The following is a 72,089-nucleotide window of genomic DNA, read 5'->3' on the forward strand; positions in this document are numbered from 1 at the left end:
ACCTTTTATGCGGGGTGAGACCTCCCTTTTATGGTTGAAGGTTTCCCTCTTTCAAACAATAGGATCACTTCCTCTAGCAGAAAACTTCAGTTTCTTGCCAGTTTTGGAAGAGTTCCAGGAACTGCACTAAGCGTTCCAGTGTTGGTGGTCATCCTTAAACCACCGCCCTTTATACCAACATTTCATAGAGCACATTCAGCCTAGTGCTGCCATGTATTTTTTGCACATGTTGTATTACAGCTCTCTTCTTGGACTCATACATAACCCTTCGGATTAAGGGGGGGAATGTTGGACACCTAATCCTAAAGGGTTAGCGTGGAAGTTGAATGGACAAAGCAGTCCAAGAGACCTTGGGATCTGAATCCCAAGAGTCACCTATTGTACTATAAATGTGTATCTTATGTTAATAAAAAATGTATTGAATGATTTATCTTTCCTATTGTTTTGTTGTCCATGTGTGTTTAACAAGTAAGGTGGAGGAGAAGGGTTCTCTTTCCAAATCCAGTTCTTCCAATGATGGGAAGAAGGTTGACAAGTCGAAGGTGAGATGCTTTCGTTGTCATGAGTTGGGCCATTATGCTACTAATTGCCCAAAGAAGAAATCCAGCAAGGGATCTGGGGAAGGATCTGAAGGTGAGGCACTTGCTTTGCAGTTTGAGTTGGATTTGACACTCTTCGCATGCATGGTTTCATCCATGGTGGGAAGTGGTTGGCTTCTTGATAGTGGAGCTTCTTTCCACATGACCGGTGACAAAAGTTTGTTCAGTGCTTTGGAGGAGAAAGATCTCCAGATACTCATAGCGATGGGTAATGATGAGAAGTATAGTGTCTCAAGTGTAGGCACGGTTATTTTTCAGAGGGAGCATGGAGCTCACCTTACCTTGACCGATGTCAAGTATGTACCAGGACTGAAGAGAAACTTGGTGTCAATCGCGATGCTGGAAGACAGAGGCTATAATGTAGTCTTCAGTAAGGGAAAGGTTTTCCTTAGACACATCATCACTAGACAAGTGAAGCAGATTGGTTCACAGGTCAAGAACCTGTATGCTCTTGAGGTTCAAGATGCATGCAAAGCCTTGAGCAGCGAGGCAACTGATGGAGACTTGGTGGTTGAGAGGGAGTGTATATTACCTCTCAACATGCAGAGCCAGAAGAAGTCTCAGAGGGTTGTGGAGGAGCCACGATTGGTGCAGCAGCTTTAGGAGGTTGTGGAGCAGCCACAACAAGGGAAGCTGAGAGGAGATCTAGTAGAGACATCTACTCATGTAGAGACCTCCAGTAGGGGGAAACTTTGAGCCAGGTGGGCTGAGGGATCACATGCAACCATACCTCCAGGTAGGAGGTGGGGCGTTATAGATTGATTGTCCCAAGGAGGAGGGGCAGGATCCTTGAGGTACCCAACTTCTTGGATGAGACCTTTCTACGGGAGCCCCAATGTGGAGTAGCAGGAACTGACTGATTGGGTAGAGACAGATGCGGATGCAGCAGTAGAGAGAGCGACAGTGTAGGGAATCCCAGGATAGTGCATAGCTAGTAGGCTGCAGCAATGTGAGAGGCACAAGTGTTTTGCACAGTGCTAGGTGGCACAGAGAAGTGTGCAATGGTACGAGATGCATGGAGATGTTGCAGTAGCGCAGAACTTTCAGAGTTGCAGGATAGGGGTTGCAGATAATCCATATCTTGTTGAGAGGGAGTGTTGAAAATGCAACAAGATGATGGAGCTTAGTGGAAAGGAGTCACCTTCACTAAGTGGGCCAACAGGCTATTTTTGGCGCAAAGTCTATTTTTAGACATATGGATCATGGTCTATGAGTTGCAGGATGTTGTTTATGGATGATTGGTCATGTTGGGAAAAATAAAGGGACTTCTATTTTTGGTTCACAGCGGAGTGATCAGAGTCTATTTTTAGACTGCCAGGCAAAAATAGAAACAAATCAAATATTATTAGCCCTTAGTAATATTTGGACTCTAAACATTATCTTATTCTCTTGGAGCACTTCAGTTCAAGCTACGGATGTGGCACATGCAGCTGACAGAAGGAATCACGCGGTTTCTTATGTGTTAGTTGAGCTATTGCATGGAGGACTTCAGTTAGAACTCATGCATGTGAGTTTTGTGGAGTTGGATGTGGAGTTGATGGAGTTGTGTTCAGTTTGACTTAGTTGAACTAGTTGTATTTAGTATAACTAAAGAATACACTAGTGATGAGTTGTATGAATTGATTGTTAATTAATTCACTAATTATTAACTCATAAAGAAACTAAAGAATACTTTAGTTAACTCAGTGCATGGACAGTTCAACAGAGACAGGTGTTAGAGGTAAGAGAAAGGGTGAGTTGTGACTATCAGTTGTGCATGAGATTTGCACATGAATGGATTGAGTTATGCCAATGAGGATTGCGCAATGTGGGCCAATATCAAGGCAATTGTAGCTTGTGCTCATGTGATTTTCACTTTGGATTGTGCAGTGGAGGCAAGCAAAGCAGCGAAGGAGATTTGAACATGTGACCTGTTCGGATCTGAGCTAGTTTTGTGTGTAACAGGTGGAGATAGTATTGAGTACTTGTGAGGAGTATTGTACTATGTATTGTTACATGCTCTCAATCATTATAATATACAGATAGTGTGGGGTTTTCAGCTATATGCTTTCCCCAGGTTACATACTGTGTTAATGTGTGCATGCGATTGATGTTTCATTGTTTTTAATGCTGCAAAATTGATGATCAACGTAGAGGAGGTTATGTATTATGCATGCATTCCGCAATAGTGTATAATCGCGATAATATCTGTGAATAAGTGTTTAATTATTCAAAATTTCTACAAAATATTCCCTGCTATAGAAATAAATTATGTTCGTTTTCCAATCTTACACAATTTGCAATATGATTTCGAAGAACAACGGTAGGGAAATATTTTAAAGAATGAACCTATGCATATATTCACTAATGAAACAAAGATTGAAATAACTGAAAATATTATTCAAGGGGTTATTCTAAAAGGCATAATGTATGCACCTTATAATGAGGATTCGACATAACCAAAACATGACAAAAATATTATACTCTCCCATCAGGCCCCTTTTCCAAAAATAAGGGCTAAAACAATGAATTTTATCAACACTAAATCCAACATAGTATTATACAATTGGTTTCAAACAATTTCATATTCTAACTACCATATATTTCTAAAGGCACACACTTGTAGGAATACCTTCATAACCATTCAATAAAAATTTTCCTTCATGCATTCCAAGAATTTAATACCAATTGATGGTGAGTTAGAGATTATAGATCACATCAAAGATATGTTCTCAAAAAATATTCCTTCACAAGGAGACATCTGGAACCACAAATCACTAATTTGTTTGAAAGGAGAAATGGAAGTTGTTCAAGATGTGATTAATGAAGAATGTATCCATGAACCATTTCCATGGGGTAGAGAAATGAGAAAATATAGGAATACTCAAGTGGCAAACAATTTCTAATTTGAGGATCAAAAGCATAGGAAGACTAGTAAAAAAGGAGCAAGGATGCTAGTTGACATCAATGATGATGAACAACCCAAGAAGAAGGTTCGACTTGGAACTCAAAAAACTCAATCAATATCTACTTACAATGCTCAATGTCCTATGAAACAAATATACCATTACAATGTCGTTCATGTTTTTCTTAAGTAACATGTTGAGAAAGGGAATGAAGATGGGTTGTATATTAACTGCATGGTTTTTGGCACAAACCATTTGGATATCATTATCGATGCAGGCACACGATGTTGAGAAAATTGTTGTCATTGATGTCAAGTCTACTCATTAATGTGAAGTGAACAAGTGAATACAAATTCAAGGGGATTTTGTTGATGATTATTACCAATGAGATGTAGCCTATCTTTGAAGGCATTTTGTCTACAATTAAATGGTTCAAATGCTCTTGTAGAGACCTTTATAATGGTATATGAAACTTGATCAAATTCCCAAGGCTTAGGGAGAATTTGTTTTTGAAGTGAAGGCATGTTTGAAAGTAAGAAAATGATTCAAAGAATCAAGGGCATCCAGGAAATCTGGGTGAAAACAGGTTAGCACACGACAGAAAGAGCCAGATGTCAAATTTATCCAGACTTATCTAAGAAGTGTGAAGTATCCATACATATTTTTATGTAGATAATCCAACGTTCTCATTATTATTTTGAATCTAGATTCATGAGAGGGAGATAGTTGTGTCAAGCTCCGAGAAGAGCGACGTTTGATGAGAAGGTAGAGATATACAACCATATAGGTATCCAAGGGTTGTGCAAGGTATCCATTCTAACAAATATCCACATTTCCATTAAAGGTATTTTGGTCACAGTTCTGAGTGTTTTTAGTTTTGTAGTGAAGGGTGTATTTAGGCACCCAGGCTTGTCGAAGGCATGCCAAAGAGTTCTGAAAGGAATGCCTCGTTACTAGATTTCAAGTAGAAATAGTCAAACCTCAACATTTTAATAATATTCATAGTTCCATTTGAAAGATATCTGGCTCATCCAGCACATCTGACTATTCAACAACTAGGGACTTAATGCATATAGACATTTAGTCCAAAAATAAAATGAACCGAATAATAGATTTTACGAAATGAACAGGTTAAGAATTGTAGGGATAAACAATGTTAGGTCCCTATAATACTAGTGATTCCCCCATTACTATTGTCATTGTATCCCTTATTGTTATTTTTGTGCCCTTATATTATTATTGTTATGTCGGCTTTGATTATATTGTGACCCCTTAGACTCCTATACATAGAAAGGAGGTTTTGTCATTTATATCATGCAAGAATTGTTCATTTGTGTAATGTAAAGGAGGTTTTCCCCTCGAAGAGGCTAATTTCTAAGGCATTGATCTATCATTTTTATCTTTTTGTGAGCTGGTTTCATAACATTTGTATCAGAGCTTTGGATTCTAGGGTTTCGCTACTCCAAAATAGGTCATCATGGCATTTTTTCTATAAATATTGTTCGCCAACCTTTCAGAAGCTAAAAAAAAACATTTGAGCCAAACTCTCGATGATCCTCGTGTCCAAATTTCAGATCTTATCTCGCTATATTTTTGGAGATATGATCCAAGTAAGTTATGGTTTTTGAACGCTCCTAAATTACATCCCAAACAGGCGACCTTGGGAAAATCATCATAACTTTCTCTCTGAGTATCAGATTAAAATTACATAAGATGTTACATAAAGAGGATGGATGTTAGTTTTTTGTGCATCATTTTTAGGTCTAAAGGTTTAAACAGTGACACGTGGCACTTCGTACAAGTTCTCTCTACTGAAAGAGTGTATAATCAGGTCATCTTGGGAGATTGGGCATAACGCTTTCTTGGAGAATCTAATTACAATCAGACTTGCGCTGTTGGAAAGAAGACTCAGAGGGCTAATACAACTCATAATTTTAGACCTTGGAGATCCGAAATTTCAAAGATACATTAGATACAATATTGAGCTCCTACAAAGTGAAAAACTATTTTTTGTTTGTTTGTTTTTTTTTTTTTTTTCCTTTGCATAAGTTTGGTTTGAAAATTAGTTTGAAGGAATTCAAAGGGTGTAGTGAAGCATAATTATCATTAATTGATGCCCCGAAGAAAGAAAATGGAAACACCTAGTAAGGAAGCTAAAATACCTAGCATGACACATGAAGAAGAGGAAGAAGTGCAACATGATATATCAAAATTACAAGACCAAGTGCAACAATATTCACTGTCACAAAAAGTAACAGAAGCTAATATGGATGGTTTAAAGAAATATGTGGAAGCTAAGATGGATAGCGTGGAAGCTAAGATCGATGGCATGGAAGCTAAGATGGATGGTTTAAAAAAAAGCGTGGAAGCTAAGATGGATGGTTTAAAGAAAGGCATAGAAGCTAAGATGGATGGTGTGGAAGCTAAGATAGATGGTTTAAAGAAAGGTCCGGAAGCTAATATGGATGGTTTAGAAGAAAAAATTAGAGGCAACATGGTAGATTTGAAGACATAGTTGACAAAGTTTCTACAAGAAATACTTACTAATGGCGAAAGGGTAGTAAAGGAAACTCATGATGAGAACAAAATAAATGTTAGTCATGATTTCAGAGACTCTTACATTGGATCAAAGACCCACCATGTTCCAAAGATCGATATGAGGAAGTTTGATGGCAAGGATCCTGTAACATGGATACTATAGATAGAGCAATATTTTTATCTCCATAATGTGAAAAACACACAAAAGGTACGCATTGCAACTTTATATTTGGAACCAAATTAGTTTGTATGGTATCGATGGCTTTTCTCTCGTAAAAAAATTGTCACTTAGGCAATTTTTAAGGATGAAATGATAGTACATTATGAGGATACAAAAAGCAACACTTTTTTAGCCAACTGATAAATCTCAAACAAAAGGGTTCAATGATGGAGCACATTGAGGACTTTCAAAAATTGAATATAAGGGTAAAAGATATTTGACAATAGCATAGGATTGATTTGTTCATATGGAATTTAAAGGATAACATCCAACATGAGGTTCACCTTTGGGAACCTAATTCATTGGAGAAGGCATTCAGGTTGGCAAAAAAAATGGAAAGAAAAATTATGGCAACAAGGAAGCCTACCACTCACAATTATAAATATGGAAGTGTTGTTGCCCCTAGCCTTCCACAACCTAAAAGGTTGACACCACAACAATTGGAAGAAAAAAGAGAAAAAGGGCTTTGTTAAAGTTGTGATAGCAAATACGCTAAAGGTCATAAGTGTGCTGAGAAGAAATTATTTTACATAGATTGTGAAGAGGAGGAAGAAAAGGAACAAGAAATGTCAAAAGAAGAGGATATACACCAAGAACAAACCCTATAGAAAGAAGAAATGAATCCGACCATATCTTTTAATGCATTGGCCAGAATTACCACTCCTCAAACTATCAAGATAGAAGGACATATCAAGAAGAAAAATGTAATAGTATTGATTGATTCGGGTAGTACCCATAATTTTATTCATTGTAAGATAGCCAAGGAATTGAATTGATTCCTATATCTAGCACCAGAGTGTCAAGTGATGGTTGCAAGTGGGCAAACGATAAATTGCTCTAGAAAGTGCCATAATATCAAGCTATCCATGGGAGAATATGTATTGAATAGCCCAATGCTTTCCATTCTAATGGGTGGTGATGATGTTGTACTAGGATTCCAACGGCTACAATCCTTGGGTACAATAGATTTTAATTTTCAAGAACTTTTCATGAATTTTTCTTTAGAAGGAAAGGAAGCTGAATTAAGGGGTATCGCAAGGAAACCAGGAAAGGTAATCAACTCTAATGGAATGACAAAGCTTCTAAAGAAATAACAATGAGGCATAATTGCATAAGTATGTTCACTAGAGGTTCCCACATCAAAATCATCTATTTCTCCAAATATCCAAAAAATCTTGGACAATCATTCAAAGGCATTTGAGACTCCCAAAGGTCTCCCACCTATTCGTGATCATGATCATGCTATTCGTTTTATTCCAGGAAGTGTTCCTCCAAACATCAGGCCTTACAAATATCCCTATGCCCAAAAGAGTGAAATTGAATGTATGGTTGCAGAAATGATAGAGTTCGTATAATTCAACCTAGTCAAAGTTCTTTCTCTACTCAAGTGGTATTGGTTCACAACAAGGATGGATCATGGAGAATGTGTTTGGATTATAGGGAGCTCAACAAGCTCACTATTAAAGATAAATTTTCCATTCCTGTCATTGATGAATTATTGGATGAGTTGCATGGATAAATTTACTTCACCAAGTTGGATCTTCGTTCAGGATTTCATCAAATCAGAATGAAGACTTAAGACATTCTGAAAACATCATTTAGAACTCATGAGGGTCATTATGAATTTTTGATCATGCCTTTTGGCCTTACCAATGCACCTTCTAGATTTAAAGTTTTGATGAATTCCATTTTCAAAGCCTTACTTAGAAAATTTGTGTTCGTATTTTCTGATGATATACTAATCTACAACAAGTCTTGGAAGGATCATGTTCAACATGTTGACATGGTTCTCAAACTATTGGAGGAGAAACAATTATATGCAAAAAGCTCCAATTGTTGCTTTGGAGTACAAGAGGTGGAATATATGGGTCATATTGTATCTCATGAAGGTGTTAAGATAGATTCTAGAAAAAATAAAACCATTAAGGAATGGAAAACCCCCACATCCATAAAGCATCTGCAAGGATTTCTCTGATTGACGGAGTATTATCACAAGTTTGTTAATAATAATGGGAGAATAACATCACATCTAGAGATGCATTTTCATGGACTCCAGAAGCAAGGATGTCCTTTTAACATCTTAAAGATGCAATGTGTCAAGCACCGGTCTTAGCTATGTCGGACTTCACAAAAACCTTTATTGTGGAATGTGATGCCCAAGGAAATGGAATTGGTGTTGTTTTGATGCAAGAAGAAAGATTGATTTCTTTTGAAAGTCATCCAATTAAAGTAAAGTATTTACAAAAAACTATTTATGAGAAAGAAATGTTGGCAATACTACATGCACTTAAGAAATGGTGAACCTACCTAATGGGAAGACACTTTAAGGTAAAAACAGATCATGATAGCCTTAAATAATTTTTAGAACAAAGATTATCTTCAAAAGAGCAACAAAAATGGGTCACAAAGATGTTGGGATATGACTTTGAAATCATCTACAAAAAAGGGAAGCAAAATGTTGTGGAAGATGCACTCTCAAGAAAGGATGAGGATGTGGAAGCATTAGTTGCGCCATTTCTATTATCCAACCAGATTGGATAAATGAAGCAAGGGATGAATGGAAGAATGATGAAGAAGTGTGGGCACTCATTCAAAAGTTACAACAAGATCCCAGTACATCTAATACATTTAGCTGGAAAAATGATTCGTTATGGTACAAATATCGCTTATACCTATGTAAGAATTCCAAACTCAAACAAAAGATTCTTATGGAATTGCACACCTCTCCCTTAGGGGGGCACTCAGGATTTCTAAAAACTTATGACAAGGATAAGAAGGATTTTTTTTGGGATGGCCTTAAATCAAATATTCAAAAGTTTGTGGAGGAATGTTTGGTTTTCCAACAAAATAAAGTTGAAACAATTAAGACCTCGGGTCTATTACAACATTTATCCATTCCAAGCCAACGTTGGGAGGAGGTTTCAATGGATTTTATCACAAGTTTACCCAAGTCTGAAGGAAAGAGTGTTATCATGGTGGTAATTGACAGACTTACCAAGTATACACACTTTTATTCACTATCTCATCTATTTAAAGTGAGTACAGTTTCTACTGCATTTATGGGAACAATTCAAAAGCTACATGGAAACCCAAATATTATTGTAAGCGATAGAGAGAGTAAAAAAATGTTAGAAGGTTATCTTCATTGCTTTGCATTCAATAAATAGACACAATGGCTCAAATGGTTGCCTCTGGTTGAATGTTGGTATAACAATTCCTTCCATACTACCGCAAAAATGACCCCATTTATGGCACTTTATGGATATCATCCATTGTCCATCATAACATATTTACGAGAAAATTCTAAGGTTCAGGCAATGGAAGATCACATCGAGCATCAACAACAAGTTCTCTAACTCTTAGCGGATAACCTCACTTTGGCGCAGAATAGAATAAAACAACAGTCAGATCAACATCGCAACGAAATAAGTTTTGATGTAAGTGATTGGGTATTCCTACAGCTACAACCATATAAACAAATTTCCCTCAAGCAAGATAAGAAGGATAATACATTATTACCAAAGTATTATGGTCCGTACAAGGTGTTGTAAAAGATAGGTACTATGTCATACAAATTGGAGCTTCCTATAGCGTCTTGAGTGTACCTAGTTTTCCATGTTTCATGCTTAAAGAAGGTTATAGGTCACAAGATCCCAGTTCAAACAATATTGCCAAAACTTGATGAGGAAGGAAAAATCATATTAGAGCCTGAAGAAGTCACAGAAAAAAGAACTCGATAGCTATGAAATCAATCAATTTCAGAGTATCTCATCAAGTGGAAGTACTTACCCGCTGAAGATTCCACATGGGAGGATGAGAATTTTATACAGAAGCATCCAGAACTACTCAAGCATTGAGGACAACACATTTTTTGAAGGAGAGGGTTATGTTAGGTCCTTATAATACTATTGATCCCCCCATTACTATTGTCATTGTATCACTTATTGTTATTGTTGTGCCCCTATTGTCCCCATATTGTTATTATTGTGCCCCATAGAAGCCCACTATTGTTATTTTTGTGCCCTTATATTATTATTGTTATGTCGACTTTGATTATATTATGACCCCTTAGACTTCTATATACAGAAAGTAGGTTTTGTCATTTGTATCATGCAAGAATTGTTCATTTGTGTAATGTAAAGGAGGTTACCCCACCGAAGAGACTAATTTCTAATGCGTTGATCTATCTTTTCTATCCTTTTGTGAGTTGGCTTTTGTTAGGCCCCTATACTACTAGTGTATCCCCTTATTATTATTAGTGCAACCCGCTTATTGTATTTTTTTGTTCCATGTTGTTATTATTGTGTCCCATAGAAGCCCACTATTGTTATTGTTGTGCCCATACAATATTATTGTTATGTAGGCTCTGATTATTTTGGGACCCCTTAGACTCCTATATATAGAAATGAGGTCTTGTCATTTGAAATATCCAAGAATTGTTCATTTGTGTAATGTAAAGAAGGTTTCCCCCTCGAAGAGGCTGATTTTTAAGTCCTTGATCTATCTTTTCTATCTTTTTCTGAGTTGGTTTCATAACATTTGGTATTAGAGCTTTGGATTCTAGCATTTCTCTCCTCCAAACAGATCATCGTGGAATTTTCGCTATAATGATTTCTCTACGAAGTTTCAGAAGCTAAAAAAAAAATTGTAGCCGAAATTGTTTTGAACCTCGAGTCAAAATTTTAGATCTTTTCTTTCTCTATTTTCGGAGATATGATCTGAGGAAACTAGGGTGTTTTCAAACTCCAGAATTCCATCTCAAACAGGCCATCGTGGTATTTTTGCTATAATTTGTTTTCTACGAAGGTTCAGACTCTAAACTTAAAACCCATTTAAGCCAAAATCATGGTGAAGCTAGGGTCTAAATTTTAGATCTTGTTTCACTATATTTTTAGAGATATGGTCCAAGACATTTAGGGTTTTTGCAGACTCCTGAATTACATTCCAAACAGGTGACCTTGGGAAAATATTCATAACTCTTGTCAGGACAGGGTAACTCCAGAATGGGCAGAGAAAAACTGATTGCTTAATTCATTAGCTAACTATCATTTATATACCTAAATGGGACGGATCAGTTCATCTTTTTGATGACTGTTCGCGTTCCAGTTCACCCATCCGTTGAGGATTAGGTGTCAACATTCCCCCCCTTAATCTGAAGGGATGTTGGTGAGTCCAAGCATCGTTTTGAATCTTTCAAGCTTTTCTCTTCCAAGCGCTTTGGTGAAGATGTTTGCAATTTGCTCGTTTGTGGAACAATGACGGAGATGGATTGTTTTGGCCTCAACATGATGTCGGATCAGATGATATTTAGTATTGATGTGCTTAGTACGATCATGGAACTTTGGGTTCTTGGCCAACTTTATTGCAGAGGTGTTATCAATCATGAGTGGAGTTGATTGTATTTGTTTTACCTGCAAATCTTCAATAATTTTCCTGAGCCACACAATTTCTTTCGTTGCTTCAGCTGCTGCCACATATTCTGCTTCTGTTGTGGAATCTGCTGGTACTGATTGTTTGCGTGATCTCTAGGAGACAGCTCTTGATCCAAGACTCATAGCATATCCTGAAGTAGATACCCCAGTTTCTTTGTCTCCATTGAAGTCTGAATCAGAGTATCCAATCAAGTTGAAGTCGTCCACCTGTGTATACTTGATTCCAAGGTCTTGAGTTCCCTTCAAGTACCTTAGAACTCTTTTTGTAGCAAACCAATGTCCCTCACAAGGCTTTTGCATAAACCTGGAGAGGATTCCAACAGCAAATGAAATGTCTGGTCTGGTAGTAGTGAGGTAGATGAGACTTCCTACAAGTTGTCTATACTGTGTTGCATCCTCAAATTCCTTTCCTTCAATAGATGTGAGCTTCAAGTTTTGTTCCATTGGAGTAGAAAGAGGATTGCACTCTGTCATGCCAAATCTATTTAACAAATCTCCAATGTATTTCTTTTGAGAAAGAAATATGGATTTTGGATGTTGGGTTACTTCAATGCCAAGATAGTAATGAACATAGCCCAAATCAGTCATTTCAAAAATTTTTCCTAATTCTTTCTTTATGGATGCAATATAGCTTTCATTGTTCCCTGTCATTAAAAGATCATCTACATATACCACAAGATATACAACTATTTTTCCAACTTTCTTGACAAATAAAGTTGCATCATCAAGATCAAAATGATTGAAGTTGAGTTTCAGAAGATGCTCAGTTAGTTTTTCATACCAGGCTCGTGGTGCTTGTTTGAGGCCATACAAGGACTTCACAAGTTTGCATACTTTATGTTCATGTCCTTTCACAGCAAATCCTTCAGGCTGGGACATAAAAACATTCTCTTTTAGATCTCCATTCAAGAATGCAATTTTTACATCCATTTGATGGACTTTCCAACCGTTCTGAGCAGCTAGTGCAAAGAGTGTCCGGATGGTGGCCCATTTTGCTGTGGGGGCAAAAGTTTCCTCATAATCGACCCCTTCCTTTTGTGCAAAACCTTTTTCCACAAGCCTAGCTTTGTGCTTGTCAAGTGAGCCATCAGCTTTGTACTTGTTCTTGTAGACCCATTTGCAGCCAATTGGTTTGGTTCCAAATGGAGGATAAACCAGCTTCCAAGTGCCATTCTTTATGAGGGAATCATACTCCTTCGGCATCGCTTCTTTCCATTCATCATGAGAAGCAGCTTCTTTGAAGGAAGTTGGTTCAAAATCTTAGACAAGTTCAATTCACAATCATAAGTAACATCCATATCAACAGGTGAATTAGAGTTATCTACATCACCTCCATCTTGTCGGTTTGTATTTCTGGTTCCTATTTTTCCAATTTCATCAGGATGAACACTTTCAAGTGTCTTTGTCAGCCACTTTGGGGGACCTTTCTGAGATGGTCCAGGCTGCTCTGTTGATTGAGTTGGGACTGAATCAAGATTGAGTCTCCCAATTTTATCAATTACATCACTTAAAGGATCATCCAGTGTTGGAGTTTCATGCACGGGAGATTGTTCTTCAGAAGAAGATTCCACATGTTGTTCTAGTATAGGAATCCCCCCTTCAAGATGTGGAATTTGATTATCAAATTCTTGAAATGATTTTGTTTTTGCGAATCTATCCAAGCGATCAAGTTGCCGCTCAACAACATTGTCAGATTTGGATGATTCAAGAAAAATGACATCTCTAGATACAACAAACTTTTTATTTACTTCATCATAGAGACGGTATGCTTTAGAGGTGTTTGAGTACCCCAGGAAGATACACTTACGACTTCTAGCACCAAGTTTGTTTCTAGATGGACATCTATTCTTTATATATGCAGCACATAGAACAACATCAGCCCAAAACATTATCTTTACATTTTTGAAGTAAAGCATGGATCGTACCATATTCAAGATTGTTCTGTTCATTCTTTCAACTACACCATTCTGTTGAGGATTATAAGGCACAGTTGTTTGATGTTTGATCCCATGTTGGCGAAGATAGTGTTCAAATTCATTTGATGTATATTCTTTTCCATTATCAGTGCGAATAGACCCAATATGAGATTGTGCATCATTTTCAATCCATTTATGAAAATTATTGAATGTTTGAAAAGCATCAGATTTGTTCTTCAATAAATAAACCCAACACATTCTGGTGTAATCATCAATAAATGTCATGATATATTTATTTCCATTTGCAGAAGGAACAGGCATTTTACCACATAAATCTGAATGAATGAGTTCAAGCTTCCTATGTGCTCTTGAATGTGAATCATGAAAAGACTGTTTTCTATGCTTTCCTAGAATGCAAGCATCACATTGCTTATGTTTTCTAGGAATTGTAGGCAAACCAGCAACACCATTTTTTTTCAACAAGCAGAGACTATCATAGTTTAAATGTCCAAATCTAGCATGCCATAATAAACTTGACGGAAGTGTATCTTCTTCATGATGAGAAATATATGAGAAATGTTGTGCACGAGCAGAGGTTCCTTGCAGTTTAAGAAGTCTTTCTTCTTCTATACCCCTCATGACAAGTGAGTGGTCAGATGCCTTTCTTACCTCAAGCTTTCCATCAAACATATGAATGGAGTGACCTTGCTCGCAGATGTGGACCAAGGACAACAAGTTTCTCTTGAGCTGTGGGAGATATAGAACATGATCCAGAAGAAAGTCTGGAAGACCAGGCAGTTTAAGCCTAATTGTGCCAAGCCCTGATGGCTTGATTTTTGACTGATCTGCAAAGTATACTGCTCCATCAACATTGTCAGTAAAATCTTCAAAAAAATCTTTCGTATGAGTCATATGACAGGTTGCTCCTGAATCAAGCAACCAATCATTTTTCGAAGAAGAAAGTGAAGCATTAAACAAGTCTTCATTTACTCCAATGTTACATTGTGCCTCAATATAGTGAGCAGATTCAGGTGCTTTACCTTTGTCCGTGTCATCAGTTTTACCTTTCTGCTGATTTCTTCTCTGCTCAATTTTGTCCCATGGTAGCTTGCATGTAGAAGCATCATGTGATCCATTTCATTTGCAGCGAATGCAATGCAGATCTGCCTTTTCTGCTTGAGAATTTCTGCCCCCCCTGCCTCTGAAGTATCTTCCTCTTCCTCTTCATCCACCTCTTCCTCTTGTAGAATCTGGAGCAGGATGCTTTTCTTTATGAGCAAGGCAAACAGTCTCTTCAGAAGATTCAGGGACTGTTTTCTTTCCAAAGTCTTTCTCTCTTTCAGCAAACTTTTTCACAAGAGACTCAAAGGTTATGTCTTTAAGATTTCCATTTGCTTGTAAAGACTCAAGATAATTGGAGTAGGTAGGATAGAGTGCTTTGAGAAAGGCAATAAGAGAGATATCCAGCTCAACCTTAGTGGATTTAATATCATGCATTATAGACTTTATTTCAGATGCAAGAGCAAGGGGATCATTATTTTTCAGTTCAAGAGTGAAGAGTTTAATCATGAGCTGAACAACTTCAAGTGCAGAATGTGAATCATAGAGTTCTTTCAAATTTTGTAAAGATTCAAAGGCAGTGGAATAGGATGAAATATGACGACTTACTTCTTCATTTACAGATGTTGCGATCAATGCATAGGCTTTGCTGTTCTTTTTTTCCCAAATGACAAGTTCTTTATCTGATGTAGGCTGCACAGGGTCTGTGTCTTCTTCTCGACACACACTCCTTTCCACAACTCATTGTAGATGAAGGTGTGTTTTACCATCCGAGACCATTCAGAATAGTTCTCCTTGCCAGTGAGAACTATTCCTACCATAGAAATGATTGAATGCATTCTGTAAAAAAAATACTTCTGCTAAAAAAACTTTTGCTGATAAGAAATTTCTGCTGATAAAAAACTTTTACTGATGTACAGTGAAATTGTACTCAAAAGATTTCTGTGGGAAATAACTTTGGTTGTTTAAAAATAATCAGTCATTCACCGCGAGCTCTACAAAGTTGGAGCAGCAACGGTATTAACCACGAGCTCCACAAAGTTGGAGCAGCAACGATATTACAATTTCAAAGTTCACTGAAAAGACTAAAAAATCACCATAAATCCCTTTGATTCTCTAGACCTGAGCCCATAACCAGATTACACTCATAAATGATGTACTCACTAAAAAACGTTCAATGCAAACCATCCTTGTGGGTGTTAACAGCAAGCTCCCAAGAAGCACATAGCAAACTCACACGCCGCAACATAAATGGATTTAAATCACTAAGTAAATCGATATGAATTTACTGCACACTACAAAATTAACCACCGGATGCCAATGGAATGTGGTTTATGCACGTTCTCGAATATCAGATGGTGTACCACCTCTTGTTTCTCGTCATGTCCTTGAGATTTTGACATACCTCGCTAAAAGTCATTTCTACGTTGCTGAACTACATGGAGTCGTTTCCAATGTTGGAGTCGACATCTCAAACATCTACAATATCAATCGAAGAGAAAGGCAAGGGAATGTTCAATCAAATCTGCATCATCACTTGCGCCCATGCATATTAACTTCTCTTGACTTCGCATATCCTTGCTGTCGTGGGTTCGGCCCCTTCTTGACGGCTCTTCCTCAGGCCATTTTGGCACGGTCATTGTTATCAGTGATGTTATCACCAAATTACCAGATGTAGCCGAGTCGGAGTCTCAGAATATTGTAGGTCGACCGCAAGGAATGTACATCAATACAAACCCTACCCTGTTACTGGGCTTGATTTTTTTTTAAATGGTTTTCACAGTAATATTCAACAATATGGAGTACAACGGAAGCACGCTGGAGGTCCACGGAACTGATAGGTTTGATCAGACACAGCGCGAGTATGTTGTAGTTGGAGGAACGGGCAAATTCAGATTTGCTCGCGGTTATGCAGTTGTTACCACTGAGTCCCTCTCTGGCCAGGACAGTGCGTATTCAATATCAAAAAAAACGCACATTCAACAGCGCATAACTATGGACAGTGCGCAGTCTCAGGACAGAGGCGCTGAGGACACAGTGCGTATTCAATATAAAAAAAACGAACATTCAACAGCGCATAACTATGGACAGTGCGCAGTCTCAGGACAGAGGCGCTCAGGACAGAGGGCGCAGAGAATCAACATCATTGAGACGCAGGACAGAGGCGCTCAGGACAGAGATAGGAGTTACAACTATTTTTAGAACCTGGGACCTGTGCTCTGATACCATGTCAGGCCAGGGTAACTCCAGAATGGGCAGAGAAAAACTGATTGCTTAATTCATTAGCTAACTATCATTTATATACATAAATGGGACGGATCAGTTCATCTTCTTGATGACTGTTCGCGTTCCAGTTCACCCATCCGTTGAGGATTAGGTGTCAACAACTCTCTCTGAGAATTAGATTTAAATTTCGTAAGAAGTTACAGAAATAGGACGGATTGTACCTTTCTGTGCATTTTTTCAGGTCTGAAGGTCGAAACAATGACACGTGGAAAGTCGTACAAGTTTTCTCTATTGAACCAATCTATAGTCAGGTTATCGTAGGATATTTGGCATAACTATTTATTGAAGAATCCAATATTGATCAGACTAGTGGGGTTAGAATGAGGAATGTGAGGGCTACCACAGGCCCAAATTTTAGAACTTGAAGATATGAAATTAAAGAGTTACAGTCGTTTAAATATCAAGCTCCTAAAAGAAAGAAAAAGAATGACTCGAATCAAGAAAATAGAAACACCTAGTAAGAAAAATTAGATGGATGATTTGAAGAATGTGATCGATGCTAAGATAAATAATTTTATATGTGCCATGGAAGCTAATATCAATGGTAGGGAAGCAAATTTGAAGAAACACATGGAATATTTGAAGAAATACATGGAAGGTTTGAAGGAAGGTGGGACAAAGCTACTACAAGAAAGGCCTCCTAATGACAAAAAGGTAGTAGAGGAAACTCATGATAAGAAGAACATAAATGCTAATCATGATTTTATAGAATCTAACATTGGATTAAAGACCCACCATATTCCAAAAATCGATATAAGGAAGTTTGATGCCAAGAATCTATATCACAGTGAAAGAAGTTTTTATGTAGGCAATTGGGTATTTTTACGGCTATAGCCATACAAACAAACGTCCCTCAAGCAAGCTAAGAAGGATAATAAATTATCACCAAATTACTATGGCCCTTACAAGGTAATGCAAAATATTGGTACTATGGAATACAAATTGGAGCATCCTGCATCTTCCTGAGTTTCCCCATTTTTCCATGTTTCATGCTTAAATAATGTTATAGGTGACAGGCTCCTAGTTCAAACAATATTGCCAAAACTTGAAGAGGAAGGAAAAATCATAGTGGAACCTGAAGAAGTCACGGAAATAAGAGCTTGAGAACTATGAAATCGATCAATTTCAGAGTATCTTATCAAGTGGAAGAACTTAAATGCTGAAGATTTTGCATGGGAGGAGGAGAATTTTATAAATAATCATCAAGAACAACTCAAGCATTGAGGACAAAACTTTTTGAAGGAGAGGGGCATGTTAGGCCCCTATAGTACTAGTGTAGCCCCTTATTGTTATTAGTGAAACCCCCTTATTGTATTGTTTTTCCCCATGTTGTTATTATTGTGCCCCATAGAAGCCCACTATTGTTATTGTTGTGCCCCTACAATATTATTATTATGTAGGCTCTGATCATATTGGAACCCCTTAGACTCCTATATATAGAAAGGAGGTCTTGTCATTTGAATCATCCAAGAATTGTTCATTTGTGTAATGTAAAGGAGGTTTCCCCCTCGAAGAGGCTGACCTTTAAGTCATTGATCTATCTTTTCTATCTTTTTGTAAGTTGGTTTCATAGCAATTTCATAACAAACAATGGTTATGACCATGGTTTCTCAAAGCAATGGTGCTACCATATGCTAAAGAAAATTTGGAATTTGAGCGCTAAAATTAGAAAAAGAATAATTGCGATCTGAACACCAAATTTGGACAAACAGTCTAAAGAAATTAGATTTTTGTTTTTAACGTAGAATGTAAAACATTTTATTCACATGTATAATGAGAAGAAAAGTTGTTGAAGAATGGCTTAACTAATTGAACATTTAAAGAATGAAAATATGAGAGTGGTTGAAGCAATTATGAAGAAAAAAACTAATATAAAACATATATGAAGCTTAAATACAAGCTAAATTTTAAAATAGAAATTTATCTAAGAATAGAAGCAACTATAAATCTTTATATGCAGCAAAAACATTAGCGAGAAAAGACATGAGTAGAGACAAATATGTGTGCCTGGGCTGAAGAGAATACCTAAGAATGAGAAATTTATGAAAATTTATGAAAGAAGGATGTAAAAGGTTGTGAAAGTAGGTACTTACACAACAGGGAGTTGGTTCTTCCTTCATGTTGGTGCCTGTAAAAATCAGCAAGTTGGTGCTTGCAAAATAAAAAGGAGCTTGGAGCCTTCTATAGGTTCTAGCCTACACAAATTGAATCTTTACTTGGCATCCTAATAAAAAAGAAATTATGGTTTTCCTCTATTGGGATTCCATGCTAATATCTTGTGTCCATACTTTATTAGATTGTTTTATTGTTATTTATTACTATGTAGGTAAGTATTTTTACTTTGAGAAAGTAATTTTTAAAACAATTAAAACACTGATCATCCCCCTCGTAGTATTTTCCTGGTTTCTAACAATTGGTATTAGAGACAAGTCCCTTCAACGATAGTCTAATAATTGGAAGGTAGATCTGAGATGAATTCAAGCTAGGATGGAAGTCACACCAACAAGGCTCCTATCTTTACCATAAAAAACTATCCATTCTATAAGTTAACAATGAGGACTTACGTACAATCTCTTGGTTCAAATGTCTAGGAAATAATCCGAAATGGCTATGCAAAGCCAAATATCATGATTAACAAAGATGATAAGCTTGAATTCACTTATAATGTTAAATAAATGAATGCACACCTTGATGGATTGTCTGAATATGAATTTGTAAAAGTTATGAAATTCACAAATACCAAAGAAATATAGGGCAAGATGAGCAGTTTCTATGAAGGAGACAATAAAGTAAAGAAGGATAAAATTCAAGGCTACAAAATGAAGATTGAATATTAAAGATGCATGAGGATGAGGAAACAACTAAATTATTATTTAGAGTGGATGAAATAGTTAATGTAATAAGGGGACTTTATGAAACAATAAAAAGTTCATTTGTAGTTCAAAACATGTTGATTTCACTCCCTGCAAGATTTAATGTCAAGGTGTCAGCCATTGAGGAAATTACAAAGATCAACACCCTAATGTTATATCAATTGCATGGAATGTTGACAACCTATCAAATGAGAAATTCAAAAGGTATAACTACATCAAAGGTGGAAGCCTTCAAAATTGAAAAAAGGTCCAAAGAAGATCAAGATGACTCAAATCGCGGATCAGATGAAGAGGAGGCAAAATTTGTCAAGAAATTTAAGAGAGGATCTGGAAAATACAAAGGTAAGTGACCTTTCAAATGTTTTAACTATGGTAAAGTATTTCACTATGCATCTAAATGTCCACAAAAGAAAAAAAATAAAAATGAAAATGAACATAAGGATAAATATAGAAAAGTATAAAATGATAAGGATATCAAAAAGAAGAGTGTCTATACTCAAGGTGATAACAGTTCCTCGAAAGATGAAGATGAACAATCCTATGATGAGGACATATCTAAAAGAAGTACAAAAGAGTCCATGCTCATGGATTTTAACACTATAGAAAAAGAACATGTAGAATCAGATGAAGGAGTGGTTGAATTATATTTGGAAGGTGAAATGATTAGTGCTTTAGAAACATTTCAAAGGCTAAGGAAAAATAATAAGATGCAAAAAGAGATGTTGGAAATATTTGAAAAAGAGAAAGGTGACTTTGAAAAATTGGCAACTATTCTTCTAAAAATCAAGGAAACAAAGAAGATTGAAGATACTTTGCTGGAACATCTGAAAAACAAAGCCAAGGAATGTGAAAAGCATGAGGAGGGGGTAGTCTCCCTTAGAAAAGAGTTAGAAAAGGCTACATCACAACTCAATCTAAATCATAAATTTATCAAGGATCTAGTAAGTTGGATGAAATTGTGAGTGTCCAAATATCCCCTCATACCAAGACCGGTTTAGTCTATGAAGGAGAGAAATGCTCAAAATCACTTGAAGACAAGGAACCCTTCAGCCTTGTTGATGAAATCAAGAGACTAGACAAAGTTAAAACTACATAAATTGATCACAAACCACAAGAGATGCAAAGAAAAAAGAATACAAAAAATATAAAAATGGGTGCAAATAAAAATCAACAACAACAATGCAATGCAAGTTACAACCATTCAAGAAGATATAATGTTCAACCAAGAAATCAACAAAGATATTTTGTGACTCAAAGAAGAAGCCAACAAAAAATTAGGAGACAAATGGTTCCTAGGTATGAGAATATTTTTCATGGTTATTTCTTTACATGCAAAACTTATGGACATATAGTTGGAATTTGTAAATCATACTTTAAAATTATGCAAATAAGAAATCATAGCTACAAATCCTATCAACCAAATAGGAGAGTTTCCAACTTAAAAAGGAATGTTATTAGGGACAAAAACTCATTTTCCTCTTTGTTTTATGTGATTAAATGTTGTAACTTCCATAATTATGGGCATAAGACAATTAAATGTCATATTAAAAAATTTAGACCAATTCCTGAGATCAAGCAATATTTAGAAGAACCCAAGGTATGGAAACAGAAAAAAGGAAGGAAGTAATGAAAAATGTGGCATTGTGTTGTATGCCCAAAATCAAGGAAGTCAATGGTATGTAGATAGTGGGTGTTCAAATCATATGTGAGGTGACAAGAATAAATTATTGTCTTTAAAAGAATATAAAATAGGCAATGTCACTTTTGTAAATGATGCTCTATGAAAAATCATGGGCAAAGGTATAGTTTCCCTGGTAAATGGAAAAGGAAAAGCTAAGAATGTGCTCTTCGTACATGGACTGGAATAAGAAATTAGGGCTAAAGTTAGAAAAATAACAATTGCAGTCTGAACACCAAATTTCGACAAACAGGCTAAAGAAATTAGATTTTTGTTTTTAACAAGGAATGTAAAACATTTTACTCACATGTAGATTGAAAATAAAAGTTGTTGAAGAATGATTTAAATAACTGGACAATCAAATAATCTAAATATGAGAGTGGTTGAAGCAATTATGAGGAAAACAACTAATATGAAACATATATGAAGCTTAACTAGAAGTTAAAATTTAGAATAGAAAATTAGCTAAGAATAGAATAAACTATAAAGATTTATATGCAACAACAACATTGAAGAGAAAAGACATGAAAGAGACAAAGATGTGTGCCTTGGGCTGAACAGAATACCTGAGAAGGAGAAATTGATGAGGTAATATCTTATGAAAAAGCCTTGGATTTGAGTTTGAAAATTTATGAAAGAAGGATGTAAAAGGTTGTGCAAGTAGGTACTTACACAATAGGGACTTGGTTCTTCCTTCATGTTGGTGCCTATAAAAATCAACAAGTTAGTGCTTGCAAAAGAAAAAGGAGCTTGGAGTGTTCTAGAGGTTGTAGCCTACACAAATTGAATGATGTAATTTGAAGTTGAAGCTTTACTTTGCATCCTAATAAAATATAAATTATGGTTTTTATCATTTTGGTTTCCATGCTAATAACTTATGTTGAGACTTTATTAGATTGTTTTATTGTTATTTTTTACTAGTATCTAAGTATTTTTACTTTGAGAAAGTAATTTTTGGAACTTTTAAAATACTGATCACCCCCCTCACAGTATTTTCCAGATTTCTAACAATTGGTATTAGAGCCAAGTTCCTTAAAAAATAGTCTAATAGTTGGAAGGTAGATTTGAGATAACGTCTAGCTAGGATGGAAGTCACATAAGAAAGATCCTATATTTACCAAAACAAACTATGCATTCTATAATTTAAGGATGAGGACTTACTTACAATCTCTTGGTGCAAATGTCTAGGAAATAATATGAAATGGATATGAAAATATAACTATCATGATTAACAAAGATGATAAGCTTGAATTCAATTATAATGCTAAAGAAATGAATGCACACCTTGCTATATTAGCTGAATATGAATTGGTAAAAGTTATGAAATGAACCACTACCAAAGAAATATAGGACAAGATAAGTAGTTTCTATAAAAGAAACAATAAAGTAAAGAAGGATAAACTTCAAGGCTAAGAAATGAAGATTGAATATTTAAAGATGCATGAGGATGAGGAAATAACTAAATTCTTCTTTCGAGTGGATGAAATAGTTAATGTAATAAGAGGAATTTATGAAATAATAAAAAATTCATTTGCAGTTCAAAACATGTTGAGTTCACTCCCTGTAAGATTTAATGCCAAGGTGTCAACCATTAAGTAAATTTCAAAGATCAACACACTAATGTTGGATAATTGCATGGAATTTTGACAACCTATCAAACGAGGACTTCAAAAGGTAGAACTACATCAAAGGTGGAAGCCTTCAAATCTGAAAAAAGGACCAAAGAAGATCAAGATGACTCAAGTCACGGATGAGATGAAGAGGAGGCAATTTTTTTTAGAAAATTTAAGGGAGGATCTAGAAAATACAAAGGTAAGTTACCTTCCAAATGTTTTAAATATGGTAAAGAATTTCATTATGCATCTAAATGTGCACAAAAGAAAAACAAGAATGAACATGAACATAAGGATAAATATAGAAAAGTACAAAATGATAAGGATATCAAAAAGAAGAGTTTCTATACTCAAGGTGATAACAGTTCCTCGAAAGATGAAGATGAACAATCCTATAATGAGGACAAATCTAAAGGAGGTACAAAAGAATTCATACTCATGGATCTAGACACTATAGAAAAAGAACATGTAGAATCAGATGAAGAAGTCACTGAACTAGATTTGGAAGGTGAACTAATTAGTGCTTTAGAAAAAATTCAAAAGCTAAGGAAAAAGAATAAGATCCAAAAAGAGATGTTGGCAAACTTTGAAAAAGAAAAAGGTGACTCTAAAAATTTGGCACCTATTCTTATAAAAATCAAGGAAGTAAAAAATATTGAAGATACTTTGTTGGAACATCTAAAAAACATAGTCAAGGAATGTGAAAAGCACGAGGAGGGGGTAATATCCCTTAGAAAAGAGTTAGAAAAGGCTACATCACAAGTCAGTCTAAATCATAAATTTATCAAAGGATCTGGTAGGTTGGATGAAATTGTGAGTGTCCAAATATCCCCTCATATCAAAACCAGTTTAGGCTACGAAGGAGAGATAAGCTGAAAATCAATTGAAGACAAGGAACCCTTCAGCCTTCTTGATGCATTCAAGGGGCTAGACAAAGTTACAGCTAAAAAAATAGATCACAAACCATAAGAGATGGAAATAAAAAAGAATAGAAACAAGATAAAAATAGGTGCAAATAAAATCAACAACAAAAATGGAATGCAAGTTACAACCATTCAAAAAGATACAATGTTCAAGAAAGAAATCAACAAAGATATTTTGTGACTCAAAGAAGAAGCCAACAAAAAATTAGAAGACAAATGGTTCCTAGGTATGAGAATAATTTTCATGGTTATTTCTTTACATGCAAAAATTATGGACATATACTTGCAAGTTGTAAATCATACTTTAGAAATATGCAAATAAGAAATCATAGCTACAAATCCTATCAACCAAATAGGAGAGTTTCCAATTTAAAAAGGAATGTTCTTAGGGACAAAAATTCCTTTTCCCCTTTGTTTTATGTGATTAAATGTTGTAAATTCCATAATTATGGGCATAACATAGTGAAATATAATATCAGAAAATTCAAACCAACTCCTGAGATCAAGCAAGCTAAAGAAGAACGCAATGTATGGCAACAAAAAAAGGAAGAAAGTAATGAAAAATATGGAATTGTGTTGTATGCGCAAAATCAAGGAAGTCAATGATTTGTAGATAGTGGGTGTTAAAAGCATATGTGAGGTGACAAGAATAAATTCTTGTCTTTAAAAGAATAAAATATAAGCAATGTCACTTTTGTAAATGATGCTCCAGGAAAAATCATGGGCAAAGGTATAGTTTCCCTGGTAAATGGAAATGGCAAAGCTAAGAAGTTTCTCTTTGTATATGGACTGGAATAAGAAATTAGAGCTAAAATTAGAAAAAGAAAAATTGCAATTTGAACACCAAATTTGGATAAACAAGCTAAATAAATTAGATTTTTGTTTTGAACAATGAATGTAAAACATTTTAGTCACATGTAGATTGAGAATAAAATTTGTTGAATAATGATTTAACTAATTGAACAATTAAAGAATGCAAATATGAGAGTGGTCGAAGAAATTATGAGGAAAACAACTAATATAAAACATATATGAAGCTTAACTAGAAGCTAAAATTTAGAATAGAAAATTAGCTAAGAATAGAAGCAACTATAAAGCTTTATATGCAGCAACAACATTAAAGAGAAAATACTTGAATAAATACAAAGATGTGTTCCTTGGGCTGAAGAGCATACCTGAGAAGGAGAAATTTGATGAGGTAATATCTTATGAAAAAAAAGCCTTGGATCTGAGTTTGAAAAATTATGAAAGAGGGATGTAAATGGTTGTGCAAGTAAGTACTTGAACAAAAGGGAGTTGGTTCTTCCTTCATGTTGGTGCCTGTAAAAATTAGCAAGTTGGGGCTTGTAAGAGAAAAAGGAGCCCATATCCTTCTATAGGTTGTAGCATATACAAATTGATGTAATTTAAAGTTGAAGCTTTATTTTTTATCCTAATAAAAATAAATTATGGTTTTTCTCGATTGGGTTTCCATGCTGATATCTTGTCTCCCAACTTTATTAGATTGTTCTATTGCTATTTATTACTATGTAGCTAAGTATTGTTACTTTAAGAAATTAATTTTTAAAATTGTTAAAACATTGATATCCCCCATCTTAGTATTTTCCTGATTTCTAACAATTGGTATCAGAGCCAAGTTCCTTCAACAATAGTCTAATAACTGGATGGTAGATCTAAGATAATTACTAGCTTGGATGAACAAACTATACATTCTATAATTTAAGGATGAGGACTTACAATCTCTTGGTGCAAATTTCTATGAAATAATATGAAATGGCTATGCAAAACCAATTGTCATGATTAAAAAACATGATAAGCTTGAATTCACTTATAATGTTAAAGAAATGCATGCACACCTTGCTAGATTACCTGAATATTAATTGGTAAAAGTTATGAAATTCACTACTACCAAGGAAATATAGGACACGATGAGTAGCTGCTATGAAGGAGACAATAAAGTAAAGAAGGATAAACTTCAAGGCTACAAAATGAAGATTGAATATTTAATGATGCATTAGGATGAGGAAATAACTAAATTAATCCTTCAAGTGGATGAAATAGTCAATACCATAATAGGAATAGATGAAACAATAACAAATTCAATTGTAGTTCAAAACTTGTTGAGTTCACTCCCTACAAGATTTAATGCCGAGGTGTCAGCCGTTGAGGAAAAGCCAAAGATCAACACTCTAACATTGGACCAATTGCATGGAATGTTGACAACCTATCAAATGAGGACTTTAAAAGGTAGAACTACATAAATTGGTAGGTTTGATGCAAGAGAATATGAAGGAATATTTATAGGATATTTAACTAAGAGCAAGGGTTATAGATGTTACAATAAAATCTTAGGAAAAATAGTTGACAACATTGATGAAAGAGCGAATGATTCTATTCCTCTCAAAGGAAACAAACCAACATATAGCAGCTCGAATGCACAAGTCAACATTGAAGATGATTATGAAAACTTGAAGTAGAAGTCAATGAAGAGGAAGGGAGCCCTCATCCAAAATATCCCTCAAGCTATGTACAAAAGCATTATCTTTTGAATCAATTTTTGGAAATTTGGATATATGAATCCAATCTAAAAGAAGAGTGATGAATCCCACCCAATTAAGCACATGTTTCTATGTTGTCTATGATTAAGCAAGCCAAGATGAATATTGGGTAAACACTATGAATGAAGAACTAGATCAAATCAAGAAAAATAAGACTTGGGAATTTGGTTCCAAGACCAAAAAAAGAAAGGTTTTGGCACCAAATAGGTCTTCTGGAATCAATTAAATGGGGATGGATAAGTGGTGGGAAAAAAGGAAAGATTAGTATGCTAAGATTCAAGGTTTAGATTCTTATGAAACTTTTTCTCCTATAGCTATATTAGAGGCTATTATAATGCTTTTGACATTAGCTAGTCACAAAAATTTCAAGGTATATCACATGGATGTGAAATTAGCTTTCACGAATGGTGAGCTTGAGGAAGAGATTTACATTGAACAACCTAAAGATTTTCAGTTATCAAAAAAAATTGAGGAAGTATGTAGGTTGAAAAAGGAATTATATGGACTTAAACAAGCACCTAGGGCATGTTGTTCTAGATTAGATAAATATCTGCTACAACATGGATTCAAAAAAAGTCCAACGGACAACAACTTGTATTTTGAATCTGAAAATGAAAACATTTTAAATGTTGTTGTTTATGTTGATGACATCATTTTTGGTAGTCATGCAAATGCACTTATTCAAAAGTTTGTAGTTGATATGCAGGTTGAATTTGAATTTCCATGCTTGGGGAACTTTTATTATTTCTTAGTTTACAAATTACACAATCAACAAGAGGGGTATTCATCTCCTAGGAAATCTACCTCAAAGAAGTGTTGAAGAAATTTGGAATGGAAGAATGCTCATTTTTCAATACCTCAATGGTCAGTGGATGTAAGCTCAACAAAGATGACGAGTCACTTGAGGTAGATCAAACAATGTACATGTCAATAATAGGCAACCTCTTATATTTAACATCTTTTAGACTAGACATTATTCAACTAGTTGTTGGTGTTGTTTCTAGATATCAATCAACCCCCAAAAAAAGTCATCTCTTAACAACCAAAAAAATATTCAAATATTTGATAGCTATAATGGATTATAGGTTATGGTATCCATGATGTAAAAACTTCTCATTAGATGCATATACAAAGGTTGATTGGGATAGAAATATAAATAATAGGAAAAGCACAAGTGGAGGTGCTTTCCATCTTGGGGAATGCTTAATGGATCTGTTGAGTAAAAAGAAAACATCTATATCTCTTTCTAATGCTGAAGTCAAGTACATTGCAGTTGCAACTTGTTTCACATAGATTTTGGGGATGAAGAAAATCTTATAGGATATGAAGATAACTTATTTAGATCCTATTCCCATTATTCGTGATAACAAGAGCGCTATTAGCATATTAAGAATATTGTTTTGCATTAAAAACCAAGCATATTTCCATAAAGTACCACTTTCTTAGAGAACATATTGCCAATTAGAATGTGAGTATGGAGTATATTTCCACAAAATAACAAGTTGTTGACACTTTTACCAAGCCCCTTTCTTGAGAACCTTTTGAGTATTTAAGGCAGAAGTTGGGAGTAATTTCTCTCCCCTCTCTTAACTAGAATTCTTCACAAGAAAATAGGACAATTATCCAAATAAATGCAAGGATATATGAATATTAGATATAAATTTTAGGGTGACTTAACATGTATGGAGGAGTAGAATAAACTTTGGGGGAGTTCCTAAACCCATTGCCATTGATGTCAATGGTGGAGAGTGAGCAAACATTGGCATGATGTGATGCCTTGTGGATATTGATACGAATATATTAAGAGGGAGAGGAAGAAAACATTTGCAATGTATGATGCAATATGGTTATTGGCTTCTTAAAATAAAAGGGGGTGAGCAAGAAAAAAAACGAAATTGGAGAATGTGCGACTAGTAGCAGGATCAATGTGGCCAAGTGATGGAGTTTCCATCAATGAATTGCAATGTTTGGTAGCAACCTTTGTTGGTATTTCCATTAATGTCAGATGGGGAGATTGTTGAGAAAAGTGTTGTCATTGATGCCAATTCTAGTCATTGATGTCAAGTGAACACTTGAATACAAGTTTAGGGGGGTTTTGTTGATGATTATTATTGATGAGATTTATCTTATCTTTGAAGGAATTTTGTCTATAGGTAAATTTCTCAAATGCTCTTGCAAAGACCTCTTTAACAGTATGTGACACTTGGTAAAACTTCCAAGGATTGGGGAGAAAAAGTGTATTGAAGTAAAGGAAAGTTTGGTAGTAAGAGAAGGATTCAAACAATATCGAGCACTCGGGAAATCCCTGGTGCAAACAGGTTATCGCATGGAAAAAAGAGTCAGATGCCCTATTCATCCAGACTTATTAGGGAAGTACAAAGTATTCAAAAGTTTTTGTATTCAGATAATTCAAGGGTTTAATTATTATTTCGTATCTAGATTAATGTGTGATAGAGAGTTTTGTCAAGGTTCCAAAAGAGTGAAGTTTCACATGAAGGTTGAGATACACAGCCATCCAGGTATCTGGGCGTTGTCTAAAGTAACCATTTAAAAAAATTTCCAAATCCAAACTTCCATTGAAGATCTTTTAGGTCACATTTCTGAGTGTTTGTGTTTTTGCACTGAAGGGTGTATCTAGGCATTTGTTCCTGCTAAAGGCATGAAAAATAGTGACAAAGAGAATGCTCAAATACCATATTTCAAGTAGAAATAGTCGAAGGTCAAGGTTCCAATATCAATCACAATTCCATTTGAAAGAAATCTGACTCATCTAACTCATCTGATTATCTAGTGATTTGAAACTTCATGCATATATACATTTAGTCCAAAAATAAAATGAATCAGATACTAAATTTTATGAAACGAACAAGTTAGGCACTAGGGATAAATATTTCTTATAACCTATGGTTTTTTAGAACAAAGGTGTTATTGAAAAAAAAGGTGCTAAAGCAATTTTGGCATTTGAGGACCAAAATTAGAAAAAGAATAACTGTAGTCTCAACACCAAATTTGGAAAAACAAGTTGAAGAAGTAAGAGTTATGTTTTTAACAAGGAATGTAAAATGTGTTATTCACTTGCAAATGAAGAATAAAAATTGTTGAAGCATGAGTTAACTAATTGAACAATTAACGAATGTAGAGATGAGAAAGGTTGAAGTAGCACTGAGGAAAACAACTATGGGAGGCCCTGGCTTAAATACAGCCCTAGGTGCCTCTTGGTGAACAAAGATCATTCCATATTACAAGATGGATATGAAGCCTAACTAAAAGATAAAATTTAAAATAGAAAATAAACTAAAAATAGAAGTGACAACAACATTGAAGGGAAAAGACATGAACAAAGACAAATATGTGTGTCTTGGGCTGAAGAGTAGATCTGAGAAGGATAAATCGATGAGGTAATATCTTAAGAAAAAGAAGCCTCAAATACGAGTTTGAAAATTTATGAAAGAAGGATTTGAAAGGTTGTACATGTAGGTACTTACATAACACAGAGTTGGTGCTTCCTTCAGGTTGGTTCCTATAAAAGTCAACATTTTGGTCCTTGCAAAAGAAAAAGGAGGTTGGAGCATTTTGTAATATGTAGCCAACAAAACGGATGTAATTTCAAGTTGAATCTTTATTTTGCATCATAATCAAAGAGAATTTGCGATTTTTCCTGGTTGGGTTTCCACATTAATATCTTGTGTCCAGACACTATTAGATTGGTATGATGTTATTTATTATTGTGTAGTTGAGTATTCTTACTTTGAGCAAGTACTTTTTAAAATTGTTAAAATACTAACACAATATTCACTTCTCAAGTTTATGATCTTTCTGTAGTATTTCTACACAAGGATTGGATTATGAAATAATGGAAAATAATTACAATATCAATGCCATTATTGTTGCTACCAATGGAAGTTATTTGTTGTTATGTTGAAGGGAACACCCTATACTACACAATCTTATAGTCATTGATTATTTTTCTTTCAAATGGATTATTAAAAGGTGGAAGGAGGGATTTTATGTCACGTCGATGAAAACTACTAGGAATCAATGGGGTGTGATCATGTCTCATAATGAAAGGTTCTTATATCATGTTGTGGAACTTTATTTTCTTTATCCAAGTGAAGGAGTTAATAGATGTTGTGATAATGTATATAGCTACAACTTGTGATCAAGTTTCTTTATGCTAAGTGTGCCAGAGGGGAAACTATAATATGAAACACAAGAGACATTTCGAACATCAACTTTTCCTAGTATTCATGTTAAGGAGAAATTGTCCAAGAATATTTATATTGTTGTATTATGTTATGGACACAATATCTTAATATTATTTGTTTCATTGGATCCCTTTTAGTATTTTAGAAGTGATACACTAGTTTTTAGCATTCAAGATGGAGCAGAACTAGAACTATTGGTGCTGACATTTATAGCAATCATGAGTGTGATTTTATCATCTATTGGTCACAACTTTTAATTTTGTTGAATTTCAAGATTGAGGAAATTTTAGAAATTTCATAAACGCTCCTCAAATTCTACATTTTGGTGAGAGACGATTGCTCGAATTCCAGAGTAGTGAGCATCATTAAGCATGGAATTCTCTTCAAGAAAAGGCCAAAGGCACTCATATCAGAGCCAAAAGTGGAGGTGGAAAATTCATAACATTAGATGTTATAGTCAGTTAATATGACTGCCCAATTACATATTTGGTAATTTCGATGCAAAAGATGGTTTTGTTTATGATTCAATGGAGCTAGATAAAATTAATCCAATCGTTGCATCTCACAATATTTCAACTTTGTTTTAAGGTGGAAGTTATTTGATGAAGGAATACAAACTCTTAAAATGGATCAACTAGAGAATATTTTATCTTCAATTGGTTGCCAAAGAATGTGTATGAGATTACCTTAAAAAGTTTGGCTTCCTAGGAGTTAGATAAAACATTGATTCCTATGTTGTGGTCTAATGGAAATATAATAGAGCAAGGGGGTCTTTGGGAAGATCCTTTCAATAATCTTAGTTATCTATTTGTTTTAATTCATAGCTATTATGGTATGGACTATGATGTACACCATGCACTACTTTCACCTGATGAAGGGTCTAGTGGTAGAATGGAGATGAAGAAACCACTAGAGGAGTTACTATTGGCACAAGTATGCAAAGTTTGCAATACTCAACAACATACATCAAACTCATGATAGGGGATATTCCTAGTGGTAAAACAATGATGTTAATTAATTTAGAAAAAAAATTAGGCAGTGAGAGCTTGAGCCAGTATCCTATATAAGCTCGGTCATTAATTAAATTCATCATATTCATAAGTCCTATGTCGGGTTACATTCACCCTCTATTTTTCAGTCCTACGTTAGATCCCATAATGCATCGGTTCTTTCTAATGTCATCTCTACCTTATTTGCATGAGGACATGAAAACTTATAACCACGGGGAAGATGTCAAGCGTTATTTTTCACGTATTTTACAATTTAAAACATTTATTATTGACAATTTTACCTCATCCTTTAACCCGTTCATTACCATTCATACTATATTTCTTCATGAATATATCACAACAATGTAATAAGCATAAAGTAGTTTTATTATCATTTTTTATTTTATTTTTAATGAATTAGAGAGGATTATGGTTGGCTCTACTAATGAATATTATGTTTAGTTTAGTTCTTGTATCTCCTATGCAATTCCTATCACCGACCTCTGAGGTTGGCATATCTACACAACTCTAGGAGAAATTATGGAACATGGGTTTTGTTCTAGGGTTGTTGAAATAGATTTATGTTGTCTACTTTGTACCCAAGTTAATCCAAAAAGCCTCTAGATCATGATCATCATTTCAGTCAACTTGCACCAGGTAGAATTGAGCAACAAACTTTAAACATGGTTTCTGAAGTGATAAAGACAAATTTAGAAATTCTCCAACATGGGTTTTGTGCAAAACATCCCCAATTAGGTGACTTGAGAGTGTTTTCCCCGTAAAGTGCGTGATTTGGGAACTACACATGGTTCTTCCAAGAGGTTTTTCTATATTACTACCATTTTCAAGCTACGTCCCAAACATAGCATCCAATTAGCAAAGGAACTGAATCAAGAAAAGGAGCAGACAACAACATCGGTTGGGAGGGCTCACCAACTTGACTCGTGTTGCCTTATTCATTTCCTCTTTGTAATGTAGTATACTATAGTTTGCTCATTTTCAATTTGATTGTGGATATTTCCTTTTGAATTTGCAATTAGATTGTGGTTTGGTTCGTTGAATGCATAGTTTACTTGCTACTCTGTTTTACCCATTGTTTCATTGCCTACAATTGTTTCTTTTTTGCAGAAGTGAGATTCACCACTATGGGATAGGGTTACACATTGAAACTATTTTAGTTACATTAAGACAATGTTAAATCATTGTGAAATATTATAACCTACAAATAAGGGGCTCTTTGTCAACACCTTAGTGATCACCATAGCTCATTGATTTTCCTTTTCCTTGCACCTCTTCAAATTGTTGTTTGGTAGAAGCGATATTGCTTGCAAAGGGCATGGATACACATTGCAACTCTTCATGGTTGTATGGAAGCTTTGTTCAATAATTGTGAAATATTGCTACCTCTTGTGAAGTGTTTATGTGCATAGAAAATTTTAGGGGAGAATTTTAGCCCATGGGAGAAATTTAAGGGGTTTTATATTTTGGAGGGGCGAATTTTTTATATTACAACCCTTTCCTATACTTCACCCAAAAATTATTTCTAAAATAAATAAATACTATATTTTAGGCACAAATATTATGAAAAATAAGTCAGATAAAAGAATATTTTGCCTCTCGGAATTTCATTTCAAGCCCCTAATTCGCCTTCAAAATATGTTTGCATGTGGGATTTTCTCCCAATCGTCATTGACTTCCACTGGTTAGCGGCTATCTCTACCATCAATGATTAAGAAAAGAAATAGAACCACAAAATCTGTGGGCATACCAATGCAATGAATGTTTTGATGATGCAAAGGCATGAAAGAGGAAAGGACACTTCACTTGGGTAGTCCTTATCATTCCATTTGTGAACCATAGATCTAATAGGTTAGATAGGAAGGCCAAATATGCAACAGCCATTGACGAAATTGTTCATGCCAGGGGATGAAAATTAAATCTAAGATCAAGTTGGTCTAATTTCGCAAATTTTCAGTATCACGTTTCAAGATCCAACGAAGATTAAGGTCCCTGCAGACCCCTTCAAAGTTTGATAATATTTGTGACTCAGGAACTTGAATTGAGTACAACAGATGGTTGCCTCCGATCATGAATGACCTACAGTGCTCTGAGACACTCCCTATGGTCATTGTCTCTCTGATGAGGAGAACCCGAGCCCACCCTCCAGGGAAATTTTCCAAGGGCCCGACCCCTGACCAACCAAACCATGATGGAACAAACTGGCTAGAATGAGGCATAACAATACAACCAGATTGGGACAACCAAGAGTTCTCCTCTTCTCTGGCTCTCAATGTCTGTCATCTTTTTAAATTTCCATTGCAGTTTAGTATGTGAGTTTCTATTATTGTCTTTTCAAATTTCCACTACAGTTTGGTCTGTGGGTTTCTATTATTATATCACACTTTTAGATCTAAAAATTTGGGGATTTTCTTAGGTTGCATCTGGCTTAAGAATTGATCTAGGTTTCATATGTTTAGTATTAAATGTACTAATAACTTTTATCTATGAATACAATTATGCAATGGATCTGTTAGTGCCTAGATTTACCTCAGGCTGAAAAGGTAAGATCCAAGGCCAACATCAAACCACGCTCAGCCTAGTAGCTAGCCCTACTAGGTCAGGAGAGGGCTCTCTATGGGTCAATCTCAGCAAATAATGATCGATGAGGGCTTGAGATGACTGAAATATCTACTGATCTTAAGCTAGGTATAGGTGCAAGAGAGTTTGATTTGATAAAATGATGATTTTGTTGGCTCAGATGGAAAGACAAATTTTGGGTGCGGGGATTGAGGCTCAGTCCTGCAGAGGTCTCAATGGGGCAAGGTAGGCAATTGATTTTGGCACTTCAAATCAAATGTGATGGAGGGATTAGACAGGTGAGGAGTTGAAGAGGGCAAGAGCAACCATGGATCCTCTCCAAACAGCTAAAAACATCAAGAAACTAAAGCAAACCTCAAGTAGAGCACTGCAATTTCAATGGATTCTACTTACACTCTTGTTTGTTTAGTTAAGAAGAAACAAGATGGAGAATTGCATACATAACACATAAGTAAATTCACAATTACAGAGAAAAGCATTGTACCAAAACAAAATGCCACAGGGATCCCAAAGAGTGTTGCAAATCCTGGTCTCAATTCCTTAGCCAAAATGCGGATATGAATGTACAATGAAGCTCACGGCTTTCTCAAAAGTCCAACCCTGCTAATGACTGAAAAATCACAAGATATAGGCAACCAACCACTCATCCTAGCCTGTAGGGGTCGAGCTCACAAGTTTAGGAGCTGTTCCAACTAATTCTAAACTGAGAACTAGAAATCAAGTAGTGGAACAGCTTGCCTCTAAAAACTAGGGAACTGATTCATTCAGTTGCAAACTAACTTTTTATGGATGAATTTACCTCCATGAGTGAAAATTTGACATATTTTACACCATGATCCATCAATTTACATCAAATTACATCACAAATTTTCCATTAGGAAAGTGAAAAAGTCAAACTAGTCAAAGCTGGGTGAAAAACAAAGAAAAACTTGATCAAACTGGCATTTTTTCCTCTATGCACTGCGCCTGCTTCTCTACCCGTCACGCCTGTTTGGACCCACTTTTGGAGGCCTTCCTGATGTCCAAATGAGCTCCAGGTGTGCTTTCTGGAAAGTTCTTCCTATCTACTTTCCAACCCAAGTGGAATTGTTCAATTTGGCCTCCACTTACCCCTCCAAAAGTCCATTCTCCCAACATTGCTTCTTGTGTGTCAAAATAGGGGCAATGAGGTCATTTTTTGAGTGTTTTTTACCTTTTTGAGGGCTCAAAACCTACCCAAATTTCTTGGCCATAGGTAGGCAATCATAATGTTTCATGTCAAATCCAAAAATACTGAGTTTTTGTGATTTGGAGGCCCCTAGAAAAAGCGAGCACCACATGGCGCGGCGCATAAGGCAGAAAAGCCTGTTTTTTGTGCCAAAAATTTCAAAAATACAAAAAGCGCTCCAAATTTTTTGAAATTTGGGCTAAGTCTCATCCATCAAGCATTGTGTTGGGCCAAGGAAGCCTCAGCCAATATCTGAAGTCCTTCATGCTCCTTTTGCCTCTTTGATGCCTTCCTCAACTTTGCCTTTAAACTCCTGATTCGCGCCTTGCAAATTTTGTTCCTCGCCATGTAATGAAAAGCCATGTGTCTCAGCAATGCCTTCTCCTTGTCGGCCTTGTCTAGAAGTGATCTGAATCGGATCCATAAATGACTGTCATAGAACCATGACTAAAACAGGTCGAACAAATCCTTGAAGAATCTAAAATAGCAATCGAAAACACCTTGAACCAGTGGCCATGGAAGCCGGTGTGGAACGACGAGAACCTCGGTCAAAGCGCTGACCGAGGCCCATGGAGACTGCGCAAGAGGTTGATGTAGCCCCTGGGAATCCTGGAATGGGAAAAGGAACTGATTTTCGATGCGCGTTAGCGCTTAGCACTAACGCGCATCGCTGGGCAAACAGGCCCGAAATGGTAGGGCTTAAACACTCAGTCACGTTGGGAGCCAGAGGATCGTGGGCAGAAAAGCGAAAAAGCGCCATCATACGAAGGTGGGACCCACGCCCTAGAAACTGGCAGTTTGATCGGGGCGCCCTTGAATGGTAAGTGGTTTTGGAAAGAAACGGAGCGATCACCCTCAGCAATCGACGCGTGGCAGTAGAGGAGAGAGAAAAACCGCCGCAATTGCGCGTTATCGGTCGAGCAAGTCAACCGTGCTCGACGTGCAAATGACGTTGGATCTGGATGAGCCTAGATCGAATGGCTGAGATTGCGCCCGATAGACAGAGTGGAATTAATAGGGGATTAAGTTTCGATTTAAGAGGATTTGGAATCCGTTGACCACCACGGTGGAGAAAGCAACGAATCGACGAGCGGGCTGGTGCAGTTCCGATGAGGACACGTGGCTACTTCTCGGGTGTTCATGCTGACGCTGAACAGGGAATTCCAAGCACGCGGGCGACAGGCGAATTGACGTAGGCAGGAGAGGAAACGAAGAGGCACGGAGGTCGAATGGCTAAAGCCATGAGCAGAGACAGTGAACGGGAGAGATCAAAAGAGAGATTCAGATCAAAGAGTGCAAGCAACCAAGAGAGACAGTGAACAGTGAACCTTGAGAGGAGGATTGAACACAGAGAGCAGTAAAGCCAAGCAGAGGAGACAAAGGGTCGAGCTGACCATAGGCAGCATCAAGCACCAAAGAGCTTGAAGTATCAAGCCTTCCCATAGAGGAATCTGTCTAGATTGAGCATCACAGTTGGCTCTTTCCACTGTAGACCAAGGGTCACAGAGCTGGTAGGAAGAACAAGAGTCTGTGTACTCCAAGTGGCTTGGGGAATCCAAGAACCACCCTGCCAAGCAAACTCTACTTCAGGAGAACTCATATTGAGTCCCTACATTGTAATTTCTTTGCTCAAAGACATAATAAAATAAGGCCACCACTGAAGCTGGACCGGAGACGTAGCCCTGGAGAATAGGGTGAACTCCTTATTAAAAAAATTTGTGTCTTTGTGTTGCTTACTATATTTCTCTGCTATCTTTCCATTCAAAATGTTTGTGTATTGGAAATCTGATATATCTGTTGTTTCAATAACACAGAACACACACCAGCACATGATTCTGTAATACCTTTTGTTTAATAAATCTTAACTGAGGTCACTCATAGGGTGATTTTCAGATCAAGTGGTATCAGAGCTCTAGGTTGTAAGGTTAGACAAGCTTGTGTTGGTTTAGCTATGAATGATCACTAGATCAAAGCTCAAATTAGGAGAAGGAGAGTTGGTGGAAACTAATCCTGAAATTGGAAGAGTCTATTCTCAAAAGACAATGTTAGAAGAAGGTCCTGTAGGACCAGACTCTCAGTTCCTAGAAAGTTTCCTAGCTATAAAGTCCATGGTGGAAGAAATGTATAGGGATTTTAGAAAGCAAAAGGGTGAAGATTCGTTAGGCTCTAAGCAAGATAAATAAAAAGATGAGTCTCATTCCCATTACCACTCCAAAGGAAAGGGAAAAGAAGAAAGCTTCCCTACACCTCCTAGTAGCCCTGTACATAATAAGAAGGCATCTTTGATTAAGTTAGATGTTAAATTTGATTTGCCTATATATGATGGAGATTTGAATGTTGAAAAGTTGGACAACTGGATAAGACAAATTGATGTGTATTGCAGAGTACAAAATATAGACTCAGAAAAGAACAAGATCCAGCTGGCAAGCCTTCTCCTAGGGGGCACTGCCTTGGTTTGGTGGGAAGGCGGAACCCAAGCTGATGTGAAGAAGCATGTTAAGACTATCTCTGTCTGGAGTGACTTTGTTTCTGCTATCAAAAAGTAGTTCTATCCATTGGCCTACATGCAACAAGCCATGATGAGTTGGCAAACTCTTCGGCAGTTGAAAGGGCAAAGTGTACAAGGGTATACTCAAGAGTTCCGAAAGAGAGCATTGATGTTGGGTATTTCATTAGACTCACCAGAAACTCTTTTGAAGTACATTGGGGGTCTACACAGCTACATGAGGCATACTATCCTCATGTTTAATCCCACTAGTATAGATGAGGTATCTGTACAAGCTACTCATCTAGAAGCAAGAGGAAAGAATGGAAATCTAGAAGTTGGGGGACCATCCCAACCCACTATAAGCAAGAGAAAGGAGAAAGGAAAGCAAAATGGAAATCAAGGAAGGCTAACACTGCACAAAAAGGCAAAGCCTCATGCACCCACTGTAAAAAGGAGGGGCATGATGATGAGCATTGTTGGATTCTGCATCCAAAGCTGAGGCCTAAGAAGTCTGAGGGCAAGAAGAAGACGACTGTTGCAGCTATTTAGAAGGATTTGGGGTCAGACTCAGAAGATGAAACAATCATTGCAGCCACAGGTATGAAAGGTTATTTGCTTTAGATAATGCTGAAATCAAGAAGCAAGTGCAGGAGTTGCTCGAGAAAGGGTTCATCAGGCCTAGCACATCACCATGTGGGTCACCAATCATTTTGGTGAGGAAGAAAGATGGCTCATGGAGAATGTGCATTGACTATCGATCACTGAATAAAATAACAATCAAAAATCGTTATCCCCTTCCTCGCATAGATGATCTTTTAGATCAATTGAAGGAAGTTGTTTATTTCACCAAGATGGATTTGCACAGTGGATACCATCAAGTCAAAGTTGCAGAGCAAGATGCATGGAAGACTGCTTTCAAAACAAAGCAGGGATTGTATGAATGGCTGGTTATGCCTTTTGGCTTGACCAATGTCCCTGCTACTTTCATGAGATTAATGAATGATGTACCTAGACCTTTTCTTGATGATTTTGTTATTGTGTATCTGGATGACATTTTGATTTTTAGTAAAACGTGGAAGGAACATTTAAAGCATGTCAAGCAGACATTAGATGTTTTGAAAAGAGAATAACTTTAGGTTAAACTCTCCGAATGTGAATTTGGCAAAACCTCTCTAAATTATTTGGGTCATATAGTAGGGGGAGGTGAATTGAAAATAGATCCCTCTAAAGTGGCAGTCATTGTAAACTGGCCTAAACCCAAGTCTGCTACAGAAGTGAGAAGCTTCTTAGGAGCAGCACAGTATTGGAGGAAGTTCATTTCAAATTTCTCCTCAATTGTAGCTCCCTTACATGCTTTGACAGGATTGAACAAGGTGTTTTAGTGGGGAGGAAAACAGTAGAAAGCCTTAGACACCTTGAAAGAAAAAATTAGTACAGCACCTGTACTAGCACTGCCAAATCTACAAAGACCATTTGAGATCCAAACTGACGCCAGTGACTATGCCATGGGAGCAATGTTGACACAGCACGGTAAACCCATATTTTATCATTCTGAGACTTTTAATCCTGCAGTAGTTAACTATCCTACCTATGATAAAGAATTGTATGCATTAGTTCAGAGTGTGAAAAAGTGGAAACATTACTTAATGGCCAAAGAAACAGTAATACATACTGATCATCAGCCACTTGAATATCTACACTCCCAAACTAAGTTGCAACAATCAAGACATTACAGATGGATGGGTTTTCTACAATAGTTTCATTTAGTCATCAAATATAAAAAGGGCATACATAACAAGGTTGCAGACATGTTATCTAGACCCATTATAAATGCATCTACCATACTTAAGCATAATTCTGTGCTACATGAAAGCTACATAGAACAGTATGCTCAGGATATGGAATTTAAAGATGTATATGCAACTTTGAGTCAAGGCAAAAGAGTAGAATAATTGGACTATCATGTAAAGGACCGACTCTTATATCATTGTGGGAAACTCTGCATTCCACAAATTGAGAGAGCAAAGATAATTAGGGAATCACACACTTCTCTGATATCAGGTCACTTTGGGGTAAGTAAGACAGTTGAATGGCTGCAAAGGTTCTGCTATTGGCCGAAAATGAGTGAGACAGTTTCTAGATATGTAAAGGGGTGTGCTATGTGTGCTAAAAGCAAGCCCAGCAACAGAAAACTAGGCTTGTACACTCCATTACCAGTTCCTTCTCAACCTTGGGAGGTCATTTCCATGGATTTTGTTGGAGGACTACCAAAATCTAGGAAAGGTCATGATTATCTATATGTTGTTGTCGATAGGTTTAGCAAAATTTGTATTTTGATACCCTATAGTAAACAGATTACAACTGAACAAACTACAAAATTATTCTTTGAACATGTATGGGTTCATTTTGGATTACCCACTTCTATTATATCTGATTGAGACACCCGATTTGTGGGGAAGTTTTGGTCCAGTCTGTGGGAACTAATGGACACCAAATTAAAGAAAAGCACAACTTTTCATCCACAAACAGATGGCTAGACAGAAGTAGTTAACAGGACAGTGATCCAGTTACTGAGAGGATATTGCAGCAAACATCCTAAGCTTTGGGATGAGCACTTGTGCTATGTGCAGCATGCTTACAATAGAGCCAAACACTCTTCTACACAGAGATCTCCTTTTGATACTTGCTTTGGTTTCATACCAAGGTCTCCCTTGGATATTGTCTTTGGTAAAGATATCATGGTTGATGGACATAGTGATGTGGACAAAGCAACTAGGTTCATTAAACAGATCCAGGAGATCCACTAGGCAGTACAGGAACAGCTGGAAAGGAGCCAGGCCAAGCACAAGGCTAGGCATGATATGCATTGGATGGAGCATAGTTTTCAAGTTGGAGACCAAGTCTGGCTGTATATCAGCAAGGACAGGATGCAAGGTGAAGGTAAGAAGCTAAAACCTATCAGGTATGGACCCTTCAAGATACTTGAGAAGATTGGTGAAAATGCTTTTCGCCTTGATCTGCTAGCTTACATGCACATCTACTCAGTCGTGAACGTAGATTGCTTGAGGTTGTTTGAGCCTTCAATGATTGAGGACCCTGAAGAGCAGAGTCAATTGCCTTCAGTTGATGACCTACTACCTGAATATCTTAATGAGTTGCAGGAAGACATAGTGCTGGACAGGAAGGTAAGGACGACGCGCAGTGGACATGTGGAATACCTTAGGATTGGGCTTAAAGGTTTGAAGTCGAGCAGTGCAAAGTGGATTAAGATTGGACAAGTGAGACAGCAGTTTCCTCACTTAGTCGATGCTTGAAGAAAAACCAACTTTTGGTGGTCCAAAAGCTTTTCAGTTGGGAGGCCTTGATTTGAATCGGATCCATAAATGACTGTCATAGAACCATGACTAAAACAGATCGAACAAATCCTTGAAGAATCCAAAACAACAATCGAAAACACCCTGAACGTGGCCATGGCAGCCAGCATGGAACGACGAGGACCTCGGTCAAAGCGTGCTGACCGAGGCCCATGGAGACTACGTAGGAGGTCGATGTAGCCCCTGGGAGCCCTGGAATGGGAAAAGGAGCTGATTTTTTATGAGCGTTAGCGCTTAGCGCTAACGTGCATCACTGGGTACACAGGCTCGAAATGGTAGGGCTTAAGCACTCGGTCACGTTGGGAGCTAGAGGACCGTGGGCGGAAAAGCGAAAAAGCGCCATCGTACGAAGGTGGGACCCACACCCAGGAAACCGGCGGTTTAATCGGGGTGCCCTTTAACGGTAAGTGGTTTTGGAAAGCAACGGAGTGAGCACCCTCAACGATCGACGCGTGGCAGCGGAGGAGAGAGAAAAACCGCTGTGATCGCGTGTTATCAGTCGAGCAAGTCAACCGTGCTCGACGTGCGAATGACGTTGGATCTAGAGGAGCCCAAATCAGACGACTGAAATTGCGCCTGATAGACAGAGCAGAATTGACAGGGGATTAAGCCGCGATTTAAGAGGATTTGGAATCCTTTGATCGCCATGGTGGAGAAAGAAATGAATCGACGAGCGGGCTGGCGTAGTTCCGATGACGACACATGGCTACTTCTCGGGCATTCATGTTGACGCCGAATAGGGAATTCCAAGCACGCAGGCGACAGGCGAATCGACGCAGGCGGGAGAGGAAACGACAGGCACGGAGGTCGAATGGCTAAATCCATGAGCAGAGACAGTGAATGGGAGAGATCAGAAGAGAGATTCAGATCAAAGAGTCCAAGCGACCAAGAGAGACAGTGAACAGTGAACCTTGAGAGGAGGACTGAACACAGAGAGTAGTAAAGCCAAGCAAAGGAGACAGAGGGCCGAGCTGACCATAGGTAGCATCAAGCACCAAAGAGCTTGAAGTATCAAGCCTTCCCATAGAGGAATCTGTCCGGATTGAGCATCACAGTTGGCTCTTTCCACTGTAGACCAAGGGTCACAGAGCTGGTAGGAAGAACAAGAGTTTGTGTACTCCGAGTGGCTTGGGGAATCCAATAACCACCCTGCCAAGCAAACTCTGCTTCAGGAGAACTCATATTGAGTCCCTACATTGTAATTTCTTTGCTCAAAGACATAATAGAATAAGGCCACCACTGAAGCTGGACCGGAGACGTAGCCCTGGAGAATAGGGTGAACTCCTTATTAAAATTGTTTGTGTCTTTGTGTTGCTTACTATATTTCTCTGTTGTCTTTCCATTCAAAATGTCTGTGTATTGGAAATCTGATTGATCCGTTGTTTCAATAACACAGAACACACACCAACACATGAGTCTGTAATACCTTTTATTTAATAAATCTTAACTGAGGTCACTCATAGGGTGATTTTCAAATCAAGCAGTCTCTCTAAGTGGATGTTAGCTCTTTCAAGCCATGAATCCCGATCAGAACTGACCCCTTGCTCAAGTGAAGTGAGCTCCACCCTCCTCCTTTGGGTAGCTTGGCGATTCTCGAATATGTTTGCTACCTCTATGAGGCCTCCTGGGTGCATGTACCTCTGTGGGAGAGTCATTGTATGTCTCTTCTTCATGATCATATGACGGATCAGATGCCATCTCTGCTAGTGGATGAACTGTCTTGGAGCTGCCTTGATGAGAAATAGGTGAGCTGTGATGTGTTGAACTGTCTTGATGGTGTGTTTTGACTTTTTCCACCAAGGGGAAGAGTGATACAACTATAGGGGGAAGAACAAATAGTGAGGGATTTAGGGACTGCTGGGATAGGGTTTAGTTAGGGAGATAGGGAATTAGGAAATGATTTAGGAATTTTTGGTATGGGGTTAGGGTTTGGGAGTTTGTATTTGGGTTTTAGGAAATGGGAATTGGGGTATGGGATTTAGTGAATTTAGGGGTGTGTTTTGGGGAATAGGGAAATCAAGAAAAAAAAAATGGAGCAAGGGAGTGGTGAGGTGTGAGGGGATAACTTGGTAGCAAAACAGTCAATACAAAACCCTAGCATTGTTTGCTTTTGAGAGAGAGGTAGGGCTTGATTTTCCTTTTTCAATACCATAAGCCAAACACCATAAAAAAAACACCAACATGGAATAAAAAAACTATGATAGAAGCTTCATCCTACTTGTATCAAGACAAATCCATGCGTTTTAGGTGATTTGATGAAGTTTTTGAGAAAATCAGGCTTGGCAGCTTTATGCACCATGCCTCAAGCCAAACACACCACGCCTTCTCTATGCACTATGCCAATGTATTTTTGCACTGGAAATTGCAGCCCAATGCGCCGCGCCAGTTATGTGCGTCGCGCCAATTATGTGCGCCGCGCTAGTTGACCAATGTGTCGCGCCACCACCCAATGCGTAGTGCTTTTTACAGGAGACTTTTGGAAGCCTTTTCGGTGTCCCAATTGAGCACGAGATAGCTCATTAGAAAGGTATTTGAGTCTACGTTCCAACCTAACTAGAATTTGTCAATTTGGAGTTCGTTTTCCCTATCAAAAATCAAATCTCCCAAGATTGCTCAAAATGTGCCAAATGAGGCTGCCTAAAGGCAGAGTGCTGTTGCAGTCAACTTTTGAAGGTCTTCCTCAACTCCAAATTGAGCTCATGATAGCGCATTGTAAATATATTTGTGTCTAGTTATCATTTGACTCATCAAGAATGTCATTTGGCCAGCTAATCGTGGAGAAAACGTGATTTTCCCAAGGTCACTTTAGAGGTGCATCAATTCTTCTAAGGCAACTGTATTTTTGACATTTCTCTAAAACCATGACACCTGTGTAAAAATTGAAGGAGGTTTTTCTTTATTGGTTTATTTTGGACAAACGTCTCTCTCAGTTTTCCCAAATTAATCTTTTATGGCTCGGAAACATCATTTGAGTAAAACCTACCCCGATGTGTGGGACAGGGGATTTGTCGAAATGAAGCGAAATGAAGGGGATAAGGGGTTTCTAAATTCTTGAGAAAAATTTTGGAAGTAGGGAGGGATGTTAGGAAGCAGGGGAAAGTGTAATTTCAAAGATTGAGTGAGGGGAAGGGGTCCGAAAGGGAAAAACACAGGCCTAGCCTAGAAAATTACCAAGTTGTAGCAAGAAACTAGGGTTTGCGCGAAAATGAAGAATTTGGGGGATCTCAGTGATGGGAAGTGTTTAATAAGGTACATTAAGGATAGGGGAAGGTGTATGAACATCTAGATACAAGTTTTGCTAATAATTTGACCATCCAATAGAAATTACCTTCAAAACCCTGGGAGAGGGAAATGAACCTTACCTAGGCGCAACTGAAGCATGAACAAGGTGTAAAATGACCCAGTGGAACCTGACATGATGATCAAAACCCTCTGAATGATGGTACACTCAGCATGGACTGACATTTGGACAAATTTTAAAGGAGTAAAAGCAAACCCTAGACCTAATGCCTAGTGACCAAATTTTACTTGAAGACTCACTGAAATGACAAAACTTGACCTTGACGCCTTAAAATCACTTTGTAAGAGCATGTTTGATCACTGGAGGAAGGATGCAAAGACTGACACTAACATTGGCTCCAATGGGGATGGTAGCTCCTTGGAGGTGCCAAGAACTACAGATCTTTGGAAAGCAGACAGTGCCTTCATCCATTGGGCAATGGAGTCAAAAACTCAAGCTGAAATGCATGACTGAAAAATGATGACTCGACGACACAAACTAACTCTCACTCAACTAAAAACTAACTTGACACTTAAACACAACTGACAAACTAGAAATGATGCTCAAAGTAGAGCTTATTCATCAAAACCTACTCTAACAGTTTCATTCATCACTTGATCAAGTGAAATGAAACAACCAATGCAACCAAGTAAGCATTCCGACTACTGTTTGAATTCTCCGCAAGTGCTTGCTTATGAACAACAAGAGAGAATTACTGAAAGGCAACTCCCATGACAACTTGGAAACAGATCCGTTGAATGCTATGGATTCTCTATCCACCTCCAAAAAAACTGCATAAGGATCTCGAAATTCATGCACACTAGGACTTAGCTCATCCAATGGATTACTTCTCTTCTCTTCATACCATGAATGCAAACTTTGTTTTGAGCTTTGCGACAAAGAAACCAGTTGTTGGGTCAAGTTTGTATCAGTACACATTTCAAGATCACATATAGTCAATTGGGAAGGACTTTGACTGCAGACATCATCCAACACATCAGCTATTGGATCGTGAAAAACTTGAAAAGACTGATGCAACCCATTTTCTATTGGTTCTGATGAGATTCCATGATTTCCTACAGGCTGCTCATTTGAAGATATACTATGCAATTTACCCTTCAAAAACTGAAATGATTCAAAACAAAATGGTACGGAATCATCTTGTATCATTTGATCATATGTGCCAGCTTCCAAGTCTTCATCTGCAACTTGACAATCAATGGCATTCAGGGGGCTGCAAATCTGGATATGAGAAGTCTTGAACAAGGTTTTCATTGCCCTCAAAAAGTTTCAGATCAAGACTTATCGACGATTGACTTCTGATTGCATGGATGTTGTCTCTGATGAACTGAAACGAAGTAAAACAAAAAGGAAAATATCCTTCACTTACTTCAAAATTTTCTACACTTTCCTCCTCACTGTCGTAGCTAATATGCATCGGTTGATCACTGTATTTGAGCTGCTGAAAATGAACTTCCTCCTCCCACAAACTAGCTGTTGGTTTGTCTACAAGATTAGCTTCTATTTGGAGAACATAATCATCATCATACTGATCAAACTGAGGCAAATCATCAATATAAAACACATTATCAAGCATACATGTCATATCAATAGATCTCTCTTCTCCAAGATGATCTATAAGACAATCATTATCAGATCTATGACAACTGGGATAAGAAATAAAATGTTTTGGAGCAGCCATTTGTTCTTCTTCAATCAGCGAGCAATGGGATTGAACACTATACTCATTCCTTGTGATGATCCTTTGCATCATCTCTTCCACTGCACTTACCAAAATGTCAAGCTTTACCTCTAGAGATGTCGATTCCTCCGGATCTGTGTTTTTCATCTCTTCTTCCTTCAACTTTTCCCTTCGGATCAGCAAATGAGCCTCTACATATACTGAACTATTTTGCATCTCTTCAAGTGTTGCAAGATTCCTTTCTCTCAACTGGAACTCAATTTCCGGATCAAAGGCACCCGGGTAGTGCAAGAGAGTGGATCCAGGAGGAGGTCTTATATTAACCGGCATCGAATAATAAACTTGGTTAAATCTGGCAGAAAATTGTTGTACCGTCTCCCCTGGAAATCGTTTCAGCTGGTTATACTCTTCTATAATCAAGAAAGGGTTTTGTCTGATCATCCATCTGTCGAGGAAAACTTTGACGAACTGCTGGAAATCTGAGATGCTCGCATTAGGTAGGGTTTTGAACAAACTCTTGACTTTGCCTTGCAAAGAAAGAGAAAAAAGCCTAACACTAACATCTTCTTCATCAACTTCAAAAAGGTCAAGAAAAGACTCAAAATTCAGAACATGTCTCTCAGTAGTGATATTGTCGCGTTCACCATCAAATCTTGGTAGATATAGATCATGATTTTTAGGGAAAGAATGGGATATAGGAGGTAAAATCAAAGGCTTGTATCGATCTGGAATTTTACAAGGTAGTGGGATATGTACAAAAAGTATAGAATCAGTCTTGGTCTCTTGAGGTTCATCAGTTTGAAGACGATCATCACAAGATTCAGAAAAAGGGTCCTGATCAAGCTCGAAGGCATGCAAATCTTTGGTATTTACAATCTTCAAAGGGAAGGAATCAAATGCAGGCCGAGGATCTCTTCTCAAATACAGTATACTTTGCAAAGCATTCTTGACATTCTCAGGAAAAGAGAAGAAATAATTTACAACAAAGAACAAAATGTCTTGGATGAAATTCCAACTTGAATACCTGATCTGTCCATATTTTCCTTTCATGTTTCTATTGGTCAGGTTCATCCTCTAGTGGAGTCCTTGGATCTGATATCGAAAATGATTTGGAAGCGCCAGGTGAATGATTTCAGCCTTTCCGATGTCTGATCGTTGTCCACCATCAACGATCAGATCTAACTTGATTCATGCACTGGGGCAATTTGCAAGTCAGATGTTCAGCTTATAAGACTAGACCGAATATTGACTAAAGTATCTTTTATCTACTTTCGCTAATGCAAAGCAAAAGTGTTTCGAAGGCTACCTGGCTAACTCCGGGCTCTGTCTGTAGTTTATAAAGAAAAAACACTAACAAACAATTAAACTTTTCTTCCCCAGTATGGTCGCCACTATTTTAGTTCCTACATTTACCTCAGGCTGAAAAGGTAAGATCCAGGGCCAACATCAAACCATGCTCAGCCTGGTAGCTAGCCCTACCAGGTTAGGAGAGGGCTCTCTCGGGTCAATCTCAGCAAATAATGATCGATGAGGGCTTGAGATGACTGAAATATCTATTGATCTTAGGCTAGGTATAGGTGCAAGAGATTTTGAATTGATAAAATGATGATTTTGTTGGCTCAGATGGAAAGGCAAATTTTGGGTGCGGGGATTGAGGCTCAATCCTGCAGAGGTCTCAATGGGGTAAGGTAGGCAATTGATTTTGGCACTTCAAATTGAATGTGATGGAGGGATTAGATAAGTGAGGAGTTGAACAGGGTAGGAGCAACCATGGATCCTCTCCAAACAGTTGAAAACATCAAGAAACTAAAGCAAACCTCAAGTAGAGCACTACAATTTCAATGGATTATACTTACACTCTTGTTTGTTTAGTTAAGAAGAAACAAGATGGAGAATGGCATACATAACACATAAGTAAATTCAAAGTTACAGAGAAAAGCACTGTACCAAAACAAAATGCCACAGGGATCCCAAAGAGTGCTGCAAATCCTAGTCTCAATTCCTTAGCCAAAATACTGATATGAATGTATAATGAAGCTCAAGGCTTTCTCAAAAGTCCAACCCTGCTAATGACTGAAAAATCACAAGATATAGGCAACCAACCACTCATCCTAGCCTCTAGGGGTCGAGCTCACAAGTTTAGGAGATGTTCCAACTAATTCTAAACTGAGAACTAGAAATCAGGCAGTGGAACAGCTTGCCTCTAAAAACTAGGGAACTGATTCATTCAGTTGCAAACTAACTTTTTATGGATGAATCTACCTCCATGAGTGAAAATTTGACATATTTTACATCATGATCCATCAATTTAAATCAAATTACATCACAAATTTTCCATTAGGAAAGTGAAAAAGTCAAACTAGTCAAAGCTGGGCGAAAAACAGAGCAAAACTTGGTCAAACTCGCATTTTTTCCTCTAAGCGTCACGCCTGATTCTCTATGCATCACGCCTGTTTTGACCCACTTTTGGAGGCCTTCGTTATGTCCAAATGAGCTCTAGGTGTGCTTGATGGAAATTTATACTTGTCTACTTTCCAACCCAAGTGGAATTTTTCAATTTGGCCTCCATTTGCCCCTCCAAAAGTCCATTCTCCCAACACTGCTTCTTGTGTGTCAATATAGGGGCAATGAGGTCATTTTTTGAGTGTTTTTTACCTTTTTGAGGGCTCAAAACTTGCCCAAATTTCTTGGCCATAGGTAGGCAAGCATAATTTTTCATGCCAAATCCAAAAATACTGAGTTTTTGTGATTTGGAGGCCCCTAGAAAAATCGAGCGCCACGTGGCGCACCACATAGGGTAGAAAACCCTGTTTTTTGTGCCAAAAATTTCAAAAATGCAAAAAGTGCTCCAAATTTTTTGAAATTTGGAATGAGTCTCCTCCATCAAGCATTGTGTTGTGCCAAAGAAGCCTCAGCCAATATTTGAAGTCCTTCATGCTCCTTTTGCCTCTTTGATGCCTTCTGTCACACGGAATCAATCAAGAGTGCGGACACAACCGACCTTCCTAGAAGTCTAAGACATTCTAATGACAAACAAAACAAACTAGAACTATCCTTCTCTAAACATGCATTATAATATGAGAAATCAAGTGTTTTGTTCTTACCTTTGTCCAAATGCTGTTGTAGAAGTCCAAGCTTTGTTGATCTGGATGAGCTCCTCCTTTTCGCCAAAACCTGCAATCACCAACAGTCAAACAATTAAATAGCACCTGATTATAACATAAAACAAAGCATATTCAACACATAGACCAAGGAGTACATGAAATAACCCATAAACAACAAGTTATTGAGAAGAATGGACCAATTTGCATTAAAGGTAATCAAAAGGAACCATTACAACCTAAGCCTTGGTGTTGTGCAAGCTCCTTCCAGGGTCCACAAGAGTCTTCCTCTACTTTGACAAAGCTCACCCACTTCCAAATAGAACAAGTAAAGATGGCAATCTCTCCTCACAAGCTTCTAAATGGGAGTCCTAATTCCTGCAGCATTTACCCTTAGAAATCTATAGCTTTCAACCTCTCCTCCTTCTGGCCCAATGCCTGTATTTATAGTGCTCAAGAGGAGGTTAATCAGGTCCACCATCAATGGGATAATCCCCTCTTTGGGTGGGATAGCTCCCTTATTGATGGGATAACTTCCTCTTTGATAGGAGTGCATGAACCATCTGGAGGCGCCCAATACACGTCGAACAACCTTCTAGAATGCTCTAGAAATGACCACAAGTAACTTTTTAAAGATGAAACTTGCGCATTCTAACCTTTACAGGGGGACGCACCTGTCCCTTTACATACAGAGCGTCTTTGGACGCAGCTTTTGTGAACATTGGGAGCGTCCCCGCAGGTAAGGTTGAGAGAACCTGCGTCCCCAGAGATAAATACATTTATACAAGACTTTCTCTCTTTTTTGAAGTTTGACATGGAGAGCAGAGGCATAAGACTTGCCTAAGAGGGTAGCATGACTGTTGATTGAGCCATACTAACTGTAAATAGTCATGGTGACATTTTTTAGTGTAACAGATTGCCCCCTAAAGTGCGAAGCCTGGAATAGATTAGGGTTTGTAATATCTAGGAAGGGTGAAGCGCTTTATCATTTCAAGGATTATCCCGTGGAGAGCCTGGTCAGAACCTGCAATTTTCAACACAAAATACATGTATAAGATTATATCATCACTGAGGTAGGCATTCCCATACTCAGATCAAAACTTTAACTAACAGACTAACTACTCTGATACAGGAATGATCTTGCAGTACATCACAATCATAGACTTTTGTAGACACAGTATGGACGCAGCCATCTGTTTATGATTAGTCTACTTAGATAATGAATACAAAACTCCTCGCAGCCTGGATGGTGGAAACTAGATCCAGGGTCTTCATTTCTACTTCCCGAATTGGTACGATTCTAGCCATGCGAATAAATGAGTTGATGTCGAACATGGTAGAAACCACTTGATTACCAGTCAATGATGTAAACTGTTAACAAGCGTGAGAGAGACCACCAGTAATGTCAATGGTTGTCAAAGTACCCAGTACAATCCATGAGATGTGAATGAACGAGTTGATGTCGAACATTTCACGGAATCCTTCGATCGAAAGTCAATGATGTAAATTGACGTCAAAGGCGAGAAACCTGCCATTGATGCATGCAGACTTCAAGGTACTGACGATTTCTAAGTCATCTCTCTAGATAATGTGTTGATGTCGATAGAAAGCGACCCGTTGCAGGCAAGCCCGTAACACGAAATCATTGTTCAAGTTGAAGAAATGTTGCTGTAAGGACTGACTCAGGGATGGTCAAATGGATGACAAGTATTTTGCAGATGAAAGTTTTGCTTGCAGACCTCTTGAACACATAACGACACGACAGATGGCTTGGTGACGAATAACTCAAAGTTAATCCTCGGAACCCGGTTAAAGACTTTCAAAGTGGTTTGATCAACTGTGAGGTAAAAGATTTCCCAACCCAGGTGAATGAAAAGTGTCGTGTTCAATAGTGGTAATAAAGTTTCTTTTGAGACAAAAGGTAACAAACAGGTTCATTCTTCTCTCTTTTCCCCCACCATTTCTGGCAAGTACCTCTTTATTTTTAACAAGCTTGAGGAGGATAACATATGCTTGATTATAAGCTCATCCTTCGGATGAGTCCAACCTAGTTTTGATTCGAACCCTAGGAAGGAGTGGTTCGTTCCTGTTTGTAATTGAACAGGTCCTTTACTGTGAAATGTTTAACGAGCCCAATATAGGAGAAACTCGGCGTTTTTCAATTTTAGAGAGTCTGAAAAACTTAAGAAGACTCCAAGTTGAACTTTTTCGTAGATTTGTGTCCCTCAAGCCCGAAAAAGTATAAAATAACACCTGGGGGAACCGCTTGATCTTGCGACCAAGGAGTACTTTCATAATTAGTGCCACTGACCTGAAAAGTAAAAAGCGATCAAGGACACGTCGTTTTATTTCCAGTATCGAGTTTGAAACGACAAAAACCCGGCAATCTTTTCCTGATTTTACGGTCAGAAAAGAGCTATAAGGGGACCATCTTTTAATTCCGTTTTAACGAGTGTAAAAGAAACGCTCGGCAATCTTTTCATGTTTTAGGAGTCTGAAAAGGGCTGAAAAGAGAACTCCAAGGTTTCACTTTTTCGTAAGTTTTAACGAGTTCGAAAAAATGATAAAAATGTACTCATGGTTTTCACTTTTTCGTAAGTTTTAATGAGTTCGAAAAAATGATAAAAATGTACTCATATGGCCGACTTTCAATTTAATTTACGAGCAGGAAAAGACGGAAAGGACTCAGCATTTTCATTTGTTTTACGAGAATGAAAGATGGCAAAATAATCTCAGGATTTTCATGAGTTTAACGAGTCTTGAAAATAACTAAAATTGACTCGAGATAGGTTTCATTTTTACAAAAGCTTGAAACAGACAAAAACTATGCTTCAGAGTAGTTTCATTTTTACACAAGCTTGAAACAGAAAGAAAACTGTGCTTGATGCCCCCTAAGCATAACTGCTAGAGCGCATGCCCCCCCAGCTTCATTTCATTCAACCAGTTGGATGAAATGAAGGCTGAGTTACAAGATCATTGAAAGACTTGACCCAAAACTGTAAGAAAACTATGCAAAAACTGAAATAACTAACCTAAAAATACAACTTAACATCTATGAGATCTAGTCAATCTCTCGACTCAAGTAGAGGAGGATTTGTTTCATTTTTTAACGAGCTTGACACAGGAAAAGAACTATGCTCGGATTCAGTTTCATGTTTACGCAAGCTTGAAACGAAAAACTATGCTTGTTATAAGTTCACATGCCCCAGCATAATTACGCAAAACGAGGTACTTGCCCCCCAAGCTTCATTTCATTCAATGAGGTGGATGGAATGAAGCTTTACTTTCAAGATCTTGGAAAGACTTGTGGGAGTTGTTTCATTTTTTAGTGAGGTTGACACAGGAAAAGAACTGTCCTCAAAACCCTTGTTTCATTTTTTAAACGAGCTTGACACAAGATAAGGAACTATGCTCATAACTATTTTTACAATCTACCTAACAAAAAACTTTACTCTAAAAACCTTGATTCATTTTTTAACGAGCTTGACACAAGACAAGGAACTATGCTCTAAAATCCTTGATTCAGTTTTTAATGAGCCTGACACAAGACAAGGAACTATGCTCATGACTACTCTCTACAATCTACCTACTTAACCTATCCTTGTTTCAGTTTTTTAACGAGCTTGACACAAGATAAGGAACTATGCTCAAAAAGTTCGCATGCCCCCAGCAAAATGATGCAAAGCGGGGTACATGCCCCCCAGGCTTCATTCCATTCAACCGGCTAGATGAAATGAAGGTTTACTTTCAATATTTAACTTGAAAAGGGAGTTGTTTCATTTTTAAGGAGGTTGACACAAGAAAAGAACTATCCTCATACCTGATTCATTTTTTAACGAGGTTGACTCAGTAACAGGAACTGTCTTCATACCTGATTCATTTTTTAAAGAGGTTGAGTCAGTAACAGGAACTATCCTCAAAACCCTACTTTCTAAAATCTACCTACGTATCCTAAAATCTACCTGATTCATTTTTTAATGAGGTTGACTCAGTAACAGGAACTATCCTCTAACACCCTGTTTCATTTTTTAACGAGGTTGACACAGGAACAAAACTATCCTCAACAACTGATTCATTTTTTAACGAGGTTGACACAGTAAAAGGAACTTTCCTCGTACACACTGATTCATTTTTTAACGAGGTTGACTCAGTAAAATGAACTTTCCTCACAACTCCTTGTTTCATTTTTTAATGAGCTTGACACAAGACAAGGAACTATGCTCATGACTTCCAGTTTCATTTTTTAACGAGGTTGAGACTAGAAGAAACCATCCTCACGGACACCTGTTTCATTTTTTAACGAGGTTGACACAGGAAAAGGAACTGTCCTCGCCCACACTGATTCATTTTTTAATGAGGTTGACTCAGTAAAAAGAACTTTCCTCACCCACACTGATCATGGCTTCCAACTGGAAGAAAGACATGTCAATGGACACACCTTGATCATGGCTTCCAAAAGGTCTTCATCAGAAGGAAGAACAGTTCTCTGGAAGGAACACATGTCAAGGGACTCAAAAGGGATAAGAACATCGTGTTCAAGTAATCCCATAGAGTTTTCCATGTCAATTACCGGATCTAAATCAAAGGAAGATGAGCAAACAGTGAGAGGCTCACTTACATCGGTAACTGAATACATGGGACCAGTTGCCACATAATTAACCCGTGGCAGGGTAGATACCACTTTAGAATCAGGAACATTTAGGGCTGTCATATTATTGGTAGTTGAAACAAGACTAGGGAATGAAAGCTGGTCTACAGTCACAATACTGCCATTGTGAGGGAAAGACATCACGCGAAAGAGTGTCGATACGACAGCTTTCATTGTATAAACATAGTCTCGCCCAAGGAGTAAATTGAAATCCAAGGGACCTCGAACTACCATAAGATCAATACAGACAGTTTTACCTTCCAAGGTAATAGAAAACTTAGGAAGGATCCCTAGAGGTTCACTAATGGTTCTGTTAAAAGCTTTCAGATTCTGCGTAATAGTTGCAAGCTGAGGGGAACCCAAAGCTTTCCAAACAGTTGAGGATAAAATACTAACAGAAGCACCTTCATCTACCTGAGTACGATGCATGTCCCTACCACCAGCCTTGACAATGATTTGGAAAGGGATGGAGGAAGGAAGACGAGGTTCTGTCAGTCTATTCCAATCAAAGGAAAAGATCTCAGTGCTTGGAGGGGGTTTTATAGAAACAGTTGAAATGCCCCCCGGCATAGAAGAATCTGATGTAACAAGAAGAACCTGAGCAGTATGAAGTTCACTCTCTAAAGGGAAAGTGGGATCGATTGAATGTGAAATTGAATCGACCACTTGATCAACTAATAGATCATCAACCTGAGTGACATGAGTTTCACTCTCCAATGGAAGAGTGTGATCGATTGTATTTGAATTTTGATCAATCACTCCGTCAGTTGACGGTAGGTTGGGAGAAAGTTTACGGTAATCAGTTGGAAATTCTTGCTGTGGAACAGTAAGGTTTTCCAACAATGTTGAAGCTTCATCCATGTGAGGGAAATGTGAGTTTGATGACTCCCTTTGCATAACTTAGAAGGAAACCTAACTTTACCCTTTTTCCCAGGAACCTAACTATCACTGGTTGATGGATCAATAGAAAGTTGATGAGATTTTTCTGACCATACTTCCAAGACCTTTGGAATACCAGGACAATTGACAAGGAAGTGGTCACCCTTACAAAGCCTGCAAGGGTATTTGGGTTTACGATGCATGTCGGAATTTTCCTCAACACAACTAACACTTACAGCCATGGTTGGTTGGTTGACTTCTTTCTTATCTTGCTGCTTCTTCTTCTTCTTCTTCTTCTTCTTCCCTTTCTTCTTCTTCTTAACCTCCTGGTTACTAGCATCAAGGCTTTTACCAGGCGAAGAGGAAGAAATGGAGGAAGAAAAATTAGGCGAAGAAGGTAAAGGGTCAACAGAAGGTTGGTGATGTTGAGATGGTGAACTCTGTTGAGGTGAAGCATCCGGTTGAGATGGAACAATTGGAGTATTTTGGGCCAACGAAGTTGAAAATAACCATATTGGTAATCCTATTGTAAATCCAGGTAATGACAAAGTAGCCATATAAGGAGGACCAACATTTCCAAAGTAAGGAAAAGTACTAGGATTCTCATTAGGAGGGGTTCCTAGGTTGATAAATTCCGGAACATTTGCCATTATATTCAACTTCAGTGAATTTTATTAACAATTTAAAACCAAAATTAACAATTCACAATGCACACCTAACAATTAAAATTCACAATTCACACCTATGGTCTCTAAAAATAAAAACAAACAAATTAACACGCGCTATCAAATCTAGGAGTCAAACCACACACAAACAGTAAGCTCTCCGGACCGAAAACACTAGTTGGTGATGAAGCCCAACCTCGCAGAATTCAGTACAGAAATGGCGGGTGGAACAGTTACCCCGACAACCTGCTTAATGAATAGACTGGACCAAGTTCCTCCACTTTAACCGTCTCGAGTGAAGTGAACCCCCCAGAAAATCCAAGTGAGTATAGCCGACGTCTGCTCCAGGTACAGTGGGACCTTCCCTCCACCGTCACCTCGGTAGAATCCTAAAGATAATGGCCACTAAGGTTACCAACCGCAACAAATGCACCTGGGGGAACAGTCTAAACTCCGACAGCACGCAAGGGCAGAGTAGCAAGCTCAATCCCCTTGCCGGCTCCTTGACAATAATCCAAGGTTTACCGACAAGTGACCCCTGGCTCCTCGACAATGGTTAATCCGAGGTTTACCATTTGTAATACGTGCGTGTCTAGCGTCGTTCCCAACGAGGGAGGATTGATCCCCTCACTGGTTCGGACACGAGCTCGTGCTTCTCCTTTAAGAGGAGCTTTCCCAGAGTATAAATGCAACAGTTGGATTTATCCTACCACAAGATGAGCTACTTGTTTGGTTTTGCTGTCTTGGAGAGTTAATTACTCTCCTACTCCAAGACACTAGCCTAAGCTATATTGGTGTATCAGAGCCCTATAAATGTAAAAATTACTAGATGAATTTTAATTAAGCGCTGTGTTATTAAGGTTGTTATTACTCAAATGGTTAAATGGAGATGAAACCAATGGTGTTATGACCCGACTCAACTGAATGCAATCGAATATGATAATGTAATATTTTCAATTCGATGAATCCTAACTAAAGTAAGGAGAGAGTTTCCATTCACGTCCAACAATGCAAAAAATTGATCACTAAGAGAAAATATAACAAATTCTCTAATGCACTAATTTCATCAAGAAAAACTAATGCAAATCAATTCCAAACCATTTTTATTTTTATATTTGTGTAAATGCAAATCAAAGAAAACTGATCTAAATCTACGATTGATTTTCCAGAATGTAAACTATGCAATGGTAATCGAAGCACAATTCACTTGAAAAGTATGCAAATGTAATCTATGCACATTTTTCATTCATATTCTGAAAGTGAGAATTCTAATTATGCAAATGTGATCTATGCAAGAGAATCCTCAAACACAAGATGATTCTAATGTGATCTAAGAACCAATCAAGTGCAAGTCGAGAAAATTGGGTGAGAGTTCCAAAGATCAAAAATAAAAATACTCAAAGGCGATTAACACTCATACACAATTTAGCCCCCCCCCCCGGCGAATGAGGGGGAAATTTTTTTGCAAAAACAAAAGCAAAAAGATGCAAAATTGTGAAAAGACTGAGAGAAACCTCCAAGTAATGACCAAAGGAAAATAAATCAAGAATTTCTCAAGAAAGAGACTCAAAACACCCAATTGATGAAAGCTTAGAGCAAGAATGCTAATGAAACAAGTTCAGGTGAAGATTCTTGGCAAGGGACTAATGAATCTGGGCAGAAAAAACTAAGAAAAAACAAAATCTAAGAGCAAAAAGTGTAAAAAATGGAATTTTCTCAAATTTTGGCAGGGGACGCAGGCAACCCGTTAGCACAGGTGCGGGCCCGCTCTGTGCACACAGCAAAAGTGCGTCCAGGGACGCACTGTGCAGCACTCAGAGGGTGCGTCCTACTGAAAAACTCAAGAAAAACCAAAAATAAACTAATCCTAAGCTAACCCACCCAGAGATAGAATCACAGAGCCAAAACCAAAAAAATAAACCAATTTTCTCAAAGCAAAGTTCACACAAAGGAAAAGACTTTTCTCATCAATGGAATCCCCAGTGGAGTCGCCAATTTGTCACACGGAATTAGCCAAGAGTGCGGACACAACCGACCTTCCTAGAAGTCTAAGACATTCTAATGACAAACAAAACAAACTAGAACTATCCTTCTCTAAACATGCATTATAATATGAGAAATCAAGTGTTTTGTTCTTACCTTTGTCCAAATGCTGTTGTAGAAGTCCAAGCTTTGTTGATCTGGATGAGCTCCTCCTTTTCTCCAAAACTTGCAATCACCAACAGTCAAACAATTAAATAGCACCTGATTATAACATAAAACAAAGCATATTCAACACATAGACCAAGGAGTACATGAAATAACCCATAAACAACAAGTTATTGAGAAGAATGGACCAATTTGCATTAAAGGTAATCAAAAGGAACCATTACAACCTGAGCCTTGGTGTTGTGCAAGCTCCTTCCAGGGTCCACAAGAGTCTTCCTCTACTTTGACAAAGCTCACCCACTTCCAAATAGAACAAGTAAAGATGGCAATCTCTCCTCACAAGCTTCTAAATGGGAGTCCTAATTCCTGCAGCATTTACCCTTAGAAATCTATAGCTTTCAACCTCTCCTCCTTCTGGCCCAATGCCTGTATTTATAGTGCTCAAGAGGAGGTTAATCAGGTCCACCATCAATGGGATAATCCCCTCTTTGGGTGGGATAGCTCCCTTATTGATGAGATAACTTCCTCTTTGATAGGAGTGCATGAACCATCTGGAGGCGCCCAATACACGTCGAACAACCTTCTAGAATGCTCTAGAAATGACCACAAGTAACTTTTTAAAGATGAAACTTGCGCATTCTAACCTTTACAGGGGGACGCACCTGTCCCTTTACATACAGAGCGTCTTTGGACGCAGCTTTTGTGAACATTGGGAGCGTCCCCGCAGGTAGGTTGAGAGAACCTGCATCCCCAGAGATAAATACATTTATACAAGACTTTCTCTCTTTTTTGAAGTTTGACATGGAGAGCAGAGGCATAAGACTTGCCTAAGAGGGTAGCATGACTGTTGATTGAGCCATACTAACTGTAAATAGTCATGGTGACATCTTTTAGTGTAACACCTTCCTCAATTTTGCCTTTAAACTCCTGATTCACACCTTGTAAATTTTGTTCCTCACCATGTAATGAAAAGCCATGTGTCTCAACAATGCCTTCTCCTTGTCGGCCTTGTCCAGCAGTCTCTCTAAGTGGATGTTAGCTCTTTCAAGCCATGACTCCCGATCGGCACTGACCCCTTGCTCAAGTGAAGTGAGCTCCACCCTCCTCCTTTGGGCAACTTGGTGATTCTCGAATATGTTTGCCACCTCTATGAGGCCTCCTAGGTGCATGTACCTCTATGGGAGAGTCACTGCGTGTCTCTTCTTCATGATCATATGACGGATCAAATGCCATCTTTGCTAATGGATGAACTGTCTTGGAGCTACCTTGATGAGAAATAGGTGAGTTGTGATGTGTTGAACTATCTTGATGGCGTGTTTTGACTTTTGCCACCAAGGGGAAGAGTGATACAACTATAGGGGGAAGAACAAATAGTGAGGGATTTAGGGACTGCTAGGATAGGGTTTAGTTAGGGAGATAGGGAATTAGGAAATTATTTAGCAATTTTTGGTATGGGGTTAGGGTTTGGGAGTTTGTATTTTGGTTTTAGGAAATGGGAATCGGGGTATGGGATTTAGTGAATTTAGGGGTGTGTTTTAGGGAATAGGGAAATCAAGAAAAAAAAAATGGAGCAAGGGAGTGGTGAGGTGTGAGGGGATAACTTGGTAGCAAAACAGTCAATACAAAACCCTAGCACTGTTTGCTTTTGAGAGAGAGGTAGGGTTTGATTTTCCTTTTTCAATACCATAAGCCAAACACCATCAAACAAACACCAACATGGAATAAAAAACTATGATAGAAGCTTCAACCTACTTGTATCAAGACAAATCCACGCGTTTTGGGCGATTTGATGAAGTTTTTGAGAAAATCGGGCTTGGCAGCTCTATGCACCATGCCTCAAGCCCAATGCGTCATGCCTTCTCTATGCGCCGCGCCAGTGTATTTTTGCACTGGAAATTGCAGCCCAATGCGCCGCGCCAGTTGCCCAATGCACCGTGCCACCACCCAATGCAGAGCGCTTTTTGCAGGAGAATTGTGGAGGTCTTCCTAGTGTCCAAATTGGGAGCGGGATAGCTCGTTGGAAAGGTCTTTGAGTCTAATTTCCAACCCAACTAGAATTTGTCAATTTAGAGTTCATTTGCCCTGTCAAAAATTAAATATAACAAGATTGGTAAAAATGTTCCAAATGAGGCTGCCTAAAGGCAGAGTGCTGTTGTAGTCAACTTTTGAAGGTCTTCCTCAACTCCAAATTGAGCTCATGATAGCTCATTGGAAAGCTATGTGTGTCTAGTTATCATTTGACTCACCAAGAAAGTCATTTGGCCAACCAATCTAGGAGGAAACTTGAGTTTCCCGAGGTCACTTCAGAGGTGCATCAATTCTCCCGAGGCAACTGTATTTTTGACATTTATCTAAAACCATGACACCTGTGTAAAAAGTGAAATTTTTTTTCTTCATTGGCTTATTTTGGACAAAAACCTCTCTCAGTTTTCCCAAATTCATCTTTTATGGCTCAGAAACATCATTTGAGTAAAACCTACCCCGATGTGTGGAACAGGGGATTTGTTGAAATGAAGCGAAATGAAGGGGATAAGGGGCTTCTAAATTCTTGAGAAAATTTTGGGAAGTAGGGAGGGATGTTAGGAAGCAGGGGAAAGTTTAATTTCAAATATTGAGTGAGGGGAAGGGGTCCAAAAGAGAAAAAAATAGGCCTAGCCTAGAAAATTGCCAAGTTGTAGCAAGAAACTAGGGTTTGTGCCAAATGAAGAATTTGGGGGATCTCAGTGATAGGAAGTGTTTAATAAGGTGCATTAAGGATAGGCGAAGGTGTATGAACATCTGGATACAATTTTTGCTAATAATTTTACCATCCAAGAGAAATTACCTTCAAAACCCTAGGAGAGGGAAATGAACCTTACCTAGGCGCAACTGAAGCATGAACAATGTGTAAAATGACCCAGTGTAACCATACATGATGATAACAGCCCTCTGAATGATGGTACACTCAGCATGGACTGAAATTTGGACAACTTTGAAAGGAGTAAAAGCAAACTCTAGACCTAATTCCTAGTGACCAAATTTTACTTGAAGACTCACTGAAATGACAAAATTTGACCTTGACACCTTAAAATCACTTTGAAAGAGCATGTTTGATCACTGGAGGAAGGCTGCAAAGACTGATGCTAATAGGATCTGTAGAAATCCTGTGTACTGTAAATACAAAATCCTATCTTTTCCAATGAATGGGCATAATTTTAGACAACCCCATCCTTGTCTTAGTTTATATATGATAGCTTTCTATGATGATCTCCAATATGGTCTTCCAGCTCTTAGTTCTATGAACTAACACATACACATCTAGACCTCCCTTTCATGCACCTCAAGGTCGTGGAGCTCTTGATCACATATCTCCTGAATTTCAATATCTGATATATTTCTCATTCTTGTGAACTCAGATGTGCATTATGTAGCTAGAAGGTGTGAAACCTCGATGTGTATATCACACACTATTTTAGATGGATTTGTATTAGTGTTTGTATTGAATTCATATAATCCATCATCTAGATTCACTAAACATTTCACATCCAAACAAGTTATGTTTTGATATATCTCGTGCCCTATCTTGGTTTGTTGACCACCTCGCTTTTCCCAATGCGATAATAAGGGTTTCATATAAATAGGCTCTCCATTTTTTCGGCACCAAGCTATGAGAATAAAAACTCGTTTGGAATTGTTTGATATATAATAGTTTTTCTTTTGTTTGTAGTGTAATTTTATGACAGAAGGCTATTTGATATTTACCCTTTGTTTAGAGGCCTCAACCAAAAGCAAGTTAGCAACACTGAATGAAAAGTTGAGTACATTGGAGAGTTAACAAGAGCTACATGAAGCTAAGGTCATCATTGCATCAGGTACTTTGGGGTTGGCTTGATACATTCCCTTTTCCTATTGGAGACAAGGAAAGAGAAAATTGTCATACCATAATGATAAATTTAACACCTCGGGACATGTGGCACAACATCCTTGAGCACGATCTGACGTTGCACTAAAATATGGGAGTAACTAATAGTGTCATACCCCATATAGTTATATCTATAAAATATATTTACCTGTGAATTATTGATAGGTGAAATTTGTTTCTCCACCATTTTATGCAAAATCCAGGGCTGATATCATGAAATATTAATCAATTCAGAATCCCTGTAGATGATGTTTTTTCTTCGAATCTTTAAATATGTTTTCTTATACAGATTTCATATAACCAGAGACAGATTTTAATGAAATGTTGACATATCAAGAAATTTGAGGTTTTCATGTAGGCTGATGTGTGTAAAGCGAAAGTTATCAATACTAAAAGACAAGGCAAGTTTTCCCAGGATGTCATATTGGTAACTGTTGCAATAATGATTCTTTCTTTGTTTTGTTTTCTCATGGTAGCATTATTCATTCATTTAGTCTTTCCACTTTGTTTTATTTTTCATGGTATCTTTTTTCATCCATTCTGTCTTTTTAATTTTATATGTGCAATCTTACTTATACCACAAAATCCATTTAGGTTATAGCCCAAAAGCCTGCCCAGTGCCCGTCACGAAGAATAAGTCTTGCTAATCTCAACTATCCTTCATTCTTTGTATTTTTTCATCTCAGCCAACCCAAGAAGCACTAAATATAACTGTCATTAATGTACGCCCTCCTCAGTCCATCTACAGACTTAGAGTCATTCGTCCAAGGGGAGGTATGAATCATGACTATGACTATCAAGCCAAGAAAGTTGGTATTTACTGAGGAAAACCGTAAACTAAGCTATAATGTCATTGTAACCACAAAGAATATGAACCTTCTCCCCAGTAATGCGAACACACCCTTTGTCTTCCTTTCCTGGATAGACATGAAGCATATTGTGCAGAACCCAATTGTTGTAACTAGATAGGAACCTTATTAAGTATGCTTTTCTCCAAATACTGTACAAATTGAAGCTTTAATGGTCACCAAATGAAATGGAGTTTTTCTACTTATTTTGTTGATATACATGCAAAAGTTAGAAGAAAACCATTGTATATGTGTGTAGTAAAAAATTATCCACACGTAGTTTCTCAGTTAGTTTGGTTTTGTAATCAACATGGTAGTGCTTTGGGTCTATTTTAGGAGCCATTTCAATTACTCATAGGATTCAATATTGGATGATAGTGGCTCCTAAGTGTGTCTAATGCAAAGTTTTAGCATAGGATGATATATATATATGATATGTATTTCCATGGATTCTTTATGTCCGATGTAGAGTTGTGTATACTTATTAAGGTTTTTATTTTTTTGCTAACATTTTGACAGTATAAAAATGTTAGTCTAAAATACATTGACAAAGTTTCTTTGTTTAGGTGGGTCTCTTGCCTCTACTTTTAGTTAATGTGATTATTTTCGATTGTCATTCACAATGTGATGCAATGATTTTGCAATGCTTCTAGAGCATGTACGTGTCATGCCCCAAGTCACCTCTCATACAAAGATGGCCAAATACAACAAGAAATTTTAGGTTTATACGATAACCTTCCTTTGTGGTAGGATCTCATTTCTTGATTAATTTCCAAAAATTAAGAAGTAGATCACCTCACTGCATTGAAAATTTCATTTTTCTTCTTACAAGTTTTACTAATGGTTGTTAGGGCTTACTGTTATAGCTCCAAATCTCACTCTTATGGTTTGTGATGCTGTACTCATGGCCTAGGGCAACCCCTCCTTCCAGACCTGGTCCTAAAATTTAAAAAACAGTGTTTTATTCCTTATACGCGACATTTCCCTGAGTTAAACGCGTGTATATGCGGGTATGTGTATATCCAACCCGCGTGTATGTATTAAAACACTTAAAAAAATATAAAATTCCTTATTTTCGGGTGGAGATCGCGGGTTTTACCTGCTGATCACCTGTTAGTGCCCATGGCCCAACTGTTCCCAACCAACTCCTAACTAAAAAACTACTTTGGAGATGGTATAAAAAGACCTCAAAGGGAAGGCCTAAAGGAGGAGAGAATAGAGAGAAAGGTTATTATGCTGAGATTTTCCCCTTGACCAGGTCTGAAGTCCCTTATGACTTCTGCACTTCCCCCATTTTGTACAGGAAACCTTTGTTTCCTTGTGTGTTGATGTTCATCTACCATTTATGACATCATGGAGAGAGTCATGGAAGGATTTTTGTTAGAGGCTTGAGGCTGGAACGGATCCGTTCCAAGCAAAGCTTCCTTCCGGATCCGTTCCAGCCTCAAGCCTCTAACAAAACTCCTTCCATGACTCTCTCCATGATGTCATAAATGGTGGATGAACATCAACACACAAGGAAACAAAGGTTTCCTGTACAAAATGGGGGAAGTGCAGAAGGCACAAGGGACTTCAGACCTGGTCAAGGGGAAAATCGCAGCATAATAACCTTTCTCTCTATTCTCTCCTCCTTTAGGCCTTCCCTTTGAGGTCTTTTTATACCATCTCCAAAGTAGTTTTTTAGTTAGGAGTTGGTTGGGAACAGTTGGGCCATGGGCACTAACAGGTGATCAGCAGGTAAAACCCGCGATCTCCGCCCAAAAAGAAGGAATTTTATATTTTTTTAAGTGTTTTAATACATACACGTGGGTTGGATATACACATACCCGCGTATACACGCGTTTAACTCAGGGCAATGTCGCATATAAGGAATAAAACACTGTTTTTTAAATTTTAGGACCAGGTCTAGAAGGAGGGGTTGCCCTAGGCCATGAGTACAGCATCACAAACCATAAGAGTGAGATTTGGAGCTATAACACTTACAGCTCAAGGCATGTTGGGAATGATGTGATTGGTATTGATTTGAGTACTGCCAACTCATGTGCGGAAACCATGGAAGGGAAGGTTAGTTGTTTATTATTGAATGCTAAAGTCCTTATTGTTTTCTCTAGGTTGAGCTGACAAAACAATTATTATTCTGGTTTTCACGCATCTTCTTGTTATACTATTTTTTGAATGTTTATAGAACACAAAAGTAATTGAGAACTCAAAAGGGACTAGGACAACACCATCAATTGTAGATGTGAATAAAAGGGGGGAGATACATGTAGGTATTCATGCCAAGGTATTTTCATAGGATATTCAGATAGGTTTTCATTTCCTTTCTTTCGAGGGTCCCAAGAAGTTGGAGCAATTACTTGAGTTGATGATATATTGGCCTCTATATTTTAGCATTCTGCATTTAGATAAAAATGCTTCATATTTCCATTGACATGTATTTTACAAAAAAAAAGGGGTGGTGACATAACCACCACAAGCTATAGCTACAAGGAAAAAATCCTATACAGTTAAAACAAGCCATGCAAGGTCTACAAAACTAAAGTGCCATAAAGCCAAAATCATAAAGCAACAAACATATAAACAACCAGGTCATTGGGCAAGAGTTAGTGGATAGACTATGATTTTGCAAGAATTAAACCCATTCGAGGAGGAGAGTCTTAATCATTGGGAGGAGGCCCTAAACCTTTAGTTGTGTTTTTAGGATCAACTATCCATCATTATCATGCATGGGTTTGTCATGATGGCTAGAGGAATAGTCAGAAATTTTTCAAAGTGACAGACCACTGTGGGGCCTTGTTGGGGGTTAATGCCTTTACTTCTCTTGACATTATCTTGCAACTCGACTTGCTTTTTGTTGATTTCATTGTTTGGAGGTTGAGACTCGAGAGTGTGTAGAGTACGCAAGAGAATATCCTTGAGGTGGCACTTTATTCATTGTGCATTGTCTAGTATCCCATTAGCTCATGTAGGTGGATTATTTCCATCTCCCCCTCCACATTTTCACTCGGATATGCATATTCAAATGTGCAAAAATGAGAGACCCCTTTTGCTAGGTACATTGGAACTACACTAAGAACTAGTTGATACACATATATTTCTTGTGTTCCATAAAGGATATAAGATACCAATGCTAACGTAGTACCATGTTGTGTGAAATATATGTACTATGGAAAACAATCTCCCAATAGGGAAATCTTCTAAGCAATATTATATGAGATCGAGGGACAAAGCTTAAATTGATCATATTTTCAAAACTAGAACAAGTGCTTCAATGTTTCATTCTTGCCACATTGTGGACTTTCAAGGTATGAAATTACTAGGTGTTCAAGAATTTCCCTATGACTAAGTCATCATGTGTTAAATACCAATTGAAGTAGGGCTTTTTGGGTTGTAACTTCCAACTCTAGATGGATTTAATACCAATTGAATTAGGTATTTTTGGGTTGTACGTCCCGATTTTAGATGGATTTCAAATATTAAAGACAAATCTTCTCCTTATATTTGATTCTAGATGTTTCCCTTTTCCTTAGGTCAATGCCAAAGCCATTTCTAACTATCAACTCAATTGTAGTTCAGAAAACATTTTCATTGGTTCCATCTCCAATATTTCCACCAAGTTAGTGGTCAAAGAAGGCCAAGCTTAAGAAAAAGGTGTTTTAAGATTGAGATATAAACGTTTTCTAGCGTAATTCTATTTGTAAGACTAAGCTTCAATTTTTATATAATATTTTCCAATCCTTCCAATCTATAATTTTTTTGTCATAGAAGTCACTAGGGGAATAATGCCTTTCTTGTACTATCTCTTCTTTTAGAACCAAGAGATGTTCGCAATAATATTTTCTTGTTGAGAAACTACTTGGAAATAGTATACAATGTTCCTTGAAATAAATCCTAGCTTCAAGTAAGTCACTTTTCCAATTTTCCACAACAACTTGACCTCTCAAGCTTTCTGAGTGCTTTTGGCTACAAAGGTCTCATTATTTGGCTAGATGTTGGGGTAGCTAATAGCTTGTGAATGTTTATATTACTCCATATTTTGTACAGAAATAAATCTCGTGAGGTGATTGGTTCCAAGTAATCTCTTCCATGCCTCTTTCCCTTCCACTAGTCTAATGATCTTTTTGGAATAAGGAGCCTAGAATTTTATTTGGGTGGCTAGAGCAACCAATCCTCCTTTAACCTTAGGGGTGTAATAGTTTCTCTAGCCAACTATATGAAAACCTTCCTCTCCACTAGAGTTAGTGCAAAGAAAATTTTTGAAACTATTTTCTAGCTTGGCATAAGTTTGGGGAGAAGAGACTTAATGTGAAGAACAATAAATGTGGGTAGAAACCAACTTTTGGATAAAAATTTGAATTTTCCTATGAGGAATAGAGGCTTCTAGATCCATTTATTGATATTTCTCATTATAATTTATTTGGAGAGAGCTCAAAAGAAAGAAAATGCAAAGGAATATAACACTTGGATAGATCCTAATCAATCAATTAGGGGCATTCTTTTGGCTATGTGGATAGCATTGGATTTTTCCATTAATAACTTCCACCTAGAATCCTGACATAAGCTTTGCAAGAAATCCATGGTGTCCAAATTTTAAATCTCTTCAATGATGTTTATAAAATAATCATTTTTGAAGTGACTATTAATTCATTGATTTCCATATACAACAGAGAGAAGAAACCTTTGATGAGGGGATGTATTATTATGCTATGAAGAATATAGCCAATGACTTCAGTAGACATTACATAGAGGGTTAAGGTGAGTGGGAAACCTTTCCTGATTAACTAGAAGAGCTTAGACTTGGTATGATTGATAGAAGGACAAGCTACAACATGTGTAAATACAGTTTCTACCACTTTAACAGAGTACTGGCCAAATCCAAGTGCTCTAAGCATGGTGAATATTAATGACTATTCAACTTTGTTGTAGGCTTTTATAAAATCTATTTTAATGAATTGGATCTTAAGGGTTTTTTTTCGGTTTTCCCTGGAAGCAAGAGTTTGAATTCTGTGATGAAAGTATGAAAGATAATTATTCAATAACTTTCCTATAGGATAATGGTTCCTCAACAAAACTAGACAAATTGATTTTAAGTAGATTAGAATTGTCTAAAATCAATCACAATAATATAAGTATTAATAAGTATTTATTGTGACTGGTTGGGAAAGTATAATATGCAAAGATATTTTCTATAGCATTGCATTATATTGTACATTCACATTCTTGGTTTGGAATTTTGTTTTCATCCATATTGAGGGACAGGGACTGCGAATATCTTTATCTCCATCACAAATTCTGCCCAACAAACACCCACTTACTATTTCAGATTATGCTCACCAAACACCCACTTGTTGGTTACTAGGATTCTTTCTATTTAGGTCTTAATATATGTGATATATTGTCCATGAAATGCTAGAAGTTGTGCCAGAAAAGTTGGGGAAGACGTACATGCCAATATTAGTTTCCTAGCTCAAATTAATTTCTTGTAAACAAGATATTGGCATATTGAATCAGTGCAGATTCTTCCACTGAGTTAAAGCACTTATCAAGAACAATATTTTTAAAAATTTATCTTGAATAGAAAATCTTCAAAGGCCATCTAAATCAATGGAAATTTTAGGATTATTATTGTGAGTTATTTATTTGTGGAAGTTGGCCCTCACTTGTCTTTCCTTTTGGATTTATAAAATAAATAGGTAGTTTTCCTACAACTAAGACTTGGAAATGTGTTAGAAGTTCATATGTGCCTTTTCCATTCAAGACTCCTTCAACTGAATCCACAAGTACTATGGTAGAGTAGTCTAGACTCTGGAGTAGAAAAAATAGGAGAGAGTTTTGATACTAAATGGAATGTGCCACTTGCTAACAGAAGCACTATTGGTAGACCTATGTCAATAAGACTGTGGGAGCAGGGTAGTTATGGAAGTAACTATGGAAGTAAATGTGTTGCAGATCATTTTGTTTAACTAATGTAGCTCAGATTCTTTTTAGTTTTATCTTGATTATTTAAGACTTAATTATTAAGATTATTACTCATGATCAGTACAAATTCACAGTATTGTTACATCTTGCTTGTTAAATTGTAATTGTGTTATTAAGAAGTTTTGCACCTAAAAACATTTTCCTTTTCTAAATTCAGTGTTATGAAACCAGCTCAAGAAAAGATAGAAAAGATAGATCAACGCCTTAGAATTCAGCCTCTTTGAGGGGGCAACCTCCTTTACATTACATAAATGAACAATTCCTGGATGATACAAATGACAAAACCTCCTTTCTATATATAGGAGTCTAGGGAGTCACAATATAATCCAGCCGACCTAACAATAATAATATAAAGCCACAAAAATAACAATAGAGGGATTCTATGGGGCACAGAAATAACAATATGGGGGTAATAGGGGCACAACAATATAAATAAGGGGTATAACTACAATAGTAATGGGGTAATCACTAGTATTATAGGGACCCAACATGCCCCTCTCCTTCAAAAAAGTGTTGTCCTCAACGCTTGAGTAGTTCTGGATACTTCTGCATAAAATTCTCATCCTCCCATGTGGAATCTTCAGCGGATAAGTTCTTCCACTTGATAAGATGCTCTGAAATTGATCGATTTCGTAGTTGTCGAGTTCTTGTTTCTGTGACTGCTTCCGGTTCCAATATAATTTTTCCTTCCTCGTCAAGTTCTGGCAATATTGTTTGAATTGGGAGCTTGTCACCTATAACCTTCTTTAAACATGAAAAATTGAAAACCGGGTGCAATCGAGAAGCTGCAGGAAGCTCTAATTTGTATGCCATAGTACCAATCTTTTGTAACACCTTGTACAGACCATAATACTTTGGTGATAATTTATTATCCTTCTTAGCTTTCTTTAGGGACATTTGCTTATATGGTTGTAGCCATAGGAATACCCAATCACCTACATCAAAACTTCTTTCACTGCGATGTTGATCTGCCTGTTGTTTCATTCTATTTTGTGCCAATACGAGGCTATCCTTTAAGAGTTGGAGGACTTGTTGTTGATGTTCGATGTGATATTCCACTGCCTGAACCTTAGAATTTTCTCTTAATATGATGTGATGGATGGTGGTTGATACCCATAAAGTGCCATAAATGGGGTCATTTTTGTTGCTGTATGGAAGGAAGTGTTATACCACCATTCAGCCAGAGGCAACCATTTGACCCATTGTGTCTGTTTATCAGATACAAAGCAACGAAGATATCCTTCCAAACATTTGTTTACTATCTCAGTTTTCCCATCAGATTGAGGATGATAAGATGAGCTATGAGCTAACTGAGTACCAAGACAAGAAAATAATTTTGTCCAAAAATTTCCAGTGAAAATGGGATCTCTGTCACTTACAATAATCTTTGGGTTTCCATGTAGCTTTTGAACTGTTTCCATAAATGCAGTAGAAACTGTACTGGCTTTAATTGGATGTGATAATGCACAAAAGTGTGCATACTTGGTAAGTCTGTCAACTACCACCATGATGACACTCTTTCCCTCAGACTTGGGTAAACCTGTGATAAAATCCATTGAAACCTCCTCCCAACGTTGGCTTGGAATGGATAAAGGTTGTAATAGACCCGGTGTCTTAATTGTTTCAACTTTATTTTGTTGGCAAACCAAACATTCCGCCACAAACTTTTGAATATCTTATTTAAGGCCATCCCAAAAAAATTCCTTCTTAACCCTGTGGTAAGTTTTTAAAAATCCTGAGTGCCCTCCTAAGGGAGAAGTGTGCAATTCCATAAGAATCTTTTGTTTTAGTTGGGAATTCTTACAAAGGTATAAGTGATCTTTGTACCATAACGAATCATTTTGCCAGCTAAATGTATCAGAAGTACTGGAATCTTGTTGTAGCTTTCGAATAAGTGCCCACACTTCTTCGTCATTCTTCCATTCCTCTCTTGCTTCGTTTATCCAATCTGGTTGGATAATAGAAATGGCACACAACAATGCTTCCACATCCTCATCCTTTCTTGAGAGTGCATCTGCCACCACATTTTGCTTCCCTTTTTTGTAGATGATTTCAAAGTCATAACCCAACATCTTTGTGACCCACTTTTGTTGCTCTTCAGAGGATAATCTTTGTTCTAAAAAGTATTTAAGGCTATCATGATCCGTTTTTACCTTGAAGTGTCTTCCCATTAGGTAGGGTCGCCATTTCTTAAGTGCATGGAGTATTGCCAACATTTCCTTCTCATAAATAGCTTTGCTTAAAATCTTTCCCTTGATTGGACGACTTTCAAAAGCAATGGGTCTTTCATCTTGCATTAGAACAGCACCAATTCCATTTCCTGAAGCATCACATTCCACAATAAAGGTTTTTGTGAAGTCCGGTGTAGCTAAGACTGGTGCTTGGCACATTGCCTCTTTAAGATGTTCAAAGGCCTTTGTTGCTTCCGGAGTCCATGAAAATGAATCTTTCTTCAATAATGTTGTTAGAGGTGCTGCTATTCTCCCATAATTCTTAACAAACTTGCGATAATACCCTGTCAACCCAAGAAATCCTCGTAGATGCTTTATGGATGTGGGGATTTTCCATTCCTTAATGGCTTTAATTTTGCTAGGGTCTACCTTAACTCCTTCATGAGATACAATATGACCCAAATATTCCACCTCCTGGACTCCAAAGAAACATTTGGATCTTTTTGCATATAATTGTTTCTCCTCCAATAGTTGTAGCACCCTGTCAACATGTTCAACATGATCCTTCCAAGACTTGCTGTAGATTAGTATATCATCAAAAAATACTAACACAAATTTTCTAAGGAATGGTTTGAAAATTGAATTCATCAAACCTTGAAATGTTGAAGGTGCATTGGTAAGGCCAAAAGGCATGACCAAAAATTCATAATGACCCTCATGAGTTCTAAATGCCGTTTTCGGAATGTCTTCAACCTTCATTCTGATTTGATGATATCCCGAACGAAGATCCAACTTGGTGAAGTAAATTGATCCATGCAATTCATCCAGTAATTCATCAATAACAGGAATGGGGAACTTATCTTTAATAGTGAGCTTGTTGAGCTCCCTATAATCCGGACACATGCGCCATGATCCATCCTTCTTGTGCACCAATACTACTGGAGCTGAGAAAGAACTTTGACTCAGTTGAATTATACCAGCCTCTAGCATTTCTGCAACCATACGTTCAATTTCACTTTTTTGAACATAGGGATATCTGTACGGCCTGATGTTTGGAGGAACACTTCCTGGAATCAGATGAATAGCATGATCATGATCACGCATAGGTGGGAGACCCTTGGGAGTCTCAAATACCTTGGAATGATTGTCCAGGACTTTTTGGAGATCTGGAGAAATAGATGATTCAATTGTGGAAACATCTAGCGAGCATAATTGTGCAATTACACTTCTTTGCTCCTTTTTTAGAAGCTTTGTCATACCATGAGAGCTGATTATCTTTCCTGGTTTCCCTGCAATACCCCTTAATTCAACTTCCTTTCCTTCCGT

General features: G+C 37.5%; 2 pseudogenes; both read left to right on the top strand.

Annotated features, from left to right (window-relative positions):
• The first annotated feature begins 3,529 nt into the window (after positions 1-3,529).
• Positions 3,530-30,922, top strand: LOC149187717 (casein kinase 1-like protein HD16 pseudogene; annotated as a pseudogene).
• Positions 30,923-68,217: 37,295 nt separating this feature from the next.
• The window catches only part of LOC149187718 (peroxisomal membrane protein 13-like), an 8,070-nt pseudogene continuing 4,198 nt past the window's right edge, over positions 68,218-72,089 (top strand).

The sequence above is a fragment of the Pinus tabuliformis genome, chromosome 3_1 (assembly GCF_031772625.1).
Source record: "Pinus tabuliformis cultivar Carrire ecotype Pingquan chromosome 3_1, CPIR1, whole genome shotgun sequence".
In the NCBI taxonomy this organism is placed as follows: Eukaryota; Viridiplantae; Streptophyta; class Pinopsida; order Pinales; family Pinaceae; genus Pinus; species Pinus tabuliformis.